We start from the raw sequence: 56,864 nt of genomic DNA on the forward strand, positions 1-56,864 counted from the left end.
GATGGGGGCTGCTCTTTTCTTGCAAGAGGTGACAGAGGAGGGCTCAGGCACATGCACTCCTATGCACCATACTGAGTGCGTAAAATGGAGTCCAATGACTCCAAGTATTTGCTGGGTGCAGGACCAGGCACCACCTGCTCTGCAGGAGTGTTTCCTCCTCAGAAAAAGAGGAATGGTACAAATCAATTAACACACGTGGTCTCCAGTTTGTCTGGTCCCATCTCAGTCGAGGTGGATGAGAGTAACGGCCGTAACCCACCAGAGGAGGGTCAGGTTGGATATTAGGGAAAGCCCCTTTTCCAAAGGATATCAGCACCTCCAAGGGTGACCATCCCTGGGGATGTTCCGGAGCTGTGGGGATGTGGGTGGTGTGGGCTGGTGTTGGTCTGGTGATCTTGCAGGGTTCTTCCAATCTCAGCAATTGTGTGGTTCTATGATTCTATGAACCATGGCGCACGTGTGCCTCTGCAACTTCACATTTGTCTTGACCAGGTGTAGATGGATAAAAAATTCCAAAGCATCATTCTAAAGAAGTGGAAAAGATTTCGAGTTTTGATCTCACCAAAGCTTTTCATATTCACCAGCTTGAAATCATTTCATTCTGATAAGGTCAAATGTGTTGATTCACCTTTATCAGCCCGCTGGCCGGGCGGGTTGGCATGGTGCCTCACAAAGCAGAGCAGCAGTCGGGGAGCAGAGCTATGAAATGGGAAGTAACTCTGCCAAACTGTTATTGCTTTCCAAAACGAATTACTGTGACATCACCGGGCTGGTGGAAATTCAGGCTGGCGGTGGAGAGGCGTTATCAGATGGCTGCTGTTAAAAGGGAGCACGAAAACAGCCAAGCAGATCTGATAATTGAGATATGAGTTACTGCTGTCGAGTGAAGTCATAATCTCATTGCTGCTAACAGAATTACTTCTTTTTTCTAGCTCGTTAGGACGGGCATCTGATGATTGAAGACACTTGTTGCTGCACAATAGTTTCTGGCCCTACCGCCCAGAGTCGGTGATGCAGTGCCCTGCAATGGAAGCAGAAATGAATGCCCTCCAGCTGCCCTCGATCACCGAAGCCACGATGCTACGATGGTGTGCTGCCCATCCCGTGCTAATCACAGAAATCAGGTAATTTGGTCAAAAGAGACGTGAAGAGGCCGTCTGGTCCATCCCTCACACTGAGGTGGGATTCACTTTCTCCTTCTGCAAGAAGCTGGCACGACGGAATGGCCAAACCCAAACAAGGTGCCGTGAGGAGGAGGAGGGCGCTGGAGAGCCCAGCTTTGGGGACAGCAGCTCCAGGCGTGGGCTGACCACATCCCTGCAATCAGGGGCACTGGCACACATGGAGCCTCACTCCCTTCCCACAGCTGGAGATCAGGATTATTCTGCAAATCTGGGAACCTGTGCAGCACGACCCAATGCTGACTGATCAACTGGAGCTTCTGGAGAGATACCAGTGAGCCAAAAGCAGGCACACAAGCCAGGGAGCTCTCAGGCTCCTCTGATGTGCCACAGTCCCGGGTGAGATTTAAAAGGAAGGTTCCCTATGGAGGATGTAGTTTCAGAGAGGGGGATTTAATTTGGGGTTCATTTGCCTGAGACTGCGGAGCTGCTCAGCCCACCATGGCAGAGAGACTCTGCAGAGGTTGCATTGGCTCATCACCTCTGACTGTCATGGGAGCCCACACGTAGTCCCAAATTTGGGTCACTGAATGTAGAAGAAACTCAGACTTCATGGAGAGAAGGTGGATTTCTAGAGTTTTTCCTGAAAAGCTGTATCCCCTTTTAGGCGTCCCTACATTGCACACTTGAAATGTCCAACTCATGTTGGCCTCAGCCATGACCTGCTTCATGCTGAGGGCTGAAATTGATGTGTGAAATCTGTTTGCACAGAGCTAAAAGCTGCTCTGCATGGTGATGTGCAAACATGCAGATATGGAGGTGCAAGCAGAGGATGCTGTGGTTTCAAACAAGGGCAGAAGGGGAACTCATGCCCAGTTCCAAAGAAAAAACAAACTGCTTCCCCCTGAGCGTGTCCCCCTTCTCAGCATCACTTTGTGATGATTTACTACAAAGTCCCTGAAATTAAACAAAAACTCCTGACTGTGAAATCCCACGATACACAAATAGAGGAGCTGGTAGAGGAGAGAATGGTTGCTGTAAAAATAAAAGCAATCTCCCAGGTATCTCAGTGGTGTAAAGCAGTGAATCCCAGAGCTGACCTGGGTTGTTTATGGTCTGTAACTCCATCAGCGCCGACAGGGCAGAGCAGATGAGGCTGTGCTGCTGTGTGGAGCCTTCTCTCTGTCTTGGAAGGAAACCCGTGAGATTTGTTGATTCAAACAACATCATCTGAAGCCATTGCGAGGGAGGTGCGTGGTTTGCTTTTCCAGTAGGAAATCTGCACCAATTGCAATGTGAGATGGGGAAAAAAAATACGAATATGGATCAGAATAAGAAGCAAGTGAGGCAGTGATTGGACATGGTTTATTTTCTCATCCCTTCACAGCATCATCAGAGCCACTGCACTGACCTGGCCACAGCAGGGCCGGTGGAAAGCTGACAGTTTGCACTTTTTGCTGGCAAGAGAGGATTTGGTGAACTTGCAGACATAATACGTGGGTGGAGGGCTGAGCAAGTGCAGAAAAGAAGAAGGGATCGACAGCTGGAAAGCACAGAAAATTCGGAATGCACGTTATTGCTTTGGGCGCCACTGATGGAAAGTCAAACACTGAAAAGCAAACAGTGAAGGTTGGGAAGGCGTGCGGCCCTGCTGGTGATTGCAGGAAGGCTGCACATGGCTGTGACTCAGAGGCAGCGGGGCTGTAGTGGGGCTGGGGGCTGCTGCACTGCTGATGCATGCCTCAGGGCTGCGTTTCCATTGCAGACCTGCATCCACAGCAGCAAGGTGCGTGGAGGCACGAGTCCAGAAAGGGGGTGAGGGGGTTTTAAAGTAAATGTAGATGTGGAATACAAACAAATTAACATCACAGTAGCATCATGCAGAGCGTGAGCGAAGGGTTGGGGTCCCGTTGGAGCTGCTGCATGGATGGCAAAGGAGAGGTGTGGGTGGTGGCACAGAGTCCCGCTGTTCGTCGTCTGCAATGAACAGAGCTCTCCCCAGTGAGCCCCAGTGTGGATTTTGCCTGTAGGGAAGTGGTTAAATCCACCACCAGAGCTGTCAGCAGTTGACTGCCATCGTTGCATTGATCCCAAAGCAGTCCAGGGAATTGCTTTGCACTCACAGGCTGCAAACAGTATCTTTCCTCTTCCCCCCTGCCACCCGCAGTCTGAGTCACTGCAATTAGCAGAACACTCAAACTCACGTCAGATTGCCTGTCTGCAACACCACGCGTGATGCCAGCACAGCGTCACACTGCTGAGAGCTCAGGACCCCAAGGGAAGTCAACCCAACCTTGTGCAGGTCAGAGCAGATGGAGAATCTCAGCAGGAGGACGGAAACACCCTGTGCACAGCTCACAGTTTGTCTGCGCGATGACGCTGAGGGGATACAGATGATGAAGGTTTGCTCCTCTGTCACCCAAACCCTGGCCATGAGAGTTGCAGGCAGCCCAGATCACTGTGCAGCTCACAGAATTACATCATAGAATGGTGATTTGTGGAAGGAAGGGATGCCATTCAGAGAGATCTCAACAGACTTGAGAGGTGGGCCTGGCAGAATCTAATGAGGTTCAACACAAGAAAGTGTGAGGTTTGGCATTTGGGCTGGAGGAATCCCAAGCATCCATACAGACTGGAAGGAGTGGCCCTTGAGAGCAGCCCTGAAGAGAAGGACCCAACATGGGGGTGCTGGGGATGAAAAGCTGAACATGAGCCAGCAGTGCTCCTGCAGCTGGGAAAGCAAATGGGATCCTGGGCTCCATCAGCAGAGGGGTGGCCAGCAGGAACAGGGAAGTGATTGTCCCCCTCTGCTCTGCTCTTGTGAGGCCCCATCTGCAGCACTGATCATCTTTGTGGCTCCTCTGGACCCTCTCCAACAGCTCCCTGTCTTTCTTTACTGGCGGCTCCAGCCCTGGACGCAGTGCTGCAGATGGAGCCTCACGAGGGCAGAGTAGACAGGGACAATCACCTCCCTGTCCCTGCTGCCACCCCTCTGCTGATGGAGCCCAGGATCCCATTTGCTTGTACCAGCTCCCTGGTCCTCCCCTGGTGCAGCTGCATGCTGGGCTGCAGGCATCTGCTTTACAAACCCTGGGGAAAGTTACAGGAGTGATTTCTAGCAGCATCTCAGGTTCACATTTCCCCGCAGCCACCTTTATATCTGCTCTGAGGTTGTTTCTCCTGCAGAGACCAATGTCTGAGTGACACGACCCTTTGCAGCATGCACAGGAGCAGTGTTTGTTGCTTTTGCTTCTCAGCATCTCACGGGCAGTGGAGGAGACAGAGCATTTCCTTCGGCCAAAGAAAAAGAAAAATCCGAGTACAATTTTCCTGTAACTCTCACATTTGCAAAAAGAAATTGCCCAGGCACCTATCTGCCTTTCACCTCAATGATCCTTGCCGTGTGCATTCTCCATAGCAGCTCTCAGAACAGCTGAGGAAAGCTCCAGCCCTGACCTCACAGCTCCTGCTGCCCTGTGCTTGTGCTGAAATCAGTGCTCTCCTCTGCTCCATCCCTCCATGCTGCTCATCCCACCCTGCACGGAGCTGGTGGCTCTTTCTCCTCCTCTTCACTCTGCTCCCTCTTTCTGGAGCCCTCATCTCCTGGGATGAGCTGCAGCTTCCAGGGGGTGAGTGCACAAATGAAATGGGGGAACAGTTTGGGGCACATCAGCAGCCTCAGCTTTGGGTGCAGCCACCCCTGGATGCCATCACACCGCAGCAATGCCCCATCTGGGACATTGTGTGAGCAGAGCTGCAAGAGGGCTGGGAGCAACGATGCAGCATTTGGCAAAGCTCTTCTGGAACTGCTCCAGGTCAGGCTGTGCACTTGCTGACATATGAGATAACCCAGGGGAGGGGAGACAACCAAAGGGTGTTGGGCAGCAGGTGGATCACCTTGGGACAGGGTGGGGGCTCATCTAGTGAAAGGGGCAGCTCAGACAGCTTGGGTGTGAAGAGTGTCCAGGTGTCCACAACACATCATGAAGGAAACACGGGAATGTAGCCACAGAAAGCACCATGCCACAGGATGTGCTGGACCGAGCTGCGTGCACATTGCACCCCAAGCCAACCTACCTTCACTGAACCACAGCCTGGGAGTGGGGAGAAGTTTTTGTGGTGCTCCCAAAGAGATACAGGCAGAGAGGATGACAACATGAGGCAGCAAAGAGCATACAGTCCCCTTGCAGACCCTGCAAGGAGATGGGGCTCAGCTCCCTGGCTTTGTGTCCTCAGCCATTAGATCCTGTCTGTTCTTCATAACAGCCAAGCTGAGAAATGATTCACATAATGAAGGCTGCAGAGTCTCATGTGATCACATAGCCCTGGGAACTGTGAGCTCTGTGCAATCAGTGGATGTGGGGAGGCTCGTAATTAAAAGCACAAGTCTGGCAGCATTGTTTGTGCTTCTTCAGAGCCTGAATCTGCCATCAGAGTGACTCCCTGGCTGCTCCCAGCAGCCTCCTCCTCACACCTGCAGGGAGGAGAGCACTGCTGTGCACCCCAGCTCTGCCCTCCAAAGTGAACCGCAGTCATCCATCCCTCCGTGGGGAGGAAAAGAGCCGTGTTGCACAAGGGGTGACAGGTTTCTCCTGGAGTGTTTTTTTTTCTCCAGGATAAGGCATTGCCTGTGAGAAACCCATCTGGAGAGGGAAGGAAGGAGCCCCCGCCAGCACCAGGTGTGCTGCTGGACTCGGGCTGAGCAGGATGAGGACCCGCCTGCTCCTCCAGATGTGCGCCAGCAAGTTCAGCACTAGGATTCAGGAATCAGCCATGATTCAGGGGCAGCAGGTGTCCTCTGGATCTGTGAGTGACAGACAGGGTGATGAGCACGATGCAGAATGCCAGCATGGCACTGGGCTGTGAGATGCACGTGCTGAAGGCTTCAGCTCGTGCCTGCCAGGAGACGATGCTTAGGAAGCCCCTGATGATTCTGGTGTAGGACAGAAGGATGCTCAGGAAGCATCACCACCATTAACCCATACTGTTCACCCAGCACATCAGTCTCAGCATGTCCTGATGATCCCTGTCCTCCTGTGCAGCAGTGGGACTGCACTTGGGACCTGCAGAAGGGCATCTTCTTGATGAGAACAGCAACAGAGAGCACTGTGCAGATGCCCTGCGTGAAAATTGCCCCCATCTTCATTATCAGAGACCGGTCAGGACAGACCATAGTGCAGAGAGTGGCAGATAGCAGTGAAGTAGTCAGAGAGCACGGCCACCAGGAGCCTGGACTCTATGGTGGAGATGCAGATGAAATACATCTGAACAAAGCATGTCTCAAAACAGACAGAACTGAACTTAGACCAGAAAATGGCCAACATGGTGGGCAGGGTGGAGGGAGGCAAGTCCAGGTCTGCCACGGTCAGCGTGGAGAGGAAACAGCGCGCGGTGCACGGAGGCTGTGGTCAGTCTTCATCACCCGGAGCGAGGCGCCGCTCCCCAGCAGCGTGGGGAGGGAGAGGCAGCAAAGAAGCAACGCCATCCAGCGGCTGCTCAGCGGCACACCAGGAATCCCAGGGAGGGTGAAGGTCAAGGAACTGGGCTTGGTCCTGTTAGAAGCCAGCATCTCATGTGCTGAGGGTCCAGGGGTCAGGAAATCACAGAGCATCCCAGAATGGCAGCCCTGCTGTGAGACAGCCCACACACCCCACTGCAGCAGCGTGGGGAGGATCAGCTCCTGAGAGCCAACAGCACACATTGTGCCCTTTGGCACATCACGGAATCAGAATGGTTTGAGCTGGAAGGAACTTCTAAGGTGGGTCATGTAGTCTGACCCCTCTGTAATGACCAGGGACACCCAGAGCTCCCTGTTCAGTGCCCTGTCCAGCCTGACCCTGGGTGTCAGGAATGGGATGGGATGGGATGGGATGGGATGGGATGGGATGAGATTGGGATGGGATGGGATGGGATGGGGTGGGATGGGATGGGATGGGATGGGATGGGATGGGGATGGGATGGGGAAGGGGATGGGGATGGGATGGGATGGGATGGGATGGGATGGGATGGGATGGGATGGGATGGGATGGGATGGGATGGGATGGGATGGGGAAGGGGATGGGGATGGGATGGGGAAGGGGATGGGGATAGGGAAGGGGATGGGGATGGGATGGGATGGGATGGGGATGGGATGGGATGGGATGGGATGGGATGGGATGGGATGGGATGGGATGGGGATGGGGATGGGGATGGGAATGGGATGGGGATGGGGATGGGATGCGATGGGATGGGATGGGATGGGATGGGATGGGATGGGATGGGATGGGATGGGATGGGGTGGGGTGGGATGGGATGAGATGGGATGGGATGGGATGGGATGAGATGGGATGGGATGGGATGGGATGGGGATGGGGATGGGATGGGATGGGGATGGGATGGGATGGGATGGGATGGGATGGGATGGGATGGGATGGGATGGGGATGGGGATGGGATGGGGATGGGATGGGGATGGGATGGAATGGGATGGGATGGGATGGGATGGGATGGGATGGGATGGGATGGGATGGGATGGGATGGGATGGGATGGGATGGGATGGGATGGGATGGGATGGGATGGGATGGGATGGGAAGAAATACTCCATAATATCCAGGAGAGGAAGGCAGAGAAGGATCGTTGTGTGCCCTGACCCCAGTGCAGGCTGACCACAAGAGGTAACGCCTCATTCTGAGATGAGAAGGATTCTGTCTGTATTGATTTCTTCTCTTTTTTTGTGTAACTGTGGCCAGATGTGCAATGTTTAAGGGATCTTTATCAGCAAACCTGCAGGACATTTAACCAAAGTAACTCTGATGGAAGCAAAATGGAGTTGTGCTTTACAGCCGACAAAAAGGGTTAAATGGAAAGGAAGAAATTCAGAGGCTCAGCTATGGATGAGAGCCTGAAGTGGTGCTTCATCTGCCCGAGGCTGTAATAAAACCTGATGGCAAACACTGCAAGAGCAGACCGTAAACACTGCATCTCTGTTTGGTGCTATGGGCCACCTGCAGGCAGCTCTATCCCTCCATCAGCTGCTCAGACACCCACTGGGGAGAGGGAGACCCAGGGATGAGCATCAGCTCTGACTGCCCATGGGACAGGGGAGGACAGTTCCCCAAAACCCAACCAAGCAGAGTGGGGGAGGGAGGTTGGCACAACAAAAGGGCTGAGAGCGTAAAGGGCCTAAAGCTGAAGATGTGAAAACCCCTCTGGGCTTCCGGTGGGGGCAAAGGTGTTGTAAAAACGGCTTACATGTCCTGTTCACATTCATAGAGTCACAGAATGGCTTGGGTTGGAAGGGACCTCAAGGGTCATCAAGCTCCAACCCCTAACATGGCTCTTGAGGAAAATTCACGATGAGCTTATACTTACTGAGGTCGAATTTTTATATTAAGTCCATCTGAATATGTTCAGTCATAATTAATGCTAAGCAAAACAATTACTCAGCTAGTAAAGCAAAGTCTTTGCGCTTCTCTAACATGCTGGCTTGTTGCTTCGACCAGAAACCTGTGTAACTCCTTGCATTACAGAATCACAGAATCACAGAATCACCCGGGTTGGAAGGGACCTCAAGGATCATGTAGTTCCAACCCCCCTGCCCAGCAGGGCCACCAAACATCCACATTCAGATCAGGTTGCCCAGGACCCCGTCCAACCTGGCCTTGAACACAGCCAAGGACGGGGCATCCACAACCTCCCTGGGCAGCCCGTTCCAGGGCCTAACCACTCTCCTTGTGAAGAACTTCCCCCTAACATCCAACCTCAATCTTCCCTCCCTCAACTTGGATCCATTTCCCCTCGTCCTGCTGTTGTCAGCCCTTTTGAAGAGTTTACTCCCCTCCTGGCTGTAGGTTCCCTTCAGGTATTGATAGGCTGCCATGAGGTCACCCCGCAGCTTCTCTTCTCCAGGCTGAACGAGCCCAACTCCCTCAGCCTGTCCTCATAGGGGAGGTGCTCCAGCCCCCTGCTCATCTCAGTCGCCCTCCTCTGGACCCTTTCCAAAATCTCTCTGTCTTTCTTGTCCTGAGGGCTCCACACCTGGACACAGGACTCCAGATGGGGCCTCACAAGAGCATTGCTTCCACCCTCCAACCCATCGCCACTGCCCTGCAGGAACGCCTCTGCTCTGCCCTCCTGCAGGCACCCTCAGCCCTGCCCTGCTCAGCACAGCCTTCTCCTTGTCCTCAGCAGCCACATTCCCTGCTGCATCAGGTACAGGATGGGCACCACCACCTCTGGAAACCTGTGCCAGCGCCTCAGTGCCTCTGCTGTCAGCAATTCCTCCCTTTTTGTCCAATCCACATCTCCTCTCTTTTGGTCTAAAACTATTTCCCCTTGTCCTATGGCACAGACTCTGCTACGGAGTCCCCCTCTTTCTTACAGCCCCTGTAGGTACTGAAGGCTGCTCTCAGCTCTCCCAGCAGGCTGCACTGCTCCAGCTCTCAGCCCATTCTCATGGCAGAGGTGTTCCATCCTCTCTGTTCATTCTTGTCTATAAATTCCCACTGCCAGCTGCAGTAGCGTATTTTATAAATACCATTCTTCACTTTAAGGCTTAGGAGCTCAAGCAAATCTGCATGGGCTTCATGTCAGCTTTCAATTACATCAGCTTCAGGGCTGCATTTCTCCCCTGACGTCTTTCCCAGAGTGGGAATTTTTCACCCCTGCTGCATCTGTTTCACTGTGAGCCGCCTCATCCTTTATGCAATGCGACAGGTCTGAAGCCCATGTGTTTTATCTCGGCCACGTTGTCTGTGATTCCTTATCTTCAGGGTGCATTGTGCTGGGCATATTCTTCTTGAAATAGGTTGCAGCACTTGTTTCTCTCATCCCTTCTTCACCCAATCCCTATTTCTCACGGAGATGCCAGCTGCTGGCCCTGCGGAGCCTCCTGCAGCACAACTCAATTTTAACTGCTTAAACCATGACAACATGGGGACTGGTGTCTGCGTCCTTCTCTCAGAAGAGAAAGTTGCTCCAAGACTGGGGCCGGATGTTTACAGCACTACAACGAGGCTGAGCTGCAAAAAACAAGAGATCTTGACTTTTAAAATTCACGTACTCTGCCTTCAGATGGCCGTTTTGATCCACCGTGACACACACTGCTAAATGCAGAGCGCTTCCACGGCGGCCTGTGGGGACCCTGGGCCTCTTGAGAGGATCCAGAGCAGACAGGCGGCACTGTGTGTCTGCGTGACAGTTTTGAGACCAGGTTTGTGGTTTTGTCAAAAGCAGGGTTGTTGGGTGAGCAGAGAGGAGCCGTCCCCTCATGGCAGGGCAGCGATGCAAAGGGCTGCGCCTTGCTGGTCGTGGTGCTGGGTGCCACCCTGGCTGTGGTGCTGGGCTCGATCCTGGCCATGGTCGTGGTGCTGGGTGCCATCCTGGCCGTGATGCTGCCCGTAGCCCTGGCCGTGTCCTCGGTGTGTCTCTGATCTGGCCCTCAGGGCTGTCACTGTGCAAGGAAGGCTCAAGGTGTTCAGCACTGCAGTGCCCATGTCTGCCCGGTCTTGGCTTTCTACGTGCCGCTGATGGGGCTGTGTGTGGTGCTCTGGTTTGGGAAGGACCTGGCTCTGCTGGTCCGTATCACCATGGGGAACATCTACATAAGGAAGGTTCATCATTCATGGAGTAAGGACAAATAAAAGGAGGTTCACAGAGTCATAGGGTTTGGAAGGGGCCTTTGATCCTCAAGTCCAACCCATCTGCTGAAGTGGGTTCCTGATTTTCCTTACAGTTTCCAGCGCTGCTCACCTAAACTCACCCAGCTGCTGGTTTTCCTTTGCTCGGGTCGACAGCTCTGGGGATGAGAAACGCACTCCTCTCCCATCGCTGTGCTCGTGCTGCCTCACCCTCGGCTGATAGCAACTGGCTCTCAGTTGCTATCATAACACAAATAATAATTTATGGCTGGAACCTGTAGAGCAAATATACTTTGTGCAACCAGAAGTGGTGCTGTAAGAGGCTGCACGAGTGCTGGGCTCCGTGGCTGCAGTCAGAGTGCTGCAGCAGTAACCTCTCACTGGAATTCCTTTCCTTGCAGCAATCTCAGTGCGTCCTTGAAAAGCAGCAGCAGCAGCAGAGATGCATGTTACAGAATATTTTCATCCAATATTAATGTTTTCATTGTGGCTTTTTGGGGAGGGAGTTTTGTGTTTGTTTTTTTTTTCTTCCACTGCCTTTCTAAACCATTTAGAAATGCATTTTTGGAAGAAACCTCTAAGTGCCACTTTCTGGAAGCAGAAATTTCTGGGAGGACTCTTGTTAAGAACTTCATTTCCTGAGCTGGGAGCAAAGTAACTTCACTCACTGTCTGCACAACACAAACAGGCTGCGAATGTGGCTTCAGAAACCCACGGGGAGTTGTGCTTGGTGCGGGCAGCATGGTTTGGGTTTGGGATGGGGATTGAGGGGGGATGTCAGGGGATCCCCTGTGCTGGGCACAAATGGGTCCAGTGTGGGAAGAGACCATCGTGCACCAAGCAGAGCCCATCAGGGGAGTTTATAACGAAAATATCTTGAAGGGAGAACATAAAATGTCAGAGGACCTTGGTGGGAGTGAGGATTTCTCACCTCCTGGTCTGCAGTTGCAAATGCAAGGTCAGGGATGCAACAGTTAGGGACATGCCAGTGAAACTGTTCCACCAATTCCTTTCACACTGCAAACAGGGATCTCCTCTTTTCATCGTCCAGATTTAGAAATATGCCAGACATGCAGCAAAGCACATTTCTTGTTCTAGGACTTGGGGGAAGTAAACGAAGAAGTTGCATTCATTCCATAGGAAAACGATGGATTCTGTGGGTTGGCGGTGGGCTGTTTTTCTGCGTGCAGTGTTTGGAGCTCTGACCCATGAATCAGATCCATGGCTGCCTCGTGCATCAATAAATAACTCAGGCAACAGAAGCCGTGTCTCTGTTGGAGGGGAATCACGAGCAAAACGACAGCAAAAGACCCAGCGGTCGCCCATTGCCCACCCCCATCCCAGCTGACACACACTGCTGCTGCCCCTCTTCCCCCCCAGCAGCACCAGCAGCTCTTTGGAGGGGACCTGCAGGCCCTCGGCTCGTTTTCCCAGCGCACAGAAAGGAACGAGAAGCAGACAAAGGAGCTCAAACAAGAATGTTATTTGCACCCAGCTCCCTATCAGCACTGTGACGTCAAAGCCGAGCGCTCTGAAAATTTTCCAGCCCTCTGGATTTAGCAGCCAGCTCCGTTTTTGCCAAGCAGGCTCCACTGCTCGGATGAGGAATCAGTTGGATGGTCGCAAAGAGCCCATGGCTGAGAGAACTGGTGGAGACTGGTGACGAGTGGCAGCTTCAGGAGGAAGTTTTGGAGGCAGAGGGTGGTGAGGCACTGGCACAGGTTGCCCAAGGAGGCTGTGGATGCCCCATCCCTGCAGGCATTCAAGGCCAGGCTGGATGTGGCTCTGGGCAGCCTGGGCTGCTGCTTGGCGACCTGCACACAGCAGGGCTTGGAGCTGGGTGAGCTGTGCTCCTTTGCAACCATTCTGCGATTCTATGATTCTTTAGTCCTACATGACATCCTTGACTGTAAATTGGAGGGATGTGGATTTGTTGGAAGGATCATTCTGAGGGTAAGGAGTTGGCTGATGGTTGCATTCAAAGGATCAAGGCCAACGGTTCAGTGTCCAGTGACCCATAATGAGTGGTATTCCTCGAGGCACAGCACAGAGCCTGGTGTTACCCAGTGCCCTTCTCAGCATCATGGACAGCAGGATTGAGTGCCACATCAGCAGATTTGGGGGTGACACGAAGCTGAGTGGGGCAGTCCATATGCTGAAGAGAAGGAGTGCAATCCAGAGGGACCTGGACAGGCTGCAGAAGCTGGCCTCTGCAAACAAGTGGTTCAGCAAGGTCAAGTGCAAAGTCCTGCACCCGGGTAGGGGCAGCCCCAAGGATGAACACAGGTCCCTGTCTGCTCTGTCTCAGACCCTCAGCTCTGGAGCCAGACGTGGGGCTGCTGGGGTGGGATCAAAGGGGGCTGTGGGGATGCTCAGAGGCTGGAGCACCTCTGCTAAGGAGCCAGGATGAGAGCTGGGGGTGTTCAGCCTGGAGAAGGGAAGGCTCTGGGGAGAACAGCTAGACCTCCCATGTGAGATCACCATAGAATGATGAAGATTTTAAAAGACCTCCAAGGTCACCACGTCCAACCCAATCCATCCACACCATTCCCACTAACCACGTCCACATCTTCACAGTCCCTGAACAGCTCCAGGGATGACTTCCCTACCTCCCTGGGCAGCCTGGCCAATCAGTCAGAGAACAAATTTCCCCTAACATCCAACCCGGCCCTCCAATGGCACAACTGCATGCCATTATCTTTCATCCCATCGCTGTTATCTGGGAGCAGAGGCTGACTCCTTCCTGGCCACAGCTTCCTTTCAGGAGTTGTTGTAAGGTATTTATGGCCTTAAGGAGTGCCAGAGGAGGCTCAGAGGAGGCTAATATCAATAACTGGACATTAGGAACAGTGTTGTGGTGAAGCTGGCACAGCCTGCACGGGAGGTGGAGGAGTCACCGTCTGTGGAGGTGCTCAGAAAAAGGCTGGATGTGGCACTGAGGGACGCGGTTTAGTGGACGTGGTGGTGATGTGCTGACTGGGTGATCTTAGAGGTCTCTTCCAACCCGAATGATTCTATGATTTTATTTCCAGACCTTCTTCTTCTTCAGACAGAGATGAAAACCTTGGTGCTTCCATGATTCTATGAAACCTTTCACCTTCATGGACCAGTCTCTAAAAGATCTGTTCGTCATTGCTCGAATGCTGAGACAGGGAGAACCCAAGCAGCGAGGAAGGGGAGCACATTTGTTTACAAGCCATTGCTATTCTGGCTACTCCCAGGCAGCAGTTTCTTGTCTGTGATGATTACAGTCTCTTCTGAGCCAGCAGTGAGCGATCAGGGCGGTCAGGTTCCGTAAGATGGGTAAACGTTGGCATGCGAGTCCTTTTAGGTCCTTTTAGCCAGCTGAGGAGCTGTGAGACGCAAAAAGGGGATGACAGAGGCAGCCCAAAGCACCGTGCTGAGCTGGGTGCAAGGCTGCATTTAACACAGGGCTATGCCAGCACTCCTAAGCACATCGCCAAGCTCGGAGCCACGTTCAGCCCTCAGCCAGACCGAGGTGAGCACAAAGCAATCTGCCCTAAAAGCCACCAGATATGCTAACATATATATGTGAGCTTTGTCTCTTACCAGCTTAACAATCTACTCAATTGCTTCCAGACATCATCAATTAAGTGAATATTGGGGTGGAGAACCGACAGCTACAGACTTGTGGCCTCAATTAACCTTCCTGCACGAATTCACCACATCAGTGCTGACTGTTTGGATGCAGGTTTTCCATGGTTAAGCCAACTTCCAACAAGCTGTGGGCAATGCAGGTTTGACATCTGGCAACAGCTCATCTCAGATCTGCCATTATCTGACCGTAGCTCCGGTCAGCTCCTTTCCACCTGAAGGGGATGGCAAACATCGTCAAGAAGGTCATGAGTCCTTCTTGTCCTTTATGGGCAGCACAAAAGCCGTGAGCTGTGGTGAGGAATGGGCTTGGCAGTAGGAAAATGTTCTGAAAGAGGTGCTCTGCAGAAAGGAAGGTGTCTCCGCGGTGAATTATTGTTGTGTGCTTGTACATCAATCTACTGGGAGATGAGTTGCTGTTACACTGGGGATGTGATGGGGCTGGGTGGTTACCCTGGGGCTCCTAAAATCAAAATTCAAGAGATCTTTGGCTCTCTCTGATGAGGAATGCTGGGTGGCTGTTGGTTGGTTGCAAAAGTAGTCAGCTGTGTGTTTTACACGGACTCCGACTGCGTGGCTGATACATGGACCGTGACTGAGAACGGCATAGAAGTGAAGTCCACCAAATCTGTGTAATGCAACGATCTCTACTCAGCAGCAGAGAAGCAGATCTATAAAAAGAGGGGTGAGGAGAGAGTTGAAATCTCAACGTCACATCCTGGGATCTGTGGGTCTGTTCGCTTCTCACGAGGCCAATCTGCAAGCAGCCAAACGCGGCAGCTCCTGCGGTGCTTTGCTCAGCACTGAGCACCTCATTCTCTGGGGGCACTGGAAAACAAATGCAATCAGTTTGCAACAGATCTAATGGAGGACAGCAAGCCAGGGAAAGCTGGCTGGAAGCGCTCCTCATTTCTAGAAAATCTGCAGGATTTTGACTACTGCAATGATCAAAACTTGTCACTTTTGCACATTACTGAACTGACAAACTGCACGAAGCATAACCCTATCAGCTTTTTGAGCCGATGAATTGCACAGAAAATGCCCTGGAGCGTGTTGACAGGATCTGAAGTGCTGCTCCACCTGAAGTCTCAAAGCGCTGCTCCCATCGTTGGTGTTGATGTACAGCTCAAAAATCACCAAAATTACTGCAATATCTCCCTAGCGTGGCGTTTCCAAATGGGCTGCAGCTGCAGCCGTCCTTGGGCTCTGTTGGTGGAAGCAAAGGGCTCCATCATGCAAGGCTGGGCTGAGGCTGAGGGTGTGGGGGGCAGCTCCTCTGGGTGTGTAGCTCTGAGCAGGGCTGGGGCACGGCCCCACAGTGCTGTCCCATGGCCTGGGCCCTGAGGCACTGCGTGGGGCTGTGGACAAATAGACAGGAGGGAGCACGGAGCGTAAGGCAGCCGCAAGAGGGGTGAAGCTGCAGGGCAGTGGGGAGAGCTCCCAGAGGGGGCTGCTGTACATCAGATCACACCAAGGGCGTGGGACCACGAATGTACCAGAAAAGGGCAAACCAAGGCATCACGTCCCAGGAAAAGTTGAGTCTGAGGTTCGTTGAAGAGCATCTTTTAATAATCTGGATGGCTTAGCAATACAGGGTGAATAAGGAGTAACACTGCCCAGAGCAGCACATGGGTTTGCAGGTTACCTCTGAGTGAGAGGATGGATGTGTTTGTAGGATCTCGGATGTGTTTGTAGGATCTCGGATGTATTTGTAGGATCTCGGATGTATTTGTAGGATCTTGGATGTGTTTGTAGGATCTCGGATGTATTTGTAGGATCTCGGATGTGTTTGTAGGATCTTGGATGTGTTTGTAGGATCTCGGATGTGTTTGTAGGATCTCGGATGTGTTTGCCCTCTCCAGATCAGCAGTTCTGGCAGGAGGCACTTTTCTTCCCTGCCAAGCTGGCTCTTGCCATCGATGGCTCTGCATCCCTGCATCAATGGCCGAGGTCTGACTGCACTGCAAGAAGAGCCTCTCTGCAATGAGCTCTTATGGCCAGCATCGTCTTGGCAGAGCTCACAAAGTATTGGCTTCATGGAACTGGCATTACACTGCAAAAAGCAATGACTGGAAACAGGCCGACGTGCCTGCTGGCTTGTGTCATGTGCAGGGCTCGAAGCTTGGCAGAGATTATGTAGAGGTCAGGAAAGTCAAATGTCTGGAACCAGGGAGATAAAATCTGTCCCTTAGGTACAATGGGGAAAGCAGTGCCTGAGAAACGTGTATCTCTTCCCAGTCAGCCTAATTTCACCTTCTGTGCATCTGTTTTCCCTGAAAGTGGCATTAAGTTGTGAAACTCCTTGATTGACAGCGTAAATGATGAAACTTGCTCCAAAAATCAGCCCAGATGGATTTTGGGATGCGGTTATTAAGAAGGGAGAAAGCACATCTGGACTAGGAAAATCCCCGAGCTTCAAATTATTGGAAGATGGGCAGGCACTCAAGGGAAGTATGACAGGAATCAGCTCCTGCCTCCTTCCCTGCAGGTCTGCTATTGGTGCTGGAAATAGGAGTAAGGCTGAATGGAGCAGAGCCACAGAATTATTAAGGTTGGATAAGACAAGGCTGGAACTTCACCAGGCCGCCGCGATCTTCCCAGTATGAGGGATAATGGCTGGGCAGCCCGTTCAGGATCCGTGAAGGCCTCGTGCTGGAGGTTTGCCACCACAGGGTTTGTGTATGCAGGACCCGCGGGCATCGTCCCCCCGCACACTGCATGGCTGCCAGGGCGCAGGGCTGATGAGATCCCACCTCTTCTGGCACTGACTTCCGGGGAGCCCAGCAGGCAGAGGAGACGGCTGCTGTGGTTCCGAGTGGGCAGAAGAACGGAAACGTGGAGCTTCCAACCCGCTTTGCTCTCTCACCATCAAAGAGTTCTTCATTTCCTCTCGGCGCGTTGGTCTCAGGAGCCCCAGGCAGGCGCTGGGGGAACGCCGTGCCCCCCAACACCCAGTGGCCCAGCACTGCGAGAGAGAGGCAAGGACAGGAGCTGAAGCAGCCCTGAACATCCCCTCCTCCTCCCCCCCTCACCCGGGGGCTCTCAGGGGCTTTGCAGAGCACAGAAAGCAGCCGGCCCTTCCGCGCCGCGCCGTGCAGACGCGCCGCTCTGCCTTCCAGCCCCGCCGGCTCACAGCCTCTGCTTGGGCTGCTCAGCTCCGCCGTGCTGCTTTCCCCCAGCCGGGCCGAGGAGCCCCACGGGTCGGGCTCTGCAGTGCTGCTCAGATACCCATCGCAGGCACGGGCTGTGGAAGACAGTTTCCGGCAGCACATCTGTTTGCTGGGATGGCTGCACCTGGGGAGCAAGCGCCGGGTTCAGACGCGCGTCAGGCCAGAGGTTGGTGTCCGCAAGTGCTTCGTGTCTGATTGCTGCCTGCTCAGCCCAGGACACAGCCCTGCGCCGAGGGCAGGAGGCAGGGAGGGAGCTGCTCTCCGTGCTCCGCCGCTGAGCTCTTTGCACTCGGAGCTCAGACCTGCGGGTTGTTATCCCTCTACCCCTTCCCTGGTGACAGCAGCCTGGGTACCCACAGCATCCCTGGCTCCGCTGCAGGGTTTGTATTTCCTTCAAGCTTCTCCTGATAACAGAACACCTAATTGTGCAGGCTCCACACGTGAGTGACTGAGAGAATGAAGACGGAGTGGGGAATGGCGTTGTCATGGCTGTGCTGAATGTCCCAGGCACCTCCTGACACCAGATCTCGCCTTGCACGTTTGGAGGAGCTCTGTGTAGTGCACGGTGCAGGGAGCCAGGACCACTCAGGAGCAGAGCCCGAGGGAAGCTGAGTGCTGAGCATCCCCTCCTCCCGCTGCTGACTCCAAGGTCTCAGCTGGGCGGTGGTGAGCAGCCAACAAAGAAACGTCTCCACAAGCAATGGACTGAAGGAGACTGCTGCTGAGCGCCGGTGGCACAGTCTGAAACTTGAAGAGCATCTGAAGTTCTTGCCATCCAACAGCCCCATTTCGTCAGCAATTTTGCTCCGTTCCCTTCTCCCTTCTCCTGTTCCATCACCGAGATCCCATCTCGCACACAGCAGTAGCAGTTTGGGTTCCCTATCTGGCACGTGCGTCAGTGCGTTGCCCTCAGCTTCGCGCCCTCAGTTCTGCACATCCCATGGGTTCCATTCTGGGGTCTTTTTCACATTCTTAAGCACAGATCCTCCCGCATGGCTCCTGGCCCCTTCAGCCTCCCCAACAGCAGCTCCTCCTCCTTCGTCCTTGTGGGTGTCCCCACCCTGGAAGCTTTCCCCATCTGCCTGGGCATCCTTTTCTGCTCAGCGTACATCGTCGCCCTGCTAGGAAATAGCACGGTCCTGCTGGTCATTGCACTGGACAGGTCCCTGCGGGACCCCATGCACTGCTTCCTGGCCATGCTGGCCGCCATCGACGTGGTGATGGTGACGTCCATCGTCCCCAAGCTGCTGGGCATCTTCTGGCTCCATTCCAACCAGATCGGTTACACCGCCTGCTTTGCTCAGATGTTCTTTGTTCACTCCGCCACATCAGAGGAGTCAGGAGTGCTCCTGGCCATGGCTTTTGACCGCTACGTCGCCATTTGTCACCCCCTCAGGTACAGAATGATCCTGAATCGACACACAGTTGCCCGGATATGCCTGGCCATCGTGGTGAGAGCACTGCTTTTCATGGTGCCGTTGACAGGGATGGTGACAAACCTCCCCTACTGCCGTTCCCTCGTGGTTCCCCATTCATACTGCGAGCACATGGCTGTCACCAGTCTTGCCTGCGCAGACCCCAACCCCAGCAGGCTGTACAGCATATCCATGTCCTCTCTCATAGTAGGGACAGACACAGCTTTCATTGCTGCGTCCTACCTGATGATCCTGAAAGCCGTCCTGGGCAAGGAATCGTGCAGGAGGGCCTTCAGCACCTGCGGGTGCCACATCTGTGTGATGATGCTGTACTACATCCCCGGCCTGCTCTCCATCTACGTGCAGCACTTTGGCCAGGCTGTGTCTGTGCGTGCACAGGTTCTGCTGGCCGACCTCTACCTCACCCTCCCCGCCGTGCTGAACCCCATCATCTACAGCATGAGGACCAGGCGGATCCAGGAGGCAGCGCTCAGCCTGCTGCGCCCCAGGAAGGCTCACGGCTGTCACAGCGCTCAGTGACTTCCCAGGGCTATGGACCCACACAAACACAGCACCCATTCCATTCCCAGTGGATGCACGCAGGGAATGGAAGCCATGAGGGGATGGGGGAGGACTTGGCTTTAATGGCTGTGTGAGACCCTACAGTGCGACAGGACGTGTTTGGGACCGGGATGATGAGCAGATGCCAGGCTGCCATTGCCCTTCCTTCTCACAAGAGAAGAGGTGCAGCCACCGGCTTTGGGTTTTGAGATGTTCTCTGTGCTGTGAATGTCCCTGTGGTGGTTTAAAATTCACAACTGCACGTGTCTTTGTGTCAATAAACAGATTCTATTCAAAATGGGGAAATTTCTTCTACGGTGTCTTTTTGACTCAATGCAAACCTATCGTTGCTGTCAGCAGGAGACTGCCCTACATTGCAGGGTCTGTAGTCAGCCAGTTCCTGTGGGATGTGTAAGATAGATGAGTGAGAAATCATCATCTAATCTTTAAGACTGGAAAAGACTTCCAAGATCCCAACCCAAACCCCAACCCAACCTCACCCCACCCCCACCATACCCATTGACCACAGCGCCACGGTTCCGGAATGCCTCCTGGGACTCCTGAATAAGGAATCATAGAATCATATATCATAAAATCACAGAGCATCCTGATACACAACCTCAGACTCCTCTGTTATTGCTTCATGCCATTCCCTCTGTTTCTATTGCTGGCTCCTCCTTGTTAGGTAGCCGCATGCTGCCATGAGGGGCTGTAGGGCCATGGGGGGCTGTAAGGCCGTGGGGGGCTGTAAGGCCGTGGGGGGCTGTAGGGCCATGGGGGGCTGTAGGGCAGTGGGGGGCTGTAGGGCCGTGGGGGGCTGTAGGGCCGTGGGGGGCTGTAGGGCCGTGGGGGGCTGTAGGGCCATGGGGGGCTGTAGGGCAGTGGGGGGCTGTAGGGCCATGGGGGGCTGTGGGGCCGTGGGGGGCTGTAGGGCCGTGGGGGGCTGTAGGGCAGTGGGGGGCTGTAGGGCCGTGGGGGGCTGTAGGGCCATGGGGGGCTGTAGGGCCGTGGGGGGCTGTAGGGCCATGGGGGGCTGTGGGGCCGTGGGGGGCTGTAAGGCCACGATCCTCCCCTCAGCCTCCTCTGCTCTGGGCCAAACAACCCAATCAACCTCAGCACTCCTCGCACCCCTTGCTTTCAGACCCTTCCCCATCTCCATAGCCCTTCTTTGGACACTCTCAGCATTTTAAGTCCTTTTCGAACCGTGGTGCCCAGAACTGCACCCAGTGCTGGAGGTGGGGCTGCACAGCAGAGCAGAGGGGACAGCCCTCCCCTTGCCCAGGGGCGCTGCTGGGCCCGGTGCCTCTCAGGGGACAGTTGTCCTTCCTGCTGCCTGGGCACACAGCTGGCTCTTGTTCAACTTGCTGCAGAGAGCCCCAGGTCCCTTTCTGTGGGGTTGCTCTCCATCCCCTCATTCTGCTCAACAGAGCTCAGAGCGCTGTGATGAGCAGCGCAGGGTCTGGCTGGAGGCTGTAATTAGTGGTGTTCCCCAAGGGTCTGTGCTGGGTCCGGCCGTGCTCAACGTTTCCACCAGTGACCTGGATGAAGGGATGGGGTCCCTCTCAGTTAATTTGGTGATGGAATGAAGCAGGGAGCAGCGTCTGACAGCCCAGAAGGCCGTGCTGCCAGTCAGTGAGAGCAGGATGAGAGCTGGGCAGGGAGGAACCCAGGGAAGCTCAGCAAGGACAAGTGTGGGGTCCTACAGACGGGGAGGAACAGCCACAGCATCAGTGCAGGTCAGTGCAGCATCAGTGAGATGGAGAGGAGCTCTGAGGACAAGGACCTGGGGCTCCTGGTGGACAACAGGTGACCGTGAGCCAGCACTGTGCCCTGTGGCCAAAAAGGCCAATGGGATCCTGGGGTGCATTAAAAAAGAATGTGGCCAGCAGGGCGAGGGAGGGGATCCTCCCCCTGTACTCCTGTGGAACAGCACTTCTGTGCTGTGAGGGGAGCAGAGCCCCAGCACTGCCGTCCTGAGAGGTGGGGGTCTCCTCATTGGAGACATCCTGGGTGCCGTCCTGCGCACAGAATGCAGGGAGCTGCTTCAGAGGCTGGGCTGGGGTATCTCCAGAGGTCCCTTCCCACCCCTGTGGCTCTAAGGGTCTGTGACCCGTGCTGCTGCTGCCGCCTCACTTTCCCATCTCCTTTAGCCTGAAAAATAAGTGAGATGTGAGAGAACAAGGCGGGCTCGTGCTGCGTCGCCCTGGCACTGATCAGAGCTCACAGCAGATGCCCACAGAGGAACTCGTGCCCTTGGGAACCTCCATGCAGGACTCTCCCTGCTGCATCGCTGGGGGACTGAAGCACAGCCACAGCTCTGCCCTGAGCTGCAGGTGGCTGTGAGCAGTGGGATGTGGGGATGTGTGCGGATGGGGCTGCTGGGGTGGGGGGTGGCTGTGGGCACACGCACAGGAGCTGAGCCAGCAAGGGAATGGTAACGGCTGGGGACTTCCTACAAGAAATCGGTTCTGTCTCCCATTAGAATGAAGACACAGGTCAGCAGTTGAACAAAAAGCAGAAACTGTTCACTGAAAAAAGAAGTTTGTTTCTGTTTCTACAACCAATCTATAATGAGCTCAACACAGCTCGCACTGCCCCAGGGGGTCTGGGGTAGGGAGGAGAGGGAGGGAGAGCTGGGGAGGGAAGGGCCGCGTGTGGAAGATGTGATGGAGTGTCACAGGAGAGCACAGGGCCCATCTTATCAGTGTGAGGGCTCTGCGTCCAGCAGAAGGGGCTCTGCTGTGGTGGGAAAGAGCTGAACTACAGGAACGGAGGTTGGTGGTGCCCGGGGGCTGGAGGCAGTGATCTCAATGTACTGCAGATGCAACACTGATCTTTTGTGAAGTTCAGCTTTCCGAAACTGACAAAATTTAAAAGCAGAGGGAAATTAGAATGGGGAACTGCAGGGATCTCTGAGATCGTGAGCAGTTTGGCTGATGGGAAGCACTGCATGGCCAGGATGGGGCAGGAGCTGCAGCCACAACAACAAGTGGGGCAGAAGAGGAGTGGGGCACACGTTGGGACCTCCTGCACGTCGGGAGCTTTTGGGTAGGGAAAGCAGATAAAGGAGATGGAGCCATTCATCCTCTGCATGAGGGGCAGGCAAGAGCAGCAGCAGGTCTGGGTACACGGCATGGGTGTCCCCATCCTGCCCCAACCTGGCACTGCCCCAAGGAGCCATCAGACAGTGCTGTTATCTGCACAGCGCCCAGCCTGATGTCAGCGCCCGCACGCTGCCCCAGCGGCCAACAGGAGATGGGGCCAAAAGAGAATTACAGAACTGGAATCGAGTTACGCCTAATTCGATTAACGGCAATCAGCGGGAAATAGCTCTTGTCAAACAAACCTGATTTTGTTTTCTGATGAGATGGGAAGTTGGGTTAACCTGTGTGTGTGTGTGTGTAGGGTCCGGAGATGCACCGCTGCTGATCTGCATCCAGGCGGGATGGCACTGAGCTGAGAGGCATCAGGAGAGCGGGGGCAGAATGGAATGGTTGAGGGACCTCAACGGAAGCTGCCAGACCCAACATCACAACAGTGGTGATCACACAGGCACTGCAGTGCCTGGCTCTGGGATGGGAGCTGTTCTGCGCTGCCCTCATCGGGTTTCCTAAAAACAATGCAAACTGCGTGGGGAAAGGCAAAGTCAAGAAGAGCAGACCAAGAAACCGACAGAGCTGAGAGCCGGCTGCCCTGAGCTGCACACATGGAGCTGGGGGGGCTCCCACTGCATCCCAGTGAGCCTCCCAGGGGCTGTGAGAGCAGCGGGCAGCACCTCAGGGACACCAAAGGCAGTGCAACTCTGTAGGCACAGGGGGGAAATAGAGGTTATACTAAAAAAAATAATTAAATTGCAATCTTGTAGCTGTGTGGGTGGCAATCCTCTCAAGCTAAGCCATGCTATGATTCAGTTCCCTGGACCCATCCCTACAGACATCCGAGCTCAGTGAGCACTGATGGAGCTGTGGGGGTCTCTGTGCACTGCAGGGAGTGGGACGTGATGGCCTTCAGGGGTCCCTTCCAACTCAACCCTGTGAACTTACTGCGATGAGAAGTGCCTCTGTGGCCACACGTGGGAAGGCAGGACAGGGGGCTGCAGCTGGAGGGAGCAGACAGGCAGGGTCAGATGGGAAGAGAAGCGTGTGGCTGTGACCATGGGGGTAAGTGCAGCTGGGGCAAAAACCCAAGGTTCTCCATCTCCAGTTGCACTGCGCGCTGCCTGCCAGCAATGAGAGATCCCACACTGTGATGGCAGGAACGCCACGCAGGGCTGTGTTCTGCTTTGCTGTGTCCTCCAGCCTCATGAACTGATGAGCACATGGGCTGTTGGCACCACGTAATTCAACCTTCCTCAGCTGAGGGTAGTGAGCTGAGGCAGTGGCTGCTGCTCGAGACATCGTTCCTCTGGCTGCAGTTTCTCAGCTCAGTTTTGCCCTGCAGAGCACCGACCGCAGCATCGGTTTAAAAACCTGACTGTGGGTAACAGATCCTGAAAGGTTTTCCTTACATTTTGTGGTGCTGCATGTACACGGTTTTATGACCAAAGAAATGGTAGCAAAATCCCAAACTTTCTGTCTGTGTGTTGCAGGGAACTGAAGTCAGCTGTGCCATGTTGGTCCCCAACCAATCCAGCACAGCTCCTTTGCCTTTTCTCCTGCTGGGAATCCCTGGCTTGGAAGATGCCCACGCATGGATTTCCATCCCATTCTGCTTTACGTACATCATGGCCTTGCTGGGAAATAGCACGGTGCTGCTCGCCGTGAGGCTGGACAGAACTCTCCACGAGCCCATGTACTATTTCATTTCCATGCTGGCTGTCATTGACCTCATCTTCACAACCGCTGTAGTTCCCAAAATGCTGAGCATATTCTGGCTGGGCTCCAGACAGATTGCTTTTCAGGCTTGCTTCACCCAGATGTTCTTCATCCACACGTTCACTGCCGTGGAGTCAGGGGTGCTGCTGGCGATGTCCTTTGACCGATACGTGGCCATCTGCAACCCCCTGAGGTACATCACCATCCTGAGCCAGGCGCGGGCCGCGCAGATAGGGCTGCTCTCTCTGGCCCGGGGAGCTGCTGCCATGGCCCCTTTGATGTGCCTCCTCACCAGCTTACCCTACTGCGGGGACAGGGTCGTCCCCCACTCCTACTGCGAGCACATGGCCGTGGTGGAGCTGGCCTGTGCCGACCCACGGGTCAGCCATCTCTACAGCGTCGTCGTGGCCACGCTGCTGGTCGGGACGGACTCTGTGTTCATCACCTTCTCCTACGGGATGATCCTCAGGTCGGTGCTGAGGCTGCCGTCCCGAGGGGCTCGGCTCAAATCCCTCAGCACCTGCGGGTCCCACGTGTCCGTCATCCTCCTGTTCTACACGGGCGGCCTGCTCTCCATGTACCTGCAGATGTTCTCTCTCGGCTTGGCGCCTCACACCCGAGTCCTGGTGGCTGATTTCTATTTGACGGTCCCTGCCATGCTCAACCCGCTCATTTATGGCATGAAGATGAAGCAGATCCGGGATGGGATATTCCGACTGCTGGAGCAGTTGCCACGACTCAGGTTCTCAGCCGCTCACTGAGCCAGCAAGGCACGTCCAGCAACCTGCTTATCCTGCCCTAGGCTGTGTGCGATGAACTGACCCCAGAGATGTCCATCTTTCGGCTGAGACTGCAAAGGGAACCCGGCCAGGAGACAGGAATGGTCACAGCTCATTTCAGGAAATAGCACTGCTTTCTAGTTCTGCAAAGGGTGCATGTGGGTTAACACCTGATTTGGAGAGAGGATAAGGAAAAGAAAACGTTTCCTGTAAAACGCGATGCTTCCACCCATCTTTGCTTGCTGCAATGCCTGCTCCCAGTTTCTCAGAACTGCTGTTGGGCTCTTTCAGCTCTGCAGAGCCCCAGCCACACTCTGATAGCAGCAAGCAGACCTGAGCCTTGCAGACCACAGGAGCTGTGCCGTGCTGCTCCTGCCCAGGGGTTCTGCACCACTCCTGGCTGAGCTGCATGAGATTCCTGCTGCCCATCTCTCCAGCTGCAGGGTGAACCAGGCATAGAAACATGGAACCATTAAGGCTGGAAAAGATGTCCAAGTCCCACCCAACCCATCTCTGCTGACCATGCCCCATTGCTCCCAGCTCCCCCAGCCCCAGGACTGAAGACCCCCGAGGAAAGAGTCCCTTCCTCGTTGACTGATGCAGTTTGCAGGATGAGCTCTGCCACCATCAGCAGCAGTTGGTAGCATCGTGGCACCAATTACCCTCGTGACACTTCCAACTATTAATCACACGTCACGCATTCATTTTTCATTTCTCCTTGGCATGCAGCATCCAAAGCCAGCAACAGCTTCACCCTTCAGGACCCCAGTGGGGTCTGCTGCTCACAGGCAGCCCCTGAACCAGCGCACAGCACAGCCCTGCGCTTTGCTGTCCCTCAAAACCAGTGTGTTTTAAATGAGGCCTTCCCAGCAGCACGTCTCACACCGCACACAGCCCCGGGTGGGAGGTGCAGCACTTTGGAGGTGCTGTCCGGAATGGGGCTGCATGGTTTGGAGGGGACACCAAAGAGGTTTTCTCCTTTCACCTCTGCATTTTCAGCCCCTGCCCTGGGGGCATTGGAGGCGAAGGGGGGAGTGGGGGTGCCTTTAATCTTTACAGACTTCTGAGAAGTTTGGGCTCAGCTGTTGTTTGTCACACATCACAGCCAGGCGCCAGGGGACAGCACAGCCCCAAAACACGCATCCCTCTGCACAGGGGACAAACTGCAGCAGGGGGTGGACGTGTCCCAGTGCCACCAATGCGCCTTGCAGAGCTGGGGTTAAGGAGGAGGGGTGAGGATGGGGGCCGGCAGCACTGAGGGGGTCCTGCTGGCTGGGGCGCCCCTCGCAGGGCAGTGGGGACGTGGGCTGCTCCCCCCATGCAGAGCCACCCACTCTCAGCTCCCCACAAGAAACCGATGCAGGATCCCCAGCGCAATGGCAGCACCGTTAATTGGCCCCGCCCGCAACAGCCACCAGTAATCAACCCTCCTGTAATTACCATCCAGCTCATTAGCGCTAATTGGACTGCTCCCAGGGAAAGAAGCCTAAGGGAAGCAAAACAAAACAAAAGAAAGTTTAGTTGTGTTTAACTTTGAGTTGTTCAAAAGCCTGGAAAGTAAACCAGAGAGCCCCAAAGCACCACGGAGGGATGCTGGAGTCCCCAGGGCGAGGGGACAGCGCAGGGCTGATGGTGGCACGTGGCCTTCTGCAGCAGATCCAGCCGGTCCCTCTGTGGCTCTGCTCATCTCCTGGCATCACAGCCACGCACTCTGATGCTCCGTAGCAAAATCCTGCTCCTGGCTAGTGGTGGGGCCAGAACACGCTTTCCCCCCACGGAGATCTCATGGTGGGGCTGTGGGGACACAGGTGGGGGTGGTGTGGGGACTCGCCCTGAACACAGACCATTGCACGGCTCTCCCAGACAGCAGCACCACAGTGAACTCTTATCCTTCTGCATCCCCAGCCCTGAGCACTGCTGTGCTGAGCAGCCCCGTGTCCCCAGACCCGCTGCACCCAGCACCAGGCACCCTGCGCCCCTGCTGCCATCCCTCCAGGGCTGCGCAGGCGGCAGTGGGGGCTGAGTTGCATCCCTCCCATCCCAGCTGCTGGACTGGAACAAGTGCCACCAGGTCCAAGAGGGGCGGGCAGGGCTGGATCACACAGTTCAGGGATAGAGGTCGCACTGCAACACATTTCCTGTTTTCTGCACCCCTCTGTGCAGGCACAACCCTGGGCACCGAGCACTGAGCGCCCTGGGTACCCCCGGGGTGTTTTATCCCGGAAGGAACAGAGGGACAAAATCAGAGCGTAGTCTGAGCGACCCTATAGGGGCTGCAGGGCTGAGGGCTGGCAGTCCTTCCACAAGCTTCCCCAAAATCCCATTGTGCCGCATTGGGCTGTGCCAGCCCGGAGCCCTGCGAGCAGGAGCTGGGACCCGGCCGGGGGATGGCAGAGCAGCTGGCGAAGAACCGTGGCAATGGGCAACGCGCGGCGGCGCGCATCCTCAGCGCCGCCCCGGTCCCGTGGATCCAGTTCAGCGCTGCCGGGGGCGCACGTGGAGTGTGGGAGGCACCTCCTGGCAGGACGGCAGCGCTGCCATCTGCCCGCAGTGCCACAGCCCCGCACTGCCACCTGCCTGCAGTTACGTGCCTGCAGTGCAGCGGTCCTGCAGTGCCATCTGCCTGCAGTGCCGTTGCCCTGCAGTGTCACCTGCCCTGTGGAAGGAAGGGATGCCGTTCAGAGGGGACCTCAACAGACTCGAGACGTGGGCCCGGGTGAACCTAACGAGCTTCAGCACGGCCAAGTGCGAGATTTGGCACTTGGGCCGGAGGAATCCCAGGCATCCATACAGACTGGAAGGAGCAGCCCTTGAGAGCAGCCTTGCAGGGTCCTGATGGATGAAAAGCTGAACATGAGGCAGCAGGGTGCCCTTGTGGCTTGGAAAACAAATGGGATCCTGGGCTCCATCAGCAGAGGGGTGGCAGCAGGGACAGGGAGGCGATCATCCCCCTCTGCTCTGCCCTCGTGAGGCCCCATCTGCAGCACTGCGTCCAGGGCTGGAGCCCCCAGCACAAGAAAGACAGGGAGCTGTTGGAGAGGGTCCAGAGGAGCCACAAAGATGAGCAGAGGGCTGCAGCACCTCCCTACAAAGACAGGCTGAGGGAGCTGGGCTTGTTCAGCATGGAGAAGAGAAGCTGCGGGGTGACCTCAGTGCAGCCTGCAGTGCCTCAAGGGAGCCTGCAGACAGGAGGGGAGTCAGCTCTGTGCAAGGGGAGATGGCAGCAGGACAAGGGGAAATGGTTTGGAGTTGAGGGAGGGCAGCTGGAGGTTGGATGTCAGGGGGAAGTTGTTTAGAGAGAGAGTGGTGAGGGGCTGGAACAGCTGCCCAGAGAGGCTGTGATGCCCCGTCCATCCCTGGAGGTGTTCAAGGCCAGCTTGGATGGGGCCCTGGGCAGCCTGGGCTGCTGTGAGATGGGGAGGTTGGTGGCCCTGCATTGGTGGGGGGTTGGAGCATCGTGATCCTTGAGCTCCCTTCCAGCCCTGTGATTCTGTGACTCTGCCCTGCAGCGCCATTGCCCTGCACTGCCATCTGCCTGCAGTGCCACAGCCCTGCATTGCCACCTCCACATCGCTCCCACCTTCCAGCTCTGCTTCCTCCCCGCACGGCCGCCTCCCATGGCTGCGATGAGGAGCTGATGCTTCAGATCGGTGGCGCTGTAGGCAGATTGCAGCGCAGAAAGCACTGCTGCAAGGAGGCGACGCTGCGGGGAGACGGCGATGATGAGAGGTTGCACTGCAGGGAGGCAACAAGAGGGTGTTAGTGATGGGAAGGCAGTGCTGCAGGGGGTGGCAGTGCGATGGGAGCTATGGGCCTGAGCAGGATGAGCCCAGCGAGGCCCTGCCTGCAATGGGGCTGTAAGAGCTGCCCCAGCAGTGAGCAACGGGCCCAGCACTGCACGAGCTGCCTCCTGCCCTACCTTCCCCATCCATCCTCGTGCTGTGCTACGTCACAAAGGGTTAAATGCAAACACGAAGAGCTATGGAGAAAAGAAAAAAAAAAAGCCTGCAGGAAACTGCCTCAGCTTCCATGGAAACACAGAGGAGCACAGGTTTGGGTTCAGAGTGCAAATCAAGCACTGTTCCCTAAAGGTAAGAGGAGGGGCAAGACGTGCACCCATATGCCACCATGGGAAACATCTCCCTGGGAACGGGGCAGAGGGGCCAAGGCAGGCACTCGAGGAGGGAGACCCAGGGTTCAGATGCAGAGGAGGGCGAGCAGAGATGAGGCTGCCCACCCCACACCCCCAAGGGCAGGCAGCCATCCCACGAGGATCCGTGGGAGCCCCCTGTGTGAGTGCTGCCCTATGGGGGGGTGAGACTGCAGCACCCAGGAGGCAAAGCAAAGAGGAGCTGGCAGGACTGTGAGAGGGCCGGCACCTCTCTCCCAGCAGAGCAGGGGGAGATGGTTACTTATCTCTGAAATCCTCAGTGGAGAACTAATGAGTGCCTGCCTGGCACTGAGCAGCAGCAAAAGGAAAAGCAGTGCTGATGGCTGCTTTCAGCCACGGCAGCTCTGGGGCTGTATGTGGGAAGGGGGCCCTTTCCCTTTGGCTCTGTATTGTGTCACAGGGCCCAAGCTATTTAGAAGGGTCCCATAAAAGCCATCAGGTCCCGCTCCCTGCAGTGAAACAGGGACACCCACAGCTCCACCAGGTGCTCGCAGCCCTGGATTTTGGGTGTCTGCAGGGATGGGGCACTCGCCTTCATCACAGCACGGTGCTGATGCCGTTCAGAACAGGGTCACCCTGCTATCCAGTGCTGGCAGAACCTCAGCACTTCTCATCTTCCAGGGTTTGGGCCACATCCCCCTGATCCTACTCACATGAGGAGAAGCAGGACGGCTGGCTCCAAGGCACTGCTTTCAGATCCCTGAAAGGCTTTGGGCTTTTCCAGCATTTCCACGTCATACTCAGCATTCACACTGCCTGCCTCCCCTCCTTCCGTTCTGACTGTGCAGCACAGAGGGAGGGGGTTGGTTACAAATCCCTGCTCAACCAGGACCTGATTTTTGCCCAAGCTGTGCTCTGATGTGACTCATCCTATAAATGACTGCTGGCACATAGGCTGGAGATGGGGTACGACCCAAGGGTTGATCCTAATGGCTCCTGGCCTTGGGAATGGACCCAGCAAAGCGCTGCAGGACGGCTCAGGAGGAGCTGGGGCCTGCTGAGGAGTAAGGAGAAGGGTGGTGGCATCAGGTAGCACAGCAAGGGGCACACAGGTGGACAGCGAGGCTCAGGAGCAAACCTCGTTTGCTGTGCACATGAAGAGCCTCATCACACACTGCAGGGGCTGATGACATCTGCCAACAGGCCACGGCACGGAGGTGTCAGCGGGACGGAGGGACGTCCAGCCCTCCTCCTGACATCCAGATTGCCGGCGACAGCCTTAATTGCAGCAGGGAAGGAGCACTGCTGCAGCCCTTGCTGTGAACAGCCTTGAGGCGCCCTAATTAATAAGGCTGCCTCGAGCATCCCAAGTGACTCACGGGCTCTGAGCGCCCAAACGCTCCGTCCATCCCTTGCAGAGTGAGGCTGTCACTGCAGTGCTGTCAGAAACCCTGGGGTGACCCAGCTGGGGCCAAGCCCACACAGAGCTGTGGAGGAAACAGCCACTTTCCCTGCCAAAACCCCACACGTGCCTGCTGCGAAGCTGAGCTGTATTTTAGCCTCCAGCACTGTGCTAGCAGAATCCTCAGTTAACTCCTTCCCTGTTGCTGGGGCACAGCCCCGGGTTCGGGGTACGGCTGCATGCAGAGATCCCAGCTGGTGGGATCCCACCGGGGAGCAGGAATGGGCTCTGCTCCTCTTCACAAAGCCCAGACCTCTGCTGGGAGGACTTGTCCCCTCCACATCCCCATCAGACACAGAGGGCTGTGCCTTCACACGTGCCAGCAGTTGGCTCTGGTGTTACCCTGGGTCTGCTCAAGGAATCGTGCTGGATTTCCCTACCCCCACACAAACCGGCCCATCTTCAGGCTCTTCTTATACCACCCTGTGCTCAGAATCTTCTCAGCTCCAAACAGAGCGGCCACAAAGGCTGCCCTCCCAGCCCCCAGGAACTGCTTTGATCGTTGGCCGCTGTCAAAGCACAGCAGGGAGCACAGCAACAGCCCAGCGCTGCAGGCAGCTCACCTGTAGCACCCAGGGCCTGGTGCAGCTCAGCATCATTCTGCTCCGAGCCAGCAGCCACAGGGAAGTGCAGAGGAGCCCTGTGTGAAGGTGTAACATCTCTGTGCAGATAGAAGCCGCTCATCACCATGGAAATGGAGCCCTGAACACATCCTATCAAAGGAGGAGAGCAGACTTTGATGGCATGCCACAGAAGTTAATTGTAAAGGCAGGTCAAAGGAAAGGAAAGCGGTAAGAAAAGACTGCATGTAGCCAAACACACAACTCCCGGCTTCTCTGAACCAGCTGGACACTGTCAAGCTCTGTAATTTCCTCTCCGTGCTCAAACCGCCCCTACAAGTATCCAACAGTCACACAAATTGAGAGGAAGGACTCAGGCTGCCCAAACACAGCTTCCCTGCACAGAGCAGCGTTCAGGAGGGAGCAGCACAAAGCAGAGCCTGTGACCAGCAGGACAGAGCAGCACAGGGGCTGGGAGCTGTGGCTGTTGGGTGCTGCATCTCACAGCTTTCTCCATCCCGGCCCTCAGCATCAACAGCCCAAGTCACAATGGAGACAACCTGCATTTCCAAGTTTTGCCAGCTGACCCAAGCATGTGAGAGGTCGGCAGTGACCTCCTTCGGGCAGCAGGAGCTGAGGAAGGACACTGCTGATCTCCTGGGAAGATCAGAGAATCGTGGAATCAGGAAGGTTGGAAAAGCCCTCTGAGATCCCCAGTCCAACCCCAGCCCGCTGTGCCCTCTGGGGTGGGTGTGAGCCAAGCGTGGCACCCGGCACCGGTCCCTGTTGGCCCCTGCTCTGCATCTCTGCTTCCTGTGATGCCCTGCGTCGTGCCCACCAGATGAGTGCAGAAAGAAGGAGTGTTACAATGGCAGTGCCTGCCAAAATCTGCAGTGAACAACAGACAAAACACACACGGTGCTGCTCGTGAGCTCTCCTCATTCACCACAGGCACCTACATTTGGACAGCACACAGCTGCTGAGTGGGGTTCAGAGCCACAAGAAGACACTTCTGCTCCGACACGGAGCTTCCTGAGATCTCTGCTCCTTTCCTGGATCAGACCTGGATCTGTGTTTAGAAGAGGGCACAGAGGCTGCAATACTCACCCATGGCCCCTGAGGTACCATGAGGGGTCAAGCAGGGCCTGAGAGCCCTTGTGCCAGGCAGCAGAACGCCGCGGGCATCATGCAGAGCTGAGCAGGCTGCTCCAAGCCTGGGGCTTCCTATTGAAGCAGGTGGAAAGCAGCAGTGGGATCTGGGCAGAGATACGCACAGCTTTCTGTCTGCAGCTTCAAAGCCTTTGGGTTCTTGCTGTTTGTTGTTTTTCCTTTTGAAAGAAATGTTTTGGTATTTCGAATCTAATCAAATAGATGAGTTAGTGTTACAAAAACCAAGCCTGGGGTCACAGCGTAGCACTCAGCCCAAGTATCCACAGGGCTGCAGGCTGTCCGTCCCATTTGGACAGCAAGCTCTGCCAAAAACAACCTGACAACACAACACAGTGCCTTAAAGCAGAGTCAGTTCACTGCCACAACAGCCAGCAAAGCTCCTCTCTGTACAGAACAGCGTTACACACCGTGGAGGTGGAGCACGGGGCAGAAAGCTGCTGCCAGGCCGTGCTGTGTCACAGCTCAGTGCAGGAGCTCTGAGATCAGCCCTGTCCCCAGCGCTGTGCCCTTGCTCAGTGCTCACCCCGTGTTCCTCCATCCCATGCCAGATGGAGACAGGGCCACCTGCATCACACGGAATCATTGTGTCCACACCACCCTCTGGTCTCACCTTGGCAGAGCTGTGCCCAAGGAGGCTGTGGATTCTCCTTCTCTGGAGATATTCCAGACCTGCTTGGATGCACTTATGCAGCCTGCTGTAGGGAGCCTGTTTTGCAGGGGGGCTGGACACGATGAGCTCCAGAGATCCCTTTAAAACCCTACAGTTCTGTTATTCTGTGAAGTCCAATCATCAATCCATCCCCACCACAACCACAGGCTGGAAAAAGCCCATCAGTCACGTGAACGGTTTGAGCCTTAAAAACTAAGACCAACCAAGGGGAGGTGGGGAGGAGCAGGACCACACAGCAGAGATTTCAAGGAGGGAGAACACTGTCCTCAGGCATGAAAAAACACTGCTGGGGTGAAGAAGGGAAAAAGCAGCACGGTGGACAAGCAGTCAGAGGCTTAAATAACCCAGGCAGGCCTAGCTCAGGCTTTAGGAAGGACTGAGGCTCTAGGAAGATGAATGCTGGGCAGAGATGTAGGCACTGTTCTGTATTTTCCATCTGATATTTCCCAACAAAAAGTTGGGCACTTTCTTTAGCAAGAATGCGATGCATTTACAAGCACCTACTTTAGAACAGGAAAATCAGACGAGGAAAGCCTTAGGGGGAACAGTGAGATCCGTGCTTTCCACTGCATTGCAGCTGCAGTTGGGAATCACAGTTACACTCGGCTGCCTTAAATTAAGACACATCAGCTCAAACACACGCAGAGGCAATGAGGAAAGGGTGGGAAGTGAGAGATGCAGCAGCTCGGTGTGGCTGAGCCCCAGCAGGAGGGCTGCACTCACCCCAGGGCTGGAGCAGAATTCAGATCTGTCTCATCATGAAGTGGAACAGAAGCACTGCACACAGACACGGCGATCCTCAGCTCTGCACCACGCAGCTGTGGGCTCAGCAGCAGCCTTGAGCACTGACAGAAATGGAGAGAACCCACGTGAGGTCAGTAAGAGAATCGACACGATGGAGACCGAAAAAACGACGCACAAAATGAATGGATGGGACTGGGTTGGCTTCTCCGAGTAAGCAGGGAGCTGGAAGGTGTAACAGCCCCCTGCTGGCGGCAGGTAAGGAGGGATCTGTGTCTCTCCATGGCTGCCAAGGGAAGGCTGCAGAGCTGAGGTTGCAGCACCAGTCATTCAGCTGGGAATTCGGGGAAGTGACAGCAACGAAACATTCCAACCCCTGAAGCAGTTCCTCCAGTCTTTGCACAGGACATTATTCAGGTGGGTTTGGATGTCTGTAGGAAGATCCTCACCTCTCAGGGCAGCAGTACTGGAGCTCTGCCCCCCTCACAGCACAGATGGAACTCCCTGGGCTGCAGGCTATGCAGGTGCTCCTTGTCCTGGCATTGGGCACCACAGAACAGAGCCCAGCCCCATCCCTGCCCCCAGCCCTCAGACACAGGGCACACTGCACACTGCTGGCTCACGAGGATGGAACTTCCCAAACCCTCTGCCAGCTTCAAGTTCTGCACCACAAAACCTCCTCACAGGTCTCTAAATGCCATGGGTGCTAAGAGTGCCTCGTGAAATAATGGCAAGGTGGGATTAGTACTTCAGGTTCCCTCTAGATTACAGAATCACAGCATGGTTTGGGTTGGAAGGGAGCTCAAGGATCACGAAGCTCCAACCCCCACCAATGCAGGGCCACCAACCTCCCCATCTCACAGCAGCCCAGGCTGCCCAGGGCCCCATCCAAGCTGGCCTCCAACACCTCCAGGGATGGACGGGGCATCACAGCCTCTCTGGGCAGCTGTTCCAGCACCTCACCACTTTTTCTCTAAACAACTTCCCCCTGACATCCAAATCACCACAATTCAATTGTAAACTGAACCCTGGGAAATGAAATCATCTCAGCAGCAGTGCTCCTGGGTACATTTCTCACCAAGAAAGTTCTCCAAGGCTTTTGCAAATGTAGAGCTTACGGGACTGACCCAACAGCACCGCACAGGAGTTTGGATTCACACTGGCTTTGGTGCCAATGAGAGCTGCTCGTGTGCTCCAAGGCTGTTAAGGCAGAGCCAGGACACAGCCCAGGCTGCTCCTCATCAGCCCCAGCTGTCCTGGTCCCTCAGGCTGCCTCTGGGTCTGGCTTGTCTCAACTGTAACCTGGGGGCTGCTGCCCATTATTACCAAGAGGCACGTTTTTGCTCTCTGCAGCCCGGAGCTGCTTCCCAGAGATCATCGAGTGGGGAGATGCTAAAGGGGGAAAGAGCCTCCTAAAGCATTGCTTCTGTTCAGCTGCAGCTGAGTTAACAGAAACTTGTGTCAGAAAAAGAACCGAGTGGAACTAACCCTGCTGCAGCGGTGACAGCTTGCTTTCCTGGCTACTGACAGCGGGTGGGAGATGAAGCACTCCTCCCCCAGGAAATCAGGTCAGGTGCTTGATTTCAACAGCTCTCACTTTTGGAAGCACCTTGGAGAGGTGGCAGCAAAAGCAAACTCCAAGAACAGAGGCAGCGTAGGCTGCAGGGTCCACTGGGAGCTACTCCTGTTTCAACACAGACACATCAGTGCTGTGCTGCCCAGCTACAGCTGACCCCCAACCTCTCCTTGCCGTGCTCAGGGAGCAAAGGCTGAGGCAGCTGCAGAGGATGTGCCTGGCTCTGCAGCCATGCTCCTGTCTACACGAGCTCTCACGCTGGTCCAGACAGCAGCATCTCTTCTTGGTGATATTTCTTAGGAGGCACAGCTGCCACGAGTGGCACTTAGACCCAACCATCTTCCCTTAGAAGCATAGAGAGGCTTCTAAGATATATCCCAAGATATTTTCACAGGTGCCCTATAAAAAGAATTGGAAGCAGAAGAAATGGAACAAGAGCTGGAGAACAAAAAAAAAAAAGACACAAAGGTCCAAACCTTGCTTCTGGCACAGCCACAGGTTTGCTCCATGAACTCAGCCCACCTCCCCTGCCTGTTACTGAAACGTGGACATGGTGCTACATGGCCTTTAGCCCAAAACTTCTAAAGGACAGACACCACACTGAGCTCAGCAGGGCACCCAGGCAAACACAGGGTCCTGCTACACACAGCTGCAGCCCTCAGACATGGAGCTGCTGCACTAGGTGCAGGGCTCACCAAAAAAGGCTCCTGTCTCCAGCTGTTACAGTGCAAGTTTAATCAAAATACCATTCCCAAGATGCCGCCCTTCATTCCTTTGACATACCACATTTTATTGAGTTCTGTGGATTAAAGGGTTAGTTGTATGGTACACGAATTCAATAAATATTTAAGAACTGGGTGATGAAGCCCCGTGGCATTAGAGCAGAGAGTTAAGTAGGTAGAGAAGTAAAAAACATGTTCCTAAAATTCCAAGTAACCAGCTGGGGTGGATGAACGCAGCGCTTCGGGAAAGATGGGGTGTGCACTGTCAAGGCTTTCTGCTCAAGGACAGCATGGAATTGTTTGAGCAGCAAACTGATGGAAACCTGAATGGGTTTTTGGTACAGAATAGAACGCACTGCAGCAATTCTGCCATTTCCTGCTCAGAGCTGAAAAGCAGAACTAACTGAGTGCAGCGTCCTTCAGTCAGGCTGAGAGCAGGAAAGGAAGCCTCCAAGCAGCAAGACACCCCCCAGCATCCTGCATCTTTGGAAAGAGCTGGGGACAGGGAGAAACGGTGGGGGAAGGGCCTCACTGCTAGATGTGCACACAGCATCTTTTCAAGCTTAACAGAAGTTGCTGCTTTGCCAAGGCAGACTGCATACCAGGCACACCACACAGCCAGCCTAGGGTTCTTCTCCTGGTGTTTTGTCACAGCAAAGGAGAACCCGTCAGCCAGGCTCTGCCTCTGAAGACAGGATGAGAGTCTTTAGGAAATGCAAGGAAGTGTCTCCAGTCCCAAGGCAGACCTGGAAGCGGCGTTAGCACTTTTCCTAGCTGTTCAGGAGAACTTCTTTCTATAGGGTTCAACCCAAGACCATGCACGAGCACTTAGGTTTCCAGGAAGCCCAGCTACAAAAGCAATACACAAACTTTTTATGCACTCTACCCATACATACGCAGCATCCCCTAATTCTCAGCTGGGGAAGCTACCATACACTACAGTGATCACCCTCCTGCCACAGCTCCAGCAGGCTCCTCTGCCCTGAAGTGACACTAAGTGCACCTATCTCAGATGGGAGCCACGGGCAGAGCAGCTCTGCTGGCACTGCAGGGCCGTTAGGAGCCACACATCAGGCACTCATCACGATTCTCCAGGGAGCAAACCATGGCTGCTTTGTTTCTTTCCTTCTCTTCCTCAGCGGCCTTCTCCCGCTCTCTGAGTTTCTCTTTGTTCAAGGTGAACTGGATGGGGTTAGCAGCTGGCTTTGTCCTTAGGTAATACATGCCAGTCTTCAGACCCTGCAGGGGAAAAAGCACAAATCCAGGAGCTGGAATGGGCTGGCAAGTGATGGAGCCAAAAGGAGCTCCTAATTCCACCCTCCTGCAGGCCACGCCACTGTGAGCACCTCACAGCAATGCCCTGTGGGCACAGCTCATGGCAGCAATGCCACAGGGCCTGCAGCTTTACTGCTCCACAGAGATGTTCCTCTGGTAACTCTGGATTCGGGGGGGGAAATGCTCATTTACCCTTCCAAGACCAATTTTTCATGGAAGCCCTTATGGAGCCCCATTTGCTCCCTTGTTCTGAACAGCTCCCACCCACATACCTGCTTCCAGCCATAGAAGTGCATGCTGGTCAGTTTGCCATAGTTGGGTTCCGCGATGTGGATGTTGAGAGATTGGCTCTGGTCGATGAAAGCTCCTCTGTCTGCTGCCATCTTGAGGACAGTTTTCTGGGAGATCTCCCACACCGTCTTATAAAGCTGCTTCAAGTCAGCAGGAATCTCAGATATATTCTGAAAGGAAGAGTTTCCCAATGCAGCATAACCCGATGTTACAACTCAAATGCTCATATTCATGCACACAAACCCTCCACAAATCACTGATTTCACCACATTAGAATTCTTGCAGCTGCAGCTCCCTCACTGAACACAAACACTTTGGATCTGAAAGCACTCGAGCACAAAGAAACCTTGCTTGCTTTCAGAAGGTGGCCTGTGCTGGGGAATTTAGAGCAAAAGAGCTGTTTTCAAATAGGACATTCATGTTTTGCTCTGAATAGCTGTGAGGCTTTACAGAAGCACTCCAGCACTCCCACTCATGTCCAACTGCACAAGTAGGATGCACTTTTTTTAGCATGTGTGACTCCGAGCACAGCAGCATTTCAACCTCCAGAGCATAAATAATCCATCCCATCTCCTCCTCCACCTCCCAGATCTGGATGCCACGTGCTCAGCTCCTGTCTCAAGCCCACTCACTGCTATAAAATCACCCCTCCACAACCTTTGTGATAAAAGGGAGCCCAAACGTTTGTGGAACCTGCATAAAGCAAAGCAGCTCAGCTCTCTGTTTGTCCAAGTAATAATGAGCTGCATATTTCCACTGGAATTCTCTGTTCCGTGGGCAAGCTCCAGCAGGAACAAATTACCACTCAGATGCATTCCCTCATCTTTCTAATGGCAATGTCCCAGACTGAGGCTTCTCCTCCCAGGCTGCTTGAGTCACTCACACACAGCAGACCTTAAAATCAGTGTCAGATCTGCTCCCAGCAGTCCCCCCCCCAGCATTGCTCACACTGGACACAGCCCCAGCCCCCCCCTCATTTCCACACATACCTGGATGGAGCCATTGTGGGCAATGATTTGGTTTTTCATCTCCTCGTTCCACAGACCCCTCTCTGTGAGATCTTTCAACAAGTGTGGGTTCACAACCTGTAAGCAGCAAAGGCCCAGGAATGAAAGCACTGCATGCCCTAAGCTACGTGCCCTGCCTTACAGCACAGATGCACCTCCTAGAGGAGGTTTTTCACTCAGAGGAGAAAAATCCACACCGACACACGTAGGGATTTTCTAACATTTACACAACACCTTGTGCAGCACTGCCAAACTCTCATTTTCCAGTTAGCCCAAACACACTGGTTACATCTTCTCCTTAGCATTGTTGGCTTTGGACATAAGTGTCCGACTGAACTGACTACCACAGAATGACAGCATGGCCTGGGTTGCAAAGGAGCACAGCGCTCATCCAGCTCCAAGCCCTGCTGTGTGCAGGTCGCCAAGCAGCAGCCCAGGCTGCCCAGAGCCACATCCAGCCTGGCCTTGAATGCCTGCAGGGATGGGGCATCCACAGCCTCCTTGGGCAACCTGGGCCAGTGCCTCACCACCCTCTGCCTCCAAAACTTCCTCCTCACATCCAACCCAAACCTCCCCTGTCTCACTTTCAAGCCATTCCCCTTGTCCTGTCACCAGCCACCCTCACACACAGCCGTTCCCCCTCCTGTTCATCCGCTCCCTTCAAGCACTGAAGGCCACCATCAGGTCTCCCTGCAGCCTTCTCTTCTCCAAGCTGAACAAGCCCAGTTCCCTCAACCTTTCCTCTTGGGAGAGTAATCAGTAGCCTCCATTTTGTCTTTTCCAATGATTGAAGTTATTGAAACTAAAACTACAGAAAAGCTCTTTGGCAAAGCTACCCCAAGTGCTTACCTGGAACTCTCCTGAGAGGACTCTCCGTGTGTAGATGTTACTGGTGTAGGGCTCAATGGATTCGTTGTTGCCCAGGATCTGAGCAGTGGAAGCAGTTGGCATGGGGGAAAGGAGAAGGCTGTTTCTGACACCATACCTGGCAATGAAAGCCACGAGTTAGAAAGCTTCAACCAAGGGAGAAAGAAAAGACCCAGGAACAAAGCAGGAATCCTCAGCTCAGACATCTCAGCTAGAACAGAGCCCCTGGGGTGGGCACAGCCTGCGTGTAACCACAACAAAGAGAGCCAGCCACAGGTAAAAACCTACCAGAAGGAAGTAATAGGGAACTACAATAGAGCCATTGGAATTCTTGCAGCCAACCTTTTGCTTTCAGTCATAAAATGCCCAATGCAATTTGCATTCGAAACTAACCATGCAAGATTACCTACTTTGCAATCTTCTCCTTCAAAGCCTTCCAGTCCCACAGGTCAGATGGGGTGACGTTCCACATGTCGTACTGCAGAATCTGAAGAACACAAATTGTTTTCTTTGTACTTCATAATTTATGTTATTAATCGATCTGCTATTCTTATTAATTGTCCTTATTAACTGTTCAGTCTCAGCTAAGCTCCTGTATCATAATCTCACAATCTTTTCATTGCACAGAAGGGCCCCCCAGTAGAGGCTGAAGCTTTTCTTTTGTCTTCCTCTTCACCCCCATTTATCTTATGCATTTCTTAATGCACTTTAATAATCGAATGATGGAAGAAAAATTGCACTTTGCACTGATGCATCACTGCATTCAGCACTGGTGAGGCCTCACCTCGAGTGCTGCGTTCAGTTTTGGGCACCTCAGTACAGAAAGGACATGGAGGTGCTGCAGCAGGGCCAAAGAAGGGCAACAAGGCTGGGGAAGGCTTGGAGAATGTGGCCTATGGGGAGAGACTGAAGGAACTGGGGCTGTTTGGTGTGGGGAAGAGGAGGCTGAGGGGAGACCTGATTGCTCTCTTCCAACAGCTGAAAGGGGATTGCAGCAGAGCAGGGCTGGTCTCTTCTCACTGGTGACAGGACGAGGGGAAATGGCCTCAAGTTGTGCCAGGGGAGGGTTAGGCTGGATCTCAGGAAACACTTCTGTACAGAAAGGGCTGTAAAGCACTGCAATGGGCTGCACAGGGAGGTGGTTGAGTCCCCATCCCTGGATGTGTTTAAAAACCCTTTGGATGTGGTGCTCAGGGCCACGATTTAGGGGCGAGTCGCTAGAGTTCGGGTAGGACCATTGGGTTGGGGTTGGATTTGATGATCTTTAAGGTCATCAAATTCCAACCTGAGCAATTCTATGGTTCTATGATTACAAAGTTTCAGTCACACCCCTCCTTCCTTATCAAAGCCCTCAGGCCATCACACAACCTGTTCTTCAAAGCCTCGGCCCTGAAGCAGGACACTTCTGGCACTTACCCCTCTGCTGACAGGAGAACCCTCATACGTTTCGTACGGCCCTTGCTGCTCAGCCAGCTCACAGCTGGCTTCCAGAGCCCCGTAATAAATGGTCTCGAAGATCTGCTGGTTCAGGCGCTGCGCCTTGGGGCTTTCAAAGGGGAACCTCATCAGGATGAAGGCGTCAGCCAGGCCCTGCACACCGATGCCGATGGGGCGGTGGCGCCTGTTGGAGCGCTCCGCCTGCGGGGGATTCAAGCAGAGGGAATGGCGACCTGAGCTGCGCGGAAACAGAGTTGGATAGAAGCTCCGGAAGGATCTCTGACCTCCCCCTGTGGCTGCCCTCATTTTTCTTGGCAGTCCGTTCTGCTGCGGTGAGGCAGCCCTGAGCTCCCCGCTGTTTGGTAAGGCGGGAATTGGAGGATGAGGATTAAGGTTTGTTTGGAGCGATCGCTAACCCCGATTGCTCGATCCGACGCAATAAAGGTGTGATTAGAAATGAATACTAAACCCTCCCTCAAAAACAGATCCAGGAAGATATTTGAATTCAAGTGCTCTAACTGCACATGCTTGGAAAAAAAAAAGTGATCTTCACTAGGCTTGGCCTTCAGCTTGGAGTATTTTTGCACTGATGCATCACTGCATTCAGCACTGATGAGTCCTCACCTGGAGTGCTGCGTTCAGTTTTGGGCACCTCAGTACAGAAAGGACATGGAGGTGCTGCAGCAGGGCCAAAGAAGGGCAACAAGGCTGGGGAAGGCTTGGAGAATGTGGCCTATGGGGAGAGACTGAAGGAACTGAGGCTGTTTGTTGTGGGGAAGAGGAGGCTGAGGGGAGACCTGATTGCTCTCTTCCAACAGCTGAAAGGGGATTGCAGCTGAGCAGGGCTGGTCTCTTCTCCAGGTGACAGGATGAGGGGAAATGGCCTCAAGTTGTGCCAGGGGAGGGTTAGGCTGGATCTCAGGAAACACTTCTGTACAGAAAGGGCTGTAAAGCACTGCAATGGGCTGCACAGGGAGGTGGTTGAGTCCCCATCCCTGGATGTGTTTACAAACCCTTTGGATGTGGTGCTCAGGGCCATGAGGGAAGGCTCACTCCTTTCTCCCATGCCCAGCCCTGCTGCTTGCCTTCCTGTGTTCTTGCAATGCATGTAACTCTGCACCCCCTCCCCCCTTCAAGAACTCCCAACCCTCTGTCTTCCCTTCCACAAAACTATCCACACAGCCCCCCAAAAATATACGAAACCAACAGCTCAAGGCTGAGTTCCAGGATGATTCCCTCTGTTCTGCTCCCCACCTCATGCTGCTCTGTGCTTTATGGAAGTCCACACACACACACCAACAAATCCACCTGCAGATCCATCTCAAGGGGAAGCTTTGACTACAGGTCCTTCACTAAGGAGCCACTCCGGATGGGGGCTGAAGGTGCCACCACTAATAGGTCACAGCTGCAGACAGGCAGCTATGGGAGCCCCCAGCTCTGTGCCACCACAGGTTTACAGAATCCCTCGGCGATTCCTTCAAACTGGGACTGCAGAGAGCAGCAGAGCCTCTGTCACAGCTCCTGGGCTGCCATCAGCTCCATAGCAGTGCAGCACAGCACTCACCTCAGGCACAGGGTAGTAGTTGATGTCAATGATTTTGTTCAGGTTTCGGACAATAACCTTTGTGACCTCAGCCAGCTTCTTGAAATCGTAAGTGTGCTCCGAAGTGACGTACATGTTCAGGGCTATGGAGGCCAGATTGCAAACTGCCACCTGCAGAGAAGAAAACATTGAGAACAACGTGTCAGCCAACATTGATAACAAAGTGTCAGCCAACACCCCCTGCAAAAGACACACTGCCTCAATTCCAGAGCATGCCCTCTGTCCAAGCAAAGCACCACGCAAGCTAAAAGGCTGTAAAGACACATTTCTCACTTGTATGCCTTTTACAAGCTGGAAAAAGGACAATAACAAGTCAGAAAGTTAGCTGATATCAGTATCACCATAAAAATTCTAGCCCGTAAGCTTTCCTTCCAGAAACTGAGCCCAACTTCTTATTAGAATCAGCAGATGATCCTCGTGAGATCCAGAATATATCAGAGCACTGTCCTCGTTATTTTCTAACAATCACTTCATTTCCAACCCCAGGATAATTGGAACAGCTTGGCTCAGCTCAGGCAGTAGAAGCTGATGCTTTCAGTTTTAACAGCCTCAAGAGCTTAACTGCACTAGAGATGTCTCACGTTGCATTAGCACTGACTCATTTCTGCATCCCTTCTTTACTTTTGTTAGCAAATGCTGAAGTCCAAGCACAGCAACTCCACAGAGCACCTAAATGAGACGGAGAACTCGGAGACAATTAGCAGTGAAGTTCAGATCTGGAGGTAGGAGGTGTTTACACCACCTGCCTGCAAGCCACAAAGCTCATTTATCTCTCCAGCTCCAGAGGTTCACTTTGATGGGTACCTTGTTTTAAAGCCCAAACCTCAACAGGAGCTGGAAAGGAGGGGACGCCTCCCCATACCCACCCAGTCACCCAGTGGAAGGGCTGCACACACTCGAGTCAAAGCATCCCATGATTTCCTTAGTTACCTGCTCCCTTCCCCAGCCAAGGGTTGGTTATGCTCTAAAAAGCTGCAACGAGCACCTTTACACATTTCCTGCACCGCTGCAAGTTGCTGCTCTCCCACTCACCTCGTCTTTGCTGGTATACTCCACTATTTCTGTGCACAGGTTGCTGCATTTGATGGTCCCCAAGTTCTGCTGATTGCTTTTCCTGTTGCAAGAGTCTTTGTACAGCATGTAAGGCGTGCCAGTCTCTGTCTGCGACTCGATGATGGCGTACCAGAGCTGCTGGGCCTTCACCACTCTGCGGACACGGCCTTGCTTCTCATAGCTGCAAAGGGCACACGGCGCTCAGTGACTCCCAGACTCTCCAGAAGCAGCACAGGAATCATTTCTGTGATTCTATGATCAATCTATTCATCAGGTTCCCAAGGAGGCACAACCCCACTCAATTTCAAATTAGCCAGCAGAGCCTGAAGGGCGGAGTGTTCAGACTGCTCTGGATAAAGGAAATAGGAAGCTTTCCCTAAAGCACCCTACACAATTCACTCAAAACAGAGCCACCCACTGCCTTAAGTAGGGACCATTTCAGAACTTCACTCTGAAATAAGCTTTGATGCACAGCCTGCGCTCAGCAGCTCTCACTTGGGAGCAGCAGTAACTGCACATCCCCATCTGTGCCACTGCTACCACTGTGACAACTGAACTGAGCAGCCCCTTCCAAGCCAGCACCACAACCCCGTGCTTTGGCTCCCAGGCACCACACCAGGGCAGTTCTGCAGTCAGATGGCCGCTGTATAAAAGCCTGCTCACTTCCCTTACCTCTCATACAGTTTCTCAAATTCCTCCCCCCAGACCTCATCCAGGCCAGGACACTCATTTGGGCACATTAAGGACCAATCCTGTAAGAAGGAAAAAAATACTCAAAATCCGTAGGTGCCTCGTTCATTAACAGCATTCAACTTCATCAGCAGATCCTGCTGCAAACAGAAACATGAAAGCTCACGTTCCCATCCTGAAAAAGGAGCCAGCTTTTCATAGAATCATAGAATCACCAAGGTTGGAAAAGACCTAAAAGCTCACCCAGTCCAACCGTTCACCTATTCCCAACAGCTCCCACTAAACCACGTCCCTCAACACAACATCCAGCCTTTCCTTGAACACCCCCCGGCTCGGTGACTCCACCACCTCCCTGGGCATCCATTGCAGTGCCTGACCACCCTTTCTGAACAGTAACACTTCCTCATGTCCAGCCTGAATCTCCCCTGCCGTAGCTTGAAGCCATTCCCTCTGCTCCTATCACTGATGACACGAGAGCAGAGGCCGACCCCCAGCTCCCTGCAGCCTCCCTTCAGGAAGTTATAGAGAGCAATGAGGTCTCCCCTGAGCTCCTCTTCTCACCCTGAACATTCCCAGCTCCTTCAGCCTCTCCTCATCAGCCCTGTGTTCCAGACCCCTCACCAGCTTTGTTGCCCTCCTTTGAACACGTTCCAGGGCCTCAATGTCTTTCTTGCAGTGAGGGGCCCAAAACTGGACACAGCACTCGAGTTGCGGCCTCACCAGTGCTGAATACAGGGGAACAATCACCTCTCTGCTCCTGCTGGCAGCACTGTTTCTGATGCAAGCCAGGATGCCATTGGCCTTCTTGGCCACCTGGGCACACTGTGGGCTCATGTTCAGCCCAGCATCCATCCATACCCCCAGGTCCATTTCCTCTATGCAGTCCTCCAGCCACACCGCCCCAAGCCTGCAGCGTCGCCTGGGGTTGTTGTGGCCGAAGTGCAGGACCCGGCATTTGGCCTTGTTGAAACTCATCCCATTGGCTTCAGCCCAGCTCTCCAGCCTGTCCAGGTCCCTCTGTAGGGCCTCGCTACCTCCAGGCAGATCCACACTTCCAGCCAGCTTTTCCTGCAGGCATGGGGAAGGTGTTTACTGGAGCAGTCTGATCTATTTAAGAATCAGCTGTAGGAATCCTTGCGACAAACTGCACTTGGAATCCTGAAGTGATCGATTCTCAGATGTAACCCATTTTCAAGGAATAACAAGCAGAATGAGGATCTAATTACTGAGAAGATTTTGATGCTATATGGAAACTGCAGAGTACAAATTTGGCACAGAAGTGGGCAAGTGATTCAGCCCCGAAGCAAAGTGCTCCACTGGAGTTCTCCACTTGCACAACCTAGTGCTCAGCTGGGGTACAGCAACCTGCTAGGGCAGCTCTGCACCACTCTGCTCCTCCATTAACACAGCTCCTCTGCACCCAACAAGCTCCTTACCTGGTTGGTTTCAACTCTCTTCATGAAGAGATCCGGAATCCAGAGGGCAAAGAAAAGGTCTCTGGCACGCTGCTCTTCTTTCCCAGTGTTCTTCTTTAAGTCAAGAAACTCAAAGATGTCCAGGTGCCACGGCTCCAGGTAGATGGCAAAAGCCCCAGGTCTCTGAGACAGACAACATCAAGATCAGAACAAACCATCCTGAAAATGAAACCTCCCACACTGCTGCCATGGGCACACAAAACCTCAAGCTAACTAAAGTCAGCCTGATAGTCTCACTGAGGCAATTCCAATGTGCTGTTCTGTATTACTGTTGCTCTCATTGGAGCTAGGCCATGCCAGTAGTTCCAGATTCTTAATGAAAATTATTCCCCCTGTGTCAACAGAGGAGCTTGACAATTCCTAGATTTACCTATGAGCCTTACCTCCATCGGCCTCTGGGCTACCTGAACGCAAAGGATGCAGAACAAGAAACTTTCTGCAGCCTTGATTCAATCACTTGATCCAAGTGATTGATGAGCACTGCAAGAGATGACCTGAAGCACACATCTCACACAGCAGGCACACAGCAGAAGATACACCTGCATGATGGAACGCTGGGATACCAACAGGGAGGGAAAGAAGTCCTTTTCCTAACAACATGTCAACCACCACTGATCTGAATGTGGATGTTTGGTGGCCCTGCTAGGCAGGGGGGTTGGAACTACATGATCCTTGAGGTCCCTTCCAACCCGGGTGATTCTGTGATCTGTGACCACTGCACCACTGATGTCACTGTTCCAACCCTTCACAGGTGAACTCTCCCCCTGGTGCAGCTCCCCTCTTTCCCCCCAGTTCAATGCAAAGCCATTACCTTGTTACCACCTTGATCCACGTAGCGAGCAGTGTTGTTGTACACCCTCAGCATAGGGACAAGTCCATTGGAGTTCCCATTTGTCTGCAGGAGCACAGGAAAACCACCGTTACCAAAACAGCAACTTTCAGCCATCATCTTGAAAGCTGGAAGTCGATCGCTTCAGTCAGTGCTTTGGTGGCACCACCACCTGCCCCTGGACCCTCCACACTTTCCTCCTTTAAATTAAAGAAATCCATCATTAACTAATTTCCTCAACACAAGGCAATCTGGAGTCGTGCACAGGTTACACAGACAGCAACCAAAAGTAAAAAATCCTCGTATGTCCACTGAACACCTGAAGTAGTTGAACTATAAAGAGGGAAATGCCAATGCCTTGGCCTCCAGGAATATGCCAGGCTGCTGATACATAAATAAGCTGGAATTGTCTGATCAGGCAGCAGCACGAGATCTGTTGCAAGGACTTCTCTTAGGAAAGCCAAGCAGAGAAACCAACCTTCTTGTTTTAAAGCACACTGAAAGGAAGCTGTATGGGGCCGGACGAGCTGCTGTGCTCAGCCCTCTCGAAGCAGTGCTGGGTTGGCAGCTGGAATGCAGGCATTTCCCCAGGGCAGAAGGTTGCTCTGCTGCAGGCACCACCTGCACACTCACCCCAGCAATGTAGCTGCCCGTGGCGCGGATGCAGCTCACAGCCAGCCCGATGCCACCAGCAGACTTGGAGATCAGGGCACACTGCTTCAGGGTGTCGTAGATTCCCTCAATGCTGTCATCCTTCATGCACAGCAGGAAACAACTGAGGAAAACAAACAGCTTTAGTAGAGAATCGTTAAAATAAAGCCGACAAAAAAAATGTAAGGATTTCATTAGGGCTGCAGAAAAACGATGGCACTGTAAGCTTAACGTGCAATGCAAAGAACACTTCTCAGGCCTTCAGAAAAGAATCCCAGAAACACAGCTCCTCAATTCGGAAGCTGTGACAGCACTTCACTGGAACAGAGCCAGCCTCCAGAACTTGTTCTTCCTCCAGTTATGCACTAAGAAAGCTTGGAATCAGAGAATCACAGAATGGTTGGGTTGGAAGGGAGCTCAAGGATCATGAAGCTCCAACCCCCATCCAATGCAGGGCCACCAACCTCCCCATCTCACAGCAGCCCAGGCTGCCCAGGGCCCCATCCAACCTGGCCTTGAACACCTCCAGGGATCACAGGGGCATCACAGCCTCTCTGGGCAGCTGTTCCAGCCCCTCACCACTCTCTCTCTAAACAACTTCCCCCTGACATCCAACCTCCAGCTGCCCTCCCTCAACTCCAAACCATTTCCCCTCGTCCTGCTGCCATCTCCCCTTGCACAGAGCTGACTCCCCTCCTGTCTGCAGGCTCCCTTCAGGCACTGCAGGCTGCACTGAGGTCACCCCGCAGCTTCTCTTCTCCATGCTCAACAAGCCCAGCTCCCTCAGCCTGTCTTTGTAGGGAGGTGCTGCAGCCCTCTGCTCATCTCTGTGGCTCCTCTGGACCCTCTCCAACAGCTCCCTGTCTTTCTTGTCCTGGGGTCCCCAGCCCTGGAAGCCAAAGGTACCTGGAGAGCTGTGGCCGGTTGGTGCCTGCGTTAAACAGCGTGGGTGAGGCGTGGGTAAACCACCTTTCAGACAGAAGATTATAAGTCTCAATTGCAGCATCGATGTCATTTTTGTGGATTCCCACTGCCACCCTCATCAGCATGTGTTGAGGACGCTCAGCAACTGGACACAGAGCAGCAAAAGGGAGAAAAGCATGCTGCAGTTATGTTACAGTCAGTACAGACGAGGGGAACAAGTTGTGATGTGCAATGGGCCACTGAAGAGCTGTATTTTTCATAGAGCCACACAACAGCTCAGATTGGAAGGAGCTCAGCAGGCCTGTTGCTCAGGAGTCAGCTCAGAGGATCAGAGCAGTATAAAGAACTCCTGGGCTGAGACGCGCAGCCCCTCTCCACAACCTGTTCCACTGCTCTCATGAGGGGGAAAAAATCTATATGAACAGTTAAAATGCAATGCAATATCCATGCCAGCACCCAATTGCTCTCTAAATTTATGACATCACAATTAACACCTCCACCTCTGGTGTCCTGGGACTGTCAGGCTGAGGGCCTGCAGCGATTGGCAGTGAGAGCACAGCAGCCCTTCCAACTGATGCTCCTTTACCAGTGCCTAGCATTACAGAAGAGGTTCTCAGACAGAAACCAGTTCATCCTGGATGACCAGAGCCTTCAAAGCACTGAGGTCTATCAACCAGACAGGTGAAGCTCAGCTGTCCAGGCCACACTGGCACCATTTGGAGCACTCCTGTATACTTGCCACAGTGCCACTCCTCAGTGATCAGCTGCTTTTCACACAAGCACAGCAGGCTGGATTTCTGTAGCAAAGCCACGAGACAGCCTGTCTACCTCCCCACCCCCTACTCCGTGCCCTGGCTCTGATTTCATTATGCACTGAGCTGATGCAGATGGTTCTTACCTTTTGAGTTGATTTTCAACAAGTAGGAGCGCTCTAAAGTCTGAAAGGAAGAACATTTCAGAGGTCATTCACATTTCCAGCTTAAAATCATCCCATTAATGCAGAGAGCTCCCAAGCTCTGTAAGCCCAAGCATTCACACGCTCTTCATGCCAGGTTTCAACAGAGGCACCAGCCTCACACTCCACTGCTCCTCTTGTTAATTGCACAGTGACTGAAAAAAGAAACCCCCTAGGAGATTCCAGCCCTGAGGGCTCTGCTTTGATGATGGCAGGGGAGCACAGAGCAGCAAGGTTCATCACTGCCTTTTAACCCAGTGAATTCAGACTAGATGACACAAGAGCATCTGTTCTCCATAATGCCATCTCTCAGCATTGTTAATTACACTGTGATAATGCTTTCTGGACAACCTGTGCCACAATCTGCTGAGCGGGGTGCCAAACACACAACCCAACAAATATGGTGATCTCACACTTGGAGCAGATGCCTTGTGATTTGTGGCTAATGAATTACAGCAATAATTGCAGCAGGGAAGGTCAGAAATGCATACCTACGTACACACAGAATCACACCAACACTCCCTCAAGATCCCTTCTTTCCACCCTTGGCCATTCAGCAGCTGCTCTGATCCACACACCACAGTGGTTTCCCCCCTGCAGCCCCCTGCCCCACGCTGAGCGCACCGCAGCACACGTGCTGGAAGAAGCTCCCAGACACAGCTGGACACAAACATCACCAGTTCTGGAGACCCACTGGGGCCAACGAGCCACCAGAAGTGCTATGGAAAGACACAGGTCCAGAGGACAGCACTGAGGTGGCCAGAGGGCTGGAGCAGCTCTGCTGTGAGGAAAGGCTGAGGGAACTGGGCTTGTTTGGCTTGGAGAAGAGAAGGCTGCAGGGAGACCTGATGGTGGCCTTCAGTGCTTGAAGGGAGCGGATGAACAGGAGGGGGAATGGCTGTGTGTGAGGGTGGGTGGTGACAGGACAAGGGGAATGGCTTGAAAGTGAGACAGGGGAGGTTTGGGTTGGATGTGAGGAGGAAGTTTTGGAGGCAGAGGGTGGTGAGGCACTGGCACAGGTTGCCCAAGGAGGCTGTGGATGCCCCATCCCTGCAGGCATTCAAGGCCAGGCTGGATGTGGCTCTGGGCAGCCTGGGCTGCTGCTTGGCGACCTGCACACAGCAGGGCTTGGAGCTGGATGAGCGCTGTGCTCCTGTGCAGCCCAGGCCATGCTGTGATTCTATGATGAAAAGCCAAGTGCTCCCCAGCTAACCCTGCAGAGCTCACTGCATCACAGCCCAAAGGCACTCAGCACAGAGCAGCGTGCAGGGAGGGGAGCCAAGCAGATGGTGGGGGCACAGCACACGGGTCTGGCTGTGGGGGAGATGTTCCAGCAGCATGGAAGGAGACAACGTGTAGGTTGGCCCACTGAGAACTGTTACACAAAACAATGGCAAGATAACCAAAAATCCTTTTTTGGGTTATGAAGAATTAGATTATTGAGGAACAGCACGAGCTGGGAAGCTTCCAGCCACATTCAGAGCTATCTGCTGTAGAAGCTTAGAGCCCAACAGCTAAAATGTTCTACAGTACACAGCAAAGCCCAGAAGAAAGCACGTGAGTCATGCATTGGGCAACTCCTTGGTGCAGGCACTCTCTGTTTTTCCCAACCCACTGATGCCCTTCTTGCTCAAACCTAATGATTCTGCAAGGATTCCCATCCCTCCCAGGTGACTCAGCTCCAGAAAAGCAGCAACACAGCAGGCTTGGTTATCTTGAGCAAAGTGAGTAATGTGCTCTTACCTTAAAGCCAAAATAGTTGTAGGAGAAGTCTCTGTCATAGATAATTGCAGAATTCAGGCGCTGAGGGGAAATAAAAGAGAAAAATGGATCTTCTGACTTCTGTGGCCTCGCATTCAGCTCCTACAATGCTGTCATTGTTTGATATTTCCAGCCCCAGAGATCCAGTGAAACAGACACCGCACCAGAGGGAAGGAAGCAGGGAGCAACAGGCAGGTTCAAACAAACACACAGTGTTTGCCATTTCTTTCAAGTACAGGGCACAACTGGTGGCTACACCAAGAAATACAAGATATCATCAAAACAGGAATGCAACTTCCCCAATAAAAACACGAGGCTGGAACAGCTCGAAACGAGACACCAGGCCTCACCTCTCCCTCCTCCGTGCACAAACACATTGCTACATCCCCAGCTGCTGTCTCCCAGCTGAAGGCGTTGGGCTCTCACGACAAAGAGGACCTCCAGGAAAGCCCCCCTACCTGAAGGACATTCTTACACCCTCTTTTAAAATCTCCAGAGCATTTATCATCTGCATTCATTTCTATACGGGCTTTTCCTCCCTAAACAAATAGGGCAAATAAATCATCTGAACTAGTTCCCTGTATTTCCACAACTTGGGACTGGGGAAGCGTTACATACGTCCTTGTTGGCCAAAACTATGTCGAGTGTTTCCTTGGAGATCATTGGCGAGTGCTTCCCATTGTGAGGGTTTATGTAGTTGTAGAGATCATCCATCACATCTGCAACAGAAACACAGTGAAAAAGAAAGGCGTCTGCAGAGCTGTCTGAACGCACATCTGTCATTTGTTTCCAGGGCTTTAGCAGACAGGGCTCCCCATCCTCAGAAGTAATCCCTTCCAGGTCCACACAAACCCATCTTCTCTCCCACCTGCTCAGTGTCAGCACTGATCTGGAGACCCCAGCACTTTCCTAGCAATGGTTTCTACAGGATTTGTGACATGGAATAAACAGGACAGACAGTTGGGTGCATCCTGATTTCCATCAGTTCCACTCCTCGCTGATCTGTTCTCATCTCCACGGCATTTTTAGTTCCTCTGAGTGCTCTGTAACTTCTGCTGAAGGAACACCTGTGTATTTACACCCTCTAAAACCCCCCCTCCCTTTCTGACTGATTACCACCTAAATGCCCCCAGGCAGACTCACCACTGAACACTTTCTTAGTTTCTTTGTGCAGGTTGGACACTGCAATCCTCGCTGCCAATATCGCATAGTCAGGGTGCTTGGTGGTCAGGGTTGCAGCTGTCTCAGCAGCCAGGGTATCCAGCTCCACAGTCGTGACTCCACTGTACAGCCCCTGGATCACCTTCATGGTGATCTGGGCCTGGAAAAGGCAAACAGTGCAGATCAGCTGCCTGTGAAAACATCCCTTCTGTCAGCCTTTTGGAGTATGAGACACTCTGCTCTGAGCAGCACCTTTCACACGGCGTAGTTAGAAAAGCAAATCAAACCCAGCAAAACACTGGCTCCTAAAACCTTAAACCAAGAGGCAGAGGGGCAGGAGGGAGAGCAGGGAGCGAGCAAAGAGAGCTGAGACCATTAAACCAGAACAAAACCATTAACAAGCTTTTCTTAAGGAGACACTTTCCTGAAGGCTGGATTGAAGTACAGCAAAGTTCACCAGACAAAAAAAAAAACCACACACAAAAAAGTCAATTTAAAAGAGTGCTTGCTTGGAAGTTTTGAAACTCCAGCTGAAGCTTGACTGTAAAATGCCTGATGAGACGTGGAAGTGATACAGCAAGAGAGAAAAAACCCAGCCCTGCTGGGATATGCTGGCTTTTGCACCATGCCTCAGCCTAACCTTAAGGGGGGTTGGACTCGATGATCTCTGGAGGTCCCTTCCAACCCCTACAATTCTTTGATTTTGTGATTCTAAGCTCCACCTGCAGGCTGGGACCCCTCCTGGGCAAAGCACACACTGCTGCAGAGCACAGGAGAGTGCAGAACTGTGTTAAATTAGCTTCACTGTGCAGGTGGGAGCGCTCAGCAGGCACAGGAATCTTTGCTCTTGTGCTCATCACCAAATCCTCCCCACAGCAGCCTGCTTTAAGCTTCAGCACTGCCGAGATGAGAACAAATCACCAGCACTCCTCCTCTCCACCTATGGCTGAAGAGCACCACGCTTGTTGGTACAGAATGCTAATTATCATACAGTTGCAAATTAAGATGCGAAAACAGATCAGTAGATCACAGAGATGGGAAGAGCCCAAGATGGGCTCCAAACATACAGATGTTTGGTGCAGGTGTGCAGAACCAATCTCAGGGCCATAAATGAGGAGTCATCCTCTGCACGAGCTGGGGAAAGAGGAGCTTACATGGGGGGGATCAAACACAACCCCAAATCCCACACAGCCCAAAAGAACCAGATATTACAAAGACGGGGAGTTCTGACAGACAGGCAGGGCACCTCGTTTAAAGAGAGCTTCAAGGTCTGATTTCCACATAGCATTGCTCAAGCTTTGCAGGTTAAAATTGAGAGCAATCTGCCACAATCGATGTTTGTGAGTCAGAGCAACAAAAAACTTTTTAAGCACAAGAAGCTCCATCACTCCAACAGTATTTGGGCCATCTATCCAAGGCAGTTTAGAACAGGTAAAGCAGAGACCTTCCCACAGTTCAACCTCATACTTTGTACCTGGTGAAGCAAAAAGCATCAGAACACAAATAGTAAGAAGAAACGCATTACAAACATATTTGCCAACAGCTCCTGAGCAGGTTGCTGTGCTTGCTTTTTGTGAAGGTGAACAGCAGATAACACCTCCACCTTGCTCACAGCTGTTGGCTTTTGGCAGAGATCACTGCTAGCCCAGAAGGCCAACTGTGTTCTGGGCTGCATGACAAAGGGGCGGCCAGCAGGGAGAGGGAGGTGATCGTCCCCTCCATCGGCTCCTGTGAGGCCCCATCTGCAGCGCTGCGTCCTGCTGGGGCCCCCAGCACAGGAAGGACGTGGAGCTCTGGGAGCGGGTCCACAGGAGGCACTGAGATGAGCAGAGGGCTGGAGCAGCTCTGTGTGAGGAAAGGCTGAGGGAACTGGGCTTGTTTGGCTTGGAGAAGAGAAGGCTGCAGGGAGACCTGATGGTGGCCTTCAGTGCTTGAAGGGAGCGGATGAACAGGAGGGGGAACGGCTGTGTGTGAGGGTGGGTGGTGACAGGACAAGGGGAATGGCTTGAAAGTGAGACAGGGGAGGTTTGGGTTGGATGTGAGGAGGAAGTTTTGGAGGCAGAGGGTGGTGAGGCACTGGCACAGGTTGCCCAAGGAGGCTGTGGATGCCCCATCCCTGCAGGCATTCAAGGCCAGGCTGGATGTGGCTCTGGGCAGCCTGGGCTGCTGGTTGGCGACCTGACTGAAAATCAATCTCTGAGGTCCTTTTCTACCCAGGCCATTCTATGATTCTATGATTCTATTCTTTTCACCCGGATAATATACATGAGGGGCAGAGAACGGGCCAGCAGGAAAAAGGGTACTCACTGGATCCACAAAATCAGCGTTGAGCCCATAGCAGAGCTTCTGGATGCGTGACGTGATCTTGTCAAACATGACACGCTCCTGGCGTCCATCTGGTGGGAAAGAGGTTACAAACAGCAGCTCCAACAACAAGAAATGGATGATTTAAGCACCGCATCCCACCCAGCACCTCACACTAGGAGCCAACCAGGTTGGGAGTCACCAAGGACGACCAATTTGGCTTCATTGAATCCTTAAGGTTGGAAAAGCCTGCTAGAATGACATAAAGGCCTGGGCTGCACAGGAGCACAGCGCTCATCCAGTTCCAACCCCCTGCTGTGTGCAGGGTCACCAACCAGCAGCTCAGGCTGCCCAGAGCCACATCCAGCCTGGCCTTGAAAGCCTCCAGATCCCCACATCCAACCCCAAGCCATCCCACCACGCTTTGTGCTCAAGGAACACTCAGTGCTGACAAAAAGCCTCTCGGCAGCACTGAGGGCCGTGGTTTAGCGGGTTATTTTGGCGGTAGGTTGGTTGGTTGGACCGGATGATCTGGGAGGTCTTTTCCAACCTTGGCGACTCCGTGTCCCTCAGTGCCCGGCGCCATCGCAACTCCAGGGACAGATGCCCCCTCACCTCACGGGCATCCCGCGCAGAGAAGAATTCTACCTAATATCCAACCCAAACAGCCCCTGTCACAACCGAAGGCCGTCGTTTCTCCTGCTATTGACAAGAGCAGAGCTCGACCCCCACCTCGCCGCGACCTCCTTCAGCGAGGAGGCCGAGGAGCCGATCCCCACAGCACCGACGCCGTGTGGCCCTGCGGGGCTCCGTGGCCAAAGTCGGGACGGAGCCCGGAGCGGCTCCCCGCGGTCCCCCCGCCCCCACGTTCCCGCTCACCGCGCTTCACGACGTGCATGGCGGCGGTGGCGACGGCGGCGCGGGCTCCCAACGGCTGCCGAGCGCCAATTCCCGCTCCCGCCAACCGCGCTGACCCCGCCGCGCCGCCGTACGCTCCGCCCCCACAGGCTGAGGCAGCGGGCGACATCTTGGATCCGGGCACCGACTCATTCTTTCCCCTCCGAAGCCGCTTCGGAGCTGTTTCTCGCCCTCAGCGGAGCCTCACCCCCTGATCTACCTCCGAATCTCCCTCGTGCCCTCCCGAGAAGCGGCAACCACCAAGGGCAGAGAGGGCTGCGTGCCCGCTTCCAAGATGGCGGCAGTGCCCTCCTCCCCCTTCAGGGCGATTCGCGGCCGCGCGAGGGCGCGACGTACGGCGGCCGTGAAGGGGTATAATACCTCACTTCGCGATACGCATAACCAGAACACAGTGGTGATTGCACTAAATAGTATTTAAACGTCGTCTTTAATGCGACTCTCCACGCGATTCTCCCACAGCCCTCCCTCCCCTTCCAAAGAACGCCAAAACCCCTGAGGAACACAGCAGCTTGTGTGCTATCGTGGAGGCCTGTGTGCTGTCATGGCAGCCAGCCCACCTCCTGCTGGGATGGGCACCTTGAGGAGGGAGAGCCCCCTGGGGACAGGCAGCTCCACAGGGCTATGGGAATCGCGGGGACACTGTGCCCTTGGATGCAGACAGGAAGAGCATCATGGCAGAAAGCCCTTTGGGGTCTGAGAAGGCCCCTTTGGGGTCTCAGGAGGCCCCTTGGGATCTCAGAAAGCCCTTTGGGGTCTCAGGAGGCCGTGGCCACCCTTCAGGCATTGGAAGAAGGAGTGCTTAGTGGCTGGCTGCTCCCCCACCCAAATGCCCCAGGGTCCAGGCAGCACTCGAGGACAGCAGCACTGCTAGGGCTTGTACACATAACACAACCCCAAACGTCACCACTTCCTCTGCTAACACGTGCTGGGTGCTGCGTGTGCCAGCAGCCACCCGAGGTGCTGTGATAACGGGGCTTCTTCCAACCAAGAGGTGCACCCACGTGTCAGAACAGCACCAGGTAGCGTGGGGAGGGGAAACTGAGATGAACACAGCACCAGAAACATTCCGTTTTGCTTTGTGGAGTCACCTCACAGGTGTGCTGTCCTTGCCTGTGGGCCTCTGAGTGAGGTCCCTGGTGGCATCCAGCAGCTGGGAACTCTGTTATTTAGAACAGGATAGAATTGTTCTGTTGGAAGGGACCTTCAGCGACCAGGCTGCCCAGAGCCACATCCAGCCTGGCCTTGGATGCCTGCCTGTGGGCTTGGATGCCTGCCCACAGCCTCCTTGGGCAACCTGTGCCAGTGCCTCACCACCCTCTGGCTCAAAAACTTCCTCCTCACATCCAACCCAAACCTCCCCTGTCTCACTTTAAATCCATTCCCACTTGTCCTGTCACTAACAACCCTTCTGAACAGCTGCACAGATCCCTCTGCACAGCCTGTCGTCTCTCCAGAGAGTCAACAGCACCTCCCAGCACGGCCTCCTTACCAAACCTGCTAAGGATGCGTTCAACTCCTGCATCCAGGTCATTGATGAAGATGTTCGTTGAACAGGACTGG

The 56,864-nt window shown here is 53.9% G+C and overlaps 3 protein-coding genes across 3 annotated transcripts; 2 read left to right on the plus strand and 1 right to left on the minus strand.

Moving 5' to 3' along the window:
- The first annotated feature begins 17,813 nt into the window (after positions 1-17,813).
- On the plus strand, positions 17,814-19,917 carry LOC128088635 (olfactory receptor 52I2-like). Its single transcript, XM_052699374.1, has one exon. It carries the CDS (start codon positions 18,515-18,517, stop codon positions 19,475-19,477), a length of 963 nt encoding a protein of 320 aa, XP_052555334.1. The 5' UTR covers positions 17,814-18,514; the 3' UTR covers positions 19,478-19,917.
- Positions 19,918-24,107: 4,190 nt separating this feature from the next.
- On the plus strand, positions 24,108-25,073 carry LOC128088634 (olfactory receptor 52K1-like). Its single transcript, XM_052699373.1, has one exon. The coding sequence runs from the start codon at positions 24,108-24,110 to the stop codon at positions 25,071-25,073; it is 966 nt and encodes a 321-aa protein (XP_052555333.1).
- Positions 25,074-36,150: 11,077 nt separating this feature from the next.
- RRM1 (ribonucleotide reductase catalytic subunit M1) lies at positions 36,151-55,402 on the minus strand. Its single transcript, XM_052699273.1, has 19 exons — positions 55,266-55,402; positions 54,390-54,478; positions 52,065-52,242; positions 51,540-51,640; positions 50,904-50,963; positions 49,104-49,143; positions 48,188-48,350; positions 47,264-47,405; positions 46,613-46,696; positions 45,763-45,924; positions 44,309-44,388; positions 43,616-43,817; positions 42,545-42,694; positions 40,960-41,181; positions 39,954-40,030; positions 39,526-39,661; positions 38,659-38,754; positions 37,651-37,839; positions 36,151-37,342 (listed from the first exon to the last, which is right to left on the minus strand). Exons 1-19 carry the CDS (start codon positions 55,282-55,284, stop codon positions 37,160-37,162), a joined length of 2,373 nt encoding a protein of 790 aa, XP_052555233.1. The 5' UTR covers positions 55,285-55,402; the 3' UTR covers positions 36,151-37,159.
- Positions 55,403-56,864: the final 1,462 nt, after the last annotated feature.

The sequence above is a fragment of the Tympanuchus pallidicinctus genome, unplaced genomic scaffold (genome assembly GCF_026119805.1).
Source record: "Tympanuchus pallidicinctus isolate F22 unplaced genomic scaffold, pur_lepc_1.0 scaffold36, whole genome shotgun sequence".
Lineage (NCBI taxonomy): Eukaryota > Metazoa > Chordata > Aves > Galliformes > Phasianidae > Tympanuchus > Tympanuchus pallidicinctus.

What these genes read in the sequence shown, in the direction of transcription:
- LOC128088635 (XM_052699374.1), top strand. Translation starts at nt 18,515, where the DNA reads ATGGCTCCTGGCCCCTTCAGCCTCCCCAACAGCAGCTCCTCCTCCTTC.
- LOC128088634 (XM_052699373.1), top strand. Translation starts at nt 24,108, where the DNA reads ATGTTGGTCCCCAACCAATCCAGCACAGCTCCTTTGCCTTTTCTCCTG.
- RRM1 (XM_052699273.1), bottom strand. An exon ending in AACTAAGAAAGTGTTCAGTG is followed by an intron (nt 51,641 to 52,064) that starts GTGAGTCTGCCT and finishes TTTCTGTTGCAG; the next exon opens with ATGTGATGGATGATCTCTAC. An exon ending in TGGATCAAGGTGGTAACAAG is followed by an intron (nt 45,925 to 46,612) that starts GTAATGGCTTTG and finishes TGTCTGTCTCAG; the next exon opens with AGACCTGGGGCTTTTGCCAT.